Source organism: Medicago truncatula, chromosome 1, assembly GCF_003473485.1.
Source record: "Medicago truncatula cultivar Jemalong A17 chromosome 1, MtrunA17r5.0-ANR, whole genome shotgun sequence".
NCBI classification, from domain to species: Eukaryota; Viridiplantae; Streptophyta; class Magnoliopsida; order Fabales; family Fabaceae; genus Medicago; species Medicago truncatula.
The window spans coordinates 16,546,017-16,618,105 of NC_053042.1; the positions used below are offsets into that span (position 1 = coordinate 16,546,017).

Below are 72,089 nucleotides of genomic sequence, written 5' to 3' on the forward strand. Positions count from 1 at the left end.
GGTGTACCGCATATATACAACACCTTGTATTTATCTTTTAAAAAATATAAATAGAACATCACTCTTTTAAAAAAAATACGTTTTGATTTTATCACCGGCCTCTTTTCATTCCCAGAGCCGAGCCTCCGAATTCTCAGGGACGACCGTGACCAAACTCAACTAAAACAGTTCTCAACTAAAACAACATGTATGCAAAGAATCAAATCATCTGTCTAAACTAAATTGTCAAACAACTAACTATTAGCACATATTAAGAAACATCTCCTGGAAGTCAAACATATTTAGGGTTGCTTTTGATTACATCCTTTTTAAGACGAGTTTGGATTTGCTCACTACTTGTGATGCCATCAGAGCCTTTGCCTCTTGCAGAGCTGCTACTCTTTCTTGACTTCTTGCTGGACTTTGGTTGGTGATGATCATCTGGTTGTGCCTCCAAATACTGCAAAGCCATAGGGTGCATATTCATCTTTTCTTTGTCGGTGTCAGGATCCATAGTGGCATTTGTAGTGTCAGAGTCCACCACATCACCCCAAAATTTACTAAGAATTTGGACACTTTTCTTGCTTGCCTCTGAGCAATGCTTAGAGTTATTAGCTTTATGAAACCTTCCTTTGTTTGGTTCTAACACTTCAGTAACAGTCACAGGTTCCACCAATTTATAAGTAACAGGCATCTCAGCTGTAGTAAGCAACTCAGCAGAAGCACACTGCCTCCCATGCTCAGATGACAACAACAGAGTGTTTGGTACCAAGATCAGCTGTAGAGGACCTTTTTTTCAATTCACTAGGTGTCTTTAAGCCATCTTTGTGATCCAAACAATCAATCTCTTTGGAGACAAGTTCAAGAGGCTCAAGTATAAGAGATGAGATGATATTTTTTTCTCGAATATTTTCATCCATTTTGTTTTTAACGAATTTGGATTTGTATTGTATCGATGTACTCTATCAATTTGGATGAATGAATATCGTTTATTTTTGTCAAAAAAAGTAATGGTCGGGTTCGAACCTTAAAAACTCCACATGTTTACCTTAAAGGTGAATTATAGTCACTAAGCTACTTGACATAAATAAATAAATTAATTAATTTTGGCATAATCATTCATTTCGCTAGAATAAAGTTGGATACTTCTGCTATAAGATACAGTTGGATGTGCCCTTTAATGTATCTCAGTTGGTAGCTACTATAGATATTAGTTACATGAATCAGGGTTTAAACCTTGAATTTCTGACTCCGAGTCAGTCTTAAGATGTTTGATGACGTGGGTAAATCAGTAAAGTTGTGTCCTTTTAATTATTGAATGTCTTTTTTCTTGCAATTTTTTGTGTTAACCTTCCAAATTTCAGGGTAAGGAGGCATTGGTAATCCGGAGTTTGACCATCAGATAAATATAATATAACTAGAAATTATTTTTGCGTTTTTTATTGCAAAATATCCGTTCATAATTAAAATTATCTAAAATATATTTTCATTAGAATTGATCAAAGAAAGTTAAAAACAAATATTTATATATAATACTAACTACTAAATAACAATAATAAATTTGATACCCTAAAAAATGATACCCCTCTGTCCATGCTCAAGGCCAGTCTTTATCTCCACTTTGTACTTAAATTGTGTAAACCTTCACGACATAACCTGACACTATTGTTAGGACTTTGTTTGATAAAAATAAGAGATATCCCATAGTTGACAACTGATAGATAATAACTTATATTTGATGGGAAAAAAGTCTAGATACAATGTTAAATGAAACCTTTTATATTTCTTTATTTATTGATATTAATATACAATTATATTATTCCGGAGTAGAACCAATAAGAGAATTAAAGCCTATACCCTCTAAAAGAAAAACAAGAATGAGAGTCTATACATCATCGTCAACAACAACAAAGCTTTGTCCTATTAAGTGTAGTCAACTACATGGATCAAATTACGTCATATTGTTCGATCATAAACCATAATTGGATCTAACTTATTAAACTCTAAATCTTTTCTAATGGTTTCTCTTATAGTTTTTCCAGATCATCTTCTAACTCTTCTGATCTAACTCTCCATCTTTTCTCCCCAATTCTCTCTAATGGTGGCATTCCTGATCCTATCCCGTCTAGTCTTACCACACATCCAACATAACATCTTCATTTCCACTATGCTTATTTGATTCTCGTATTGGTTACGTTCTTAAACACTCAACAATTCGTCCCATAAAACATCACATATTCTGACCAATATCTGGTAGAATTTTCTTTTCAACTTAAACGGAAGTTTTTTATCACATAATACAATTGTTTACACATGTTTCTTTTTCTTCGTCATTTTGTATTATGAACCCAAGATATTTAAAATGTGTCACTTGGGATATGATATGCCCTCCCACCTTCACCTCCATGGTGGAACTTTTTCTTATTTTGCTGAAGTCCATATTCTCTGTCTTTCTTCTACTCAATCGAAAACCATTCTCTTCTAAAGCTTGTCTCCTGGTCTCTAACCTCTCATTCATTTTCTTCCTTGACTCTCCATTCAAAACTACATCATTTACAAAAAGCATACGTCTTAATATTCCTCAAATATATCAAAAACTAAAGTAAAAAGATAAGGTCTTAGGTTTGACCTTTGATGCAATCCTATTGTTACGAGAAAATTGTTGATAATCTCATCTTACATCCTCACACTAGTCGAGTCTTTTTCATATAAATTCTAGGTAGATTTAATATAAGCCATCTTAATCCTTTTCTACGATATAATATAAGACATGATATACAACTTAATGTAATAATTTCCGTGTTCCATGTTATCAGCAGCCTTTAAATTATTTTTTAAAATTGTCGTTTCCAATAAAAACGCAAGTTTTACCATATTGTTTTCTTTGTTGGTGAAAACATTATTTTAAAGTATATATATTATATAGTATGCATTTTTTTTGACAAAGATATTATATAGTATGCATATACTTTGAATATCTAGAGAATAATGCAAGATAAGCTGCCAATGTACATGACAGGATCTCAGGGTGACCTTGATCCATCCATCCACAGAATAAGAACGGCAATTTGTCACTGTTGGTGAGCAGCCAGACGGCGTGCAGACAAATAATAATAATGAGTGCTCTAATAATAATATACACTATATAAAGAAAATAATATGATTTGGTTCATTTGGCTTAGTTATTTTTCTTATTTCCGCTCTTTTTATTTTGATAATGTTTGTAAAATATGAACGGTATTTTTTTTTATAAAATTTTAATTTTGATTAAAACTAAAAAAAATATAAATGTTTGTTGCTTTCAAGTTATAAAAAATCAAAATAACCATGATTATTTCAACAACACCGACAATAATACAATATAACAAAAAATATATAATTTAAATTCTTTTTTTAATGACACCAACAACAATTTTATTTTAGAAAAAGTTGTTTAAGGGTATAATTAGAATGATGAAAAAGTAAGTATAAATATACTCATCTAGTTTGTTACACTTTTTAAATGATAAAGGAAAAAAAATAAAAAATAAATATATTTATATCGTGTTTGTTACATTTTTTTTAATATTTAAATTTATTCTTATCTATTTGTTAAATGTGTTATTTGTATTGAAAATTGAGGATATTTTTGGAAAGAAAAATCCAACCCAAAAATGCTGAAAGGAATAGTTTTCTTTATAGCATAGATTATACCTTTAAACATATTTTGGTATAACTTTGTCATATTATTAGTGTTATTAAACAAGATAAGAATTTGCAAACAAAGTTAGATAGTTCAAAGGAAAAAAGAACGAGTATGTTAGGAAATCAAAGAAGAGGTGAGCTAGAACCGAGCCAGGACGGGTTCAGATATAATCAATTTAGAGAGTTGAATGTATTTCACGAGATCAATTCTCTAATGTTGTAAAATACACATTTATTGGGAGGTAACCTAGTATTAATACCCTTTCTTTTTATTTTCAGTCATTTATAGTTTTTTTTGTGTGTGTATATTATAGCATATTTTGAGCCTTCATGAATTTAGTGAGTTTTTGCATTGGTGTTGTTCCTGTGTGAACAAGTAGGATATACCTCTTGAGAAGAGGGTGTACTTCCTTTTCATGTGAGTAAAACTACCACGACTTGTTGTGTGATTGGATGGCAGCATGTAGGAAAGTGAGTAGTTAGTGAGTATGAGTATGGTTGTTAGTCTGTATTACAATACAGTAGGTGCACCTTCATAATTATATAAATAGGGGGCAATTCTTACATCATAAGTCAGTTTTGTGTGATCGAGTTAAACCCAACCAAAAATTATAAGATTTTTAAGATTGAATTTCATATTCGAATGAACCTTATAGACGTGAGAAAAGTTGTTTTTTTAACTACAAGTATAGCAAACGAAAAATTATGATAGAATCCAATATAATGGATCTCTCCTTTTGAAAACCAGACTTTAGGATTTCCTCCGATCCAACTTAAGTATATATCTACACACAATAAAAATAAAGAAAGAAGTTTCCGCTTTCAATTAATTACGTCGAAGTTCTTGAGTAGTCATACATCCCTTTAAGCGAAGGAATCCCGTAAAATAAATTTCTTTATAAAAAAGGAATATCCTCAAAATCATAAGAGATTTATAGGATATATCTTCAAGCTCCAATACACCCACACTCTTCAAAGAAGAAAATATGTGAACTACATTTAACAACGCTCTATGGTATGAGAATAAGAGAAAATAAGAAAAATATATAGATGTTTAAAATGTTATCGTCTCATGCATCTTGAAACGAATAACTCGTGTCAATATATATACATATATAGGGTCAGATAAGATTGATTTATCTGAGTTTATATACCAACATAAGTTTTATGAGACTTTTTGGAAAGTCTTATAAAAGCAGCTTATTTCATTATTTGTAAGCTATTTTTAGGTTATTTTCATAAGTTATTCAAGATAGTTTATGAAAGCAGCAGCTTAGAACATATACAAAAATTATTAACATTATTTTATCATTTTCTATAGAAATAATTTATGTAAGCTTATAAATAAGTGTTTATTATGATAAGGGATTATGCTATAAACGGTGAATAAAATGATTATTCAAAAAAGGCCATAGTCTTGATCTTCCTGTGGGCATTATTCAAGATAATCAACTGCAACAACAAAATATTAATTGTCAATGACCCATCACCAACGAAAGATCGAGATAATACATTTCGTCAGTTGCACCCAAAATCTTAAAGGTTATAGGATGTATCATATGAGAGGAGGTTTTATAATAAGAGATGAGAGCATTAAGTTAGCACCCTAAGATTAATCTGAATGGTGGAGATGATATTTCACTTAATTTCACGCTTAACCACATGATTGCCTCTATTTTCCCTTTTTTCTTTTTTGTTATTCACACCCATTGATCTTCTTCAGGATTGAGAGTTCTATCAAATTAATTTTCCCATTTCATCGTGGTTGCTCTTCTTTCTTCTCCATTAATTTGACGAAAAACTCTATCCAAGAATGAACTTAATTTTATACAAACATAGAGAAAAGTATATGGAAGAAAAATTAAAAGGGTTTCTTTTACAGTATAAAGAGTTGAGAACATTCCTTCTTTGTTGCATAGCAGTCATAAGCTTTTCAATTGTTGATCGAATTTTACAAACATGTTTGTAAGTACCAATTTTCCCTTTGACGAAAAAAACCAAAAAAGGTTTTTCTTTTTATTGATCATTGATGATGAAAGTAAAGGAAAAACCACCAAAGGAATTGGGTTTTAATCACTTTGAATTTTCATGTTCTACTGACTGTATTTCGAATTTTCCACCATCAAGAGTGAGATTACAAAACTAGGAAGAGACACGAGAATGATAGACATAATGGTTTGAAAATAAAAGTAACAAAAGAAAAGGATTTCCACGGAACATGAGGGGAATAGGAAAGAGTGGAGAAAGAAGGGAATTGAGAAAAGGATTTCCATGGATCATATCAATTATCAAGTGAAATGATATGTGAGAATAATAAGAATAATTAATAGCATTTGGATTAAAAATGAATATATATCATTTATGGCTCCGTTTTTGCTCCGTTCGCGTCCGTTTTTTTGCCGGTTTCCTGTCCAATTTGTGTTGCGGCCCGATCTGGTTCAGATCTAGTTGGAGGAGGTGAGGTGGCCACGAATTTGGTGGTTTCGATGGTGAGGGGTTGGCGGTCCGATGGTGTGAGGCGGTGGTGGATCTGTGCGGATCGGAGGTGGTGTTCCGATCTTTGTGGATATGTCACGGGAGTTTTGTGAGGTGGTGGTGGTGTTTCATGGTGGAGGGTTTCTCGGTGGTGGTTTTGTAGTGGCGGCGGCGGTGGGTGGTCCTTCCTGCCGAGTACCTCCCACTCTATTGTGTCGTTGCTAACATCGAGTATGGGACGCCAATAATACACTACTACAGCTTCTTCCCCTTCCGGACCACTTTGTCCACCTACAAACAACAGCTTATCTCCACAAATCTTGAAAGCAAGGCACTTATTCTTGATCATGCTAGTTAAACGTTCAATTGCTTACAACTAATCATTAAATACAGCAACAAGTGGTGGACATGCTTTTGAACTGTGATATATATGATATAATGACTTCATTCCTTGAGTGATGATCATATGAATCTGTTAGATTTTTGTTCCTTTGTGGTGGTATCAAGGGTGGGATGTGTAGGTTGTGACGGGGTGGTTTATGTTGGTGACTAACGTATGGTGTGGAGGGGGTGAGGTGTGGTGCCGATCTATGTGGTCCAATTCTGGCGGCTGCAGGTGTGCGACATATCTTTCATCCACGATTAATCCTCCTTCAACGAACTCCCGGATCGTTTGTCGTCATAAGGATCGTGGTGGTTGTCGTTATTCGTACCGGTGGCCATGTAGCTTTAGATTTTGCTTGATTTGGTGGCAGACCCCTCTCCGGGGTCACTGTATGTCCGTTACTTTTACTGATTGTTTTCTGTTGTGTGCTGGTGTTGTGGTGGTGCGTGGTGGTGGTGATTTGGTTGAGGTGGTGGTGGTGGCTTTGCATGGTGGTGGTGGTGGCTTTAGATGGGTAGTATTTCTTTTGTTTTGGACTCGAATTTGGTGTCATAATGATTTGCGTACGAGAGCTATATAAGATGGTGGTTGGTGTTGTTTAGGTGAGGAGGTGGGTGTTGCTTGGGGTGATTTCCTTTGGAGGCAGCCTCTGTTACACGGGCCCATGTTCGTCGTCACTAGCTCTTATTTGCGTTTTTGGGTTGTTAAGGTGTTTGGAGGGCGCATGTCCCATTTGAGCTGAGCCTTTTCCTTTTGATTTGTTGTTTGCACCACCGCATATCATGTCATTTGTCTTACTTATTGTGTGTTAGGTTCCGGTGGGCCGATTACTTTTAGTTCGAGATCGGGAGTCACTGTCTAGCTGCAATCTTGTTTGGCTTGATTTGGTGTTTCTCTAGCGTACCGGGGGTGAGAGGTTCCCTTCTGTTTTGGTCGTTAAGTATGGTGGGACGATGAATTTTGATTCAATATCGGGAGTCAGTTCTTTGGGTCAAGTTTGATTTTGGACTTTTTTATGGTATTTCTTTCGGTAGATCGGAGGTGGAGAGGTGGTGAAAGTTGAATGATCTTTCAGATATGAGCTTTTCGGATGTGGCTCAGCTTTGGTGTAGAGGATTGATGTAGTAAATTCGCAAGTGTACAGTTTACCGATGTAGTAATAAGAGAGTATCGTTCCAACATGGAGTTGTTTAATTCAATTAACTTTTATGAATGATTAGAAGAGAGTTTAGTTGAAAAGTTGGGATTTAAAACGGTTTAAAAGTAATAATAAAAAACGCCTTGAGATTATTGGTTCATCTTGGTGACAAACCCTTCATAAACCAAACCCTAAAGCTAGAACTTTATGTTGGATCTACTTTCTAAAGACAAGTTTCTCTTAAGTATATCGCATCTCCTTTCAGTTTCAGTGTGTGTGTTCCTCTAGCAACCACGCCTATTCTCATGGTTGATTGCTATTATAATCTTTGAAGAACGAAACTTTATTGTCTCAAGGTTTGCTAGACTATTATCATGTTTTGCAATCCTTGTTTAATTTCACTTGTGCCAATTTCAAAACTTCTTATTTCGATGCTTCGCTTTGATATTTGTGATGATGAATTAACAAGTACTAACCCTCCGCTGTCGCATTATGAGTTTGATACTTGTTAATTCATTATAAAAACGGTGAAATTAGATTAGAAAGTAGATTTACATAAAATTAGGGTTCGAGGCTTGGTTTGATTAGGATTAGGTCATTAGACTCATCCAACAATTCAAAGACAAGAAGAGTTTACTCACTCATGTTAATTGTACACATAGAAGAGAAGAAGGAGAAGAACATAAAATAAAATAATAAAAAGAAGAAATTTTATTCAAAGAAAACAATTGTCACTATTAAATTCAGAGAACAAAAGATGATTATACAAGCTTGATGGCTGCTCTATTTATAGTCTAACATTGACTTAAGCCCTAAGAAATAAATCACTAAAGTATTGCACAAGAAACCACGGGCTTTAGGTCAAAAATAAACTAATAGGCAGCTTGTCCAGGAAGCAAAAAGCAGCAAAAGGGGCTCTAGGCTGATGGCATGGTCGTGTGGCTGGTGGCACGAGCCGTGTCAAGCTTCTGACTTAGGGGATTCATATTTTTGCACAAAACCTTCGTATTTTTAGTCCGAATCAGCTCCAAATCTCATTTCTTTTGTTCCAAGACTCATTCTTTAGAATATTTGTTCCTGAAATTAAATAACTTGCAATTGAAGTAAAATAGTTCTAAAAAGGAATTAAAAACATATAAAATCTAAATAAAATAGACTCAAATAATATATTAAAAACACTAATTATTGACTCATCAAGAATTGGGAATTTAATTTTTAGTTCTCTTTGGGGTGAGTAGTGACGATGGGTGCTTTTGGATATCGTTTTTCAGTAGTCGTTTACATGAAGGTGTCTGTTTTAGGTGGTGACGTGTATTTTAGCGGGCTTTTGTCCTCAAGGTTGTCTTTTAGGGTGTTTATTTTCGCGTGTTCCGCCTATATACGGCGCCTTAGATTGTCTTGAGCAGGAGGATCTGATTGTTAAATAAATTTTGTTGTAGAAAAAAAAAAGTAGATGCGAGACTAAAATACTGACTTTAACCCAAAATCCATTGTATCATATACTTGTGGTTAACCTTGAAAAAGGGAGACGAAGAATTGAAGATTGTCTGGCAAAGAGAAGAGGAGATATTACATGCTTGGTGTCCACTAGTCACGCCGCCATTGGCGATTATATGTCGTTGTACATCGTAGCATAAACCTTAGTGGCTGTGCATGTTTTAAGGAAGAGAATGAATACGTGATAGAGAAAGATGATAGGTTTAACATTTTGGCTTTGGCTACATTTTTAAAAATTTGACTTCTATTCAATAAAATGTAAATATTTTCTAAAAAAGGAATGGTTCATAATTGAGCATGTGTGTATAGAGAGAGACCAATAGTCTATATGATTTTTCTCGTATTAGACTATTGTTTTTTTTTTGGTCAACCATAGTCCATATATAGACTCTTAGGGCGTCGGCTTGTGCATGTTGATTGAATTTTATAATTTAATTATTTTGGACGTACACGCTTAATTGCACTTTTGGTCTTCTATCTTTTTAAAAGTTGCGATTTTGGCCCCCTAACTAATTAAACTACAAAACAGCCCCTTATGTATTGGATCTTTGGCAGTTTTGGCCCCAAAACCACTTTTGACTTAATCTTCGCTGACGTGGCACCCATAATGGTCGACACGTGACACCTCACTTAAGGGATGTGGGTGCCACGTCAGCGAATACTAAGTCAAAAGTGGTCTTGGGGGCAAAAACTGCCAAATATTCAATACATAGAGGGCTGTTTTGTATTTTAAGTAGTTAGGGGGCCAAAATCGCAATTTTTGAAAAGATAGAGGCCAAAAGTGCAATTAAGCCTTCTTTGTGAGCTGTTAAACTAGCTGAAAGAAAAATGATAAACAGCGAGAAATAAGTGTTTGCTTGATTGTATGTCAAACACTGCGAGAAATAATAGAAGTTAACAGTGTGTGTTTATAGGAAAAACTAATTCTATTGGGCAAAACATCATTGGTGTACAAGTTTGGTTTATTATTTTTTTTTAATGGAAAATAAATACTTTCATTAAAAATCAAATCGAGCAAAATTATAAAACAGTACAACAAAACGAGTTTGGTATATTGTTGATACTCTATAGATTAAATTAGTTTAAAATTTAAATATATTTTAAAATAATGAAAAATAAAAGATATTATATGCTACTAAACTATTTTTGAGAGGAATATGATAATAAATTATTGAATGGTAGATACGTACTAAACTATTTTAAAGCGAACTTGCATGAATGATTTTGATCCGTGTAGGTGCATTGAATGATTACATAATGCCAAAGCGGCGTCCACTTATAGATAGAAAACATACATATTTTCCATTTCAGCATTTTGCTTGTTAATTAGAAAAATGATCCATATTCCATAGACACCTTTTTTGCCATATTATTACTCCACACAAAAAGTAAACCTTGTTGACTGCGACCTCTTTTTATTTCGTACCGATTTCCAACCTATCAAAGGTGGACGATTAATCTGACTTGTACGTAAAGACATGCGCATTGGCCAAACGTTGTTCCCATAGGAATCGAACCCGATTCTCCTTTTAACATATAAACAAATTAATCATATTATCAATACAACTTAAAGTCTTAATAAATAAGGTCGTTCTAGCTAACTATAGAATGAGTAATCTCATTCATTTTTCTTTTAACAAACTTGACTCTATAGTTATTAAAAAAAGGATTAAATATATTTTTGGTCTCTATAAAATTTAGAACTTTTAAGTCTAGTCAAAACATGCAAATTTTGGAGCCGAAACATGAAAGTGTGGTGGTTATTTATTAATAAGTCTAGTCAAATTTTGGAGCATGCGGAAAATTGATAGGAAGATTGGTTGCATGCAAATGTACGTAACAAAGCATGCTAAGTGAACACAACAACAACGAGATCGGCCTACTCTAGAAACTGACAGGAGACAACTAACATCGGTTGTCTCGTTGGCATTCACCAGTAACAGGGCGCCTAATGTGCAACATTGATGTCTCATTCTCCGTCACGCTGAACTATACAAGGGTTGCTATGACACTTTGGTCACAACATATTTGCTCCACGGAAGTCGGAGAATCTTTGGAATTGGTTCATGCCATCAATTGGGTGCATCGTCTACAACTTCACAATGTTGATTTTGACTAAGTAGCAAAGATATTTGTAGATTATTTCAACAACGGCAACCACAACATCACAAAATTTGACACTATATTAGATGAATGCAAACATTGTTGTAGTTTATTTTTCTCAAACTCCCAAAACCCTAAAACCTGTAGATTTTAACAGACTTGAACAATTATCAGAGAATCTAGGAATGAAAATGCTAAAGCAGCGACAACACGGAACCTTATCCGTTGAAACCTGTAGAACTCAATAGATATGAATTTTATTATGGTTTAAATAAGTCCCCCGTTTTTATAAATATATATTTTGTTTTTAGTCGTCAAAAAATTTCTTCAAACAATGCTCCCTCAAATATTTTTCGTCTTAAAAATTGACAATCGTTGTTTAAGGTTTCACACATGACGGTGCATAAGGGAATAAAATTGAAATTATAGAGACAAAAAATTACTTTAAAATAAGTTTTGCTACTTATAAATACATTGGCTTTCGTTTTTAATTAATCCCTCTATATATTGCGACATGTGCAGCCTTTACAACAAGAATCCAATTTGTTGGAGGAAGATATTATTATTATGGATAAAACTTATAAACAGTTCCCTAGGTGCTGTTTTAACTGTTTTCCAATAAAATTGAGACAAGTGGATTACTTATTCCACGTCTGACCCGCTATCGAAACTTTGACCTTAAATCTATATCGCTTCCGTTAACCCTCTTGCCTCCGTTAACTTCCAATGTGAAAGTTGCCTGAAAGACTCCAATTCACAGGATTCACTTGCAACAACCACCGACAACCATGGTATCTCAAAACTACAATTAGATTTTACACCAATTTTTTTTTTTTTTTTTTCAATTAATGAAACCTCTTAATTTACCTCTCAAAACACCTCTACATGTTTCACTTTTTTTCAATCAGATTTTTATTTGGGTCCTCAATGTCTCTCTCGGGATGTGCCATTGCAAGATTCAAAATAGGATGTGAATGTTGTTGAATGATTTGTAAGGATTGGAAGATCCTTAGTCAATTGCACAGCAAACGTGATTTCATTAAAAATAGTAAACGAAGATAATCTCCACTGTATCAAATACTTAGCATGTCTCACAAAACAAAAAACCACGTAGATGTAGAAGGGAGGCCATGGGCATTTGTTGGAGGTGACAGAGACGCAGTAGCTCCTGGGGAGGATGCCGGCACGAAAGTTGGTTCGTAGTTGATGTTGGTCATGCCAGGAAGAAAGTTGGGCTTTAATTGTTTCGTAGGTTAACAGCCGTAAAGAGAGAGTTAACGAAAGATTAGATGACTATATTAAGAAATCCACTTGTCACAAATTTATTGGAGAACAGTACCAACAGCACATAGGGAACTGCATCTAAGTTTTGTCCTATTATTATTTTTAAATGAAATTGGAGGAAGATATTTAGGGGACCAATGTTTGAAATAAATTTAGAGAAACTAAAAATTTATAAGAACAAAAGACTTATTTAACAATCTTTAATGAACTGAGATTGTTAATGAAGCTTGTGTTGACAATCGTCATTTTGATGATGCTTTAATTGCAAGTGTGTCTTTCCTGCATATTGTTTCTCTCTTTATAAAAATTGTATCATGAAACTTTTTGATTTGCATTGAATCGACTCATTTTAATTTGAATCGTATCAATCTTTATTCTGGGTAATTTAAATCGATTCAACTTTTGCCTGAATCGCATCAATCTTCATGTTCTTCTCGCTTGTATTTATGTTGTCTGAATCAATTCATACTTTTAGTGAATTGATTCAAATAGTTATTTTTGGACGAAAATTTGCACCTGCACTCATTTACTATATACCCATTCTCTCATAACTCCCATTTCATTGAACCATTTGCATCTATTCTCTCTAGGTCTCAAAAACTCATTGTTCATAAATTCTTCAAGATTAAACACTTTTTCTTAGAATCACTTTGTACATTGAGTCACATTGATTTGCTAGGGTGCTTATCGGGATTGTAAGTTGGTTCTCTCAAGGAAATTGGTTGGGCTTAATCAAGGTTCCAAAGTGAAGTGAATAATCTCATTCCACCTCCATAGGGCTTGTGGATTCTTTCTAATTGTTCTTGCAATCGAAGGGGAATCGTTTACCGGACGCAGTATCGCAGACTTGAGTGAAGAGTCTGAAGGGGTGCACGGGTAATCAATGATTCGATGATTCAAGGAGCACCAAATTCAAAGGTTATTTGAAGTTTGGGGGAGTGTTTACATAGGGGTTTTTCAAGGAACTCTTGGTGGAGACGTTTTTTACCAAGAAGAGTAGACGGTGTTATCTCTCTTCCTTATCCTCTTTACTTTCAATTGTTGCATATGTTAATTGATTAATTGTTAGAGTAGAAACTTGTATTGATCTAAGTTGTTTTTGATAAAAATTTAATTTAATTCTTTGAATTAGATTTTAGTACTTACCTTGGATCAATTGGTTTCAATTACTATTCAATTCTTCAATTGCATATGCCATGTGTTTTTGATTGATAGCTTGTTATATTTTCATATAGGTTTGGTTTTGAAATTGTCTAGTTTAGCAACTTGTTCAAGAACCATTTACTTTTGATTCTAATAAGATTTGTATTGTGAATCTCTCAATTTTATATTGTATTTTATTAGCACATAGCATTATCTTTTTGTGAATTGTTATGATTGTTCAAGCTTTTTTCCAATAGTCAAATCAATTCAAATCGCTTTTTGTTAAAACTTCAAAAAACTTTATCAAAACACTATTCACTCCCCTCTAGCGTGCAACCTTATTGGCCATATCGACCAACAATTAATTAAGTGGCAACATAATATATCTTGTACAAAATTGGGGTATATGTTTAGGGAGTAATTGTTGAGGCAAAATCCCTAATTAATTTTAAAGATAATAAACCAATATGATTAAAGAATTAATGGACTTTGATTAATTCCTTGGTATTTAACTTGTGCTCTTGAGTGTTTTACTAAGACATGAACAAGGTTTAGATCATACCAAGAATCAAGAAATCAAAGGACATTTGAACTCATGATCTAACACTGAGGTCAGAAAGTTAGATCAGAATGTTGCTTGAAGATCAGAATGTTCAAGCAGAGATCAGAAGGTTGTTCTTAAACAAGCCAAGAGTCTCAAGAACTTTGATCAAAGGTCATGCAAGGCACATGTGACATGGGTATATGTCCAGAAGAGTATATTTGCATGGATCAATCAAGCAATAAAGGCATATACAAGGGTTATGTCAAAGAAGGCATTCAATGTTCATTTAAGACTATGAACATTGATGTACTAGGAATATTTCACAAAGGAATATCATCCTAGATGTTATTATCACTGCTCTTCATTATTGTTTCACTATTAGGATTTGATTACATCAAATGATAGTCTTACAAATCATCCTAAGTGAAACAGATGGAACATTCTGATGATCAGAATGTTCAAGCTCAGCTCATGCTTACTTTATGAACAGTATAGTAGGTGAAAAGCAAAAAGCAAAAGCAAAGCAAATATGTCATCTTCAACAAGAGATAGACACGTCTGAGAGTTGGTACTGAACAAGGACAACACAATCTCTCAAAGCATGGGCATGAAGATGCAGAATCCCACTAAATCCTCCTGCACCGGTTCCAAGACAAAATCTGGGAAAGGAACATTCTGATGTATGAAGAAAAGTCCATACATTGGTTATTGTCCAGAAATTCATATGAAAAGCATATGCATAGCCCAGAACTTCATGTGTTCATTCATACATGATGAACCCAGATGAAGAACATGATGAACCCAGATGAAGATCATCATGAACACAACAACATTCTGATGTTCATCAGAGATCAGAATGTTTGCCCAGAATTTCAAGTTAAAGCTTGTGGGACCCAGGACACATGGCATAACACCATTGGACATCCTACAACGGCTATATGAGCCCAAAGACTCTATAAATAGAGATCAAGGCATTAGCAAAACTTGCACCATTGCAAAGCATACAAGAAAACAACTCTGATTTTGTTTGAAGCTTTTGCAAACTGAAATTGATCAATCTCTAAGTCTTTCATCAACTTAGTGCAAATCAATACTCTTGTTATCTGTATGATAACCTCTTCTTCTTCTTCCACTGTTTGTTTTACAAACATCCAACTTCCATACAAATTGTAACAAAGTCTCATCTAGCTTTTAGAGGTCCTAAAGTGTTAGGTTGAGCAAAGGTTGTAAAAGTCTAAGTGGTTAACTTAGCAAGAAGGTGCAAGCTTGCTGAGGCTTAGAGAATACATGATTGTAATTGTTCAGGTGAACAAGATTGTAAGGTGCAGGACTTGAGAGGTTATCTCAAGCATCTTAGTGGAAACTCTCACAGGATTGTGGGGAGTGGACTAGCCCACATTGGGTGAACCACTATAACTCTTTGTGTGTTCTTTCTTTCTTCTCTATACTCTTTTATTTACAGTATACACAACACACACTTACACTTATACTTTAGTAAACAATTTTGTTTATGAACTTCAGAACATTCTGAAGTCAGAAAGTTAACATAATTCCAAGTAAACAACTTGAGAATCATTTTTAAGTTTCAGGATAATTTTTAAAGGGTCACAATTCAAACCCCCCCTTCCTTGTGACTATTTTATCTACTTCAATTGGCATCAGAGCCAGACTCTAAGGGTTTGAACACTTAAACAAGTGTTAGAGAAAAGATTCAGGAAGTATGTCTAAAGTCAAATACATAGCTGAAGGAGGATCTTCAAATAGACCACCACTTTTTGATGGATCAAACTACTACTTTTGGAAAGGCAAGATGAAACTCTTTCTCAGATCTCAAGACAATGATATGTGGGCAGTCATCACAGATGGAGACTTTGTTCCAACAACCAAAGAAGGAGCTGTCAAAGCAAAAAGTGCATGGTCAACAGATGAAAAAGCTCAGGTATTACTAAACTCTAAAGCTAGACTCTTTCTATCATGTGCACTAACCATGGAAGAAAGTGAAAGAGTTGATGAATGTACAAATGCTAAAGAAGTATGGGATACTCTGAAAATACATCATGAGGGTACATCTCATGTCAAAGAAACTAGAATTGACATTGGAGTCAGAAAATTTGAAGTCTTTGAAATGAGTGAAAATGAAACCATTGATGAGATGTATGCCAGATTTACTACAATAGTAAATGAAATGAGATCTCTTGGAAAGGCATATTCTACTCATGATAAAATTAGAAAAATACTGAGATGTCTTCCAAGTGTGTGGAGACCTATGGTCACTGCAATCACTCAGGCAAAAGATTTAAAATCTATGAACCTGGAAGATCTCATTGGTTCACTAAGAGCTCATGAAGTTGTACTTCAACGAGACAAACCAGTGAAGAAGGTAAAAACACCTGCTTTGAAAGCATCTCAGCAAACCCCATCAGTTGCTGATGAAGATGTGCAAGAACCACAAGAATTAGAAGAAGTTCATGAAGAAGAAGCTGAAGATGAACTTGCACTAATCTCTAAAAGAATTCAAAGGATGATGTTGAGAAGAAATTAGATCAGAAAGAAGTTTCCAAAGACCAACATCAGCATCAAAACTGAAGCTGACAAAAGTCAAGTCACTTGCTATGGATGCAACAAAACTGGACATTTCAAAAATGAATGTCCTGACATCAAAAAGGTTCAAAGAAAACCTCCTTTCAAGAAGAAAGCAATGATCACTTGGGATGACATGGATGAATCAGATTCTCAAGAAGATGCAGATACAGACATGGGACTGATGACTCAGTCAGATGATGAGGAAGAGGTAATTATCTATAAAACTGAGTCTCTATATAAAGATCTTGAAAATAAAATTGATAGTCTCTTATATGATTCAAACTTCTTAACTAATAGATGTCACTCTTTAATTAAAGAACTTTCTGAGATAAAAGAAGAAAAAGAAATACTTCAAAACAAGTATGATGAGTCTAGAAAGACCATAAAAATTCTGCAAGATTCTCATTTTGACATGTCAGAAAAACAAAGAGAGATAAACAGAAAACAAAAAGGCATTATGTCTGTACCTTCTGAAGTACAAAAGGAAAACATACTTTTGAAAAAGGAAGTTGAAACATTGAAAAAGGATCTGACAGGGTTTATAAAATCTACAGAAACTTTTCAAAACATAGTAGGATCTCAAAATGAAAGTACTAAGAAATCTGGCTTAGGCTTTAAGGATCCAAGCAAAATTATTGGAAGTTTTGTACCTAAAGCTAAAATAAGAGTTAAATGTTGTTTCTGTGATAAGTATGGACATAATGAATCAGTATGTCATGTTAAGAAAAAATTTATCAAACAAAATAATTTAAATCTTAGTTCAGAACGTTCTCATCTCAATATATCAGAAAGTTCACAAAAGGCTGAAAAGGCTAAGAAGACATGTTTCTACTGTAACAAATCTGATCATAAAAGACAGAATGTTACTTTTAGAAAAGATCTCTTAGAAGAACTAACCCTCAAGGACCCAACATTACATGGGTACCTAAATTTTTTATCTTGTCAAATGTAGGTCCTGCCTCAGGGTGCAAGAACAAAACCATGGTACCTGGATAGTGGTTGTTCTAGGCACATGACAGGTGACAGGAATTGTTTTCTAACTTTTGAAAAGAAGGATGGAGGACTAGTGACATTTGGAAACAATGACAAAGGTAAAATCAGAGGTAAAGGTACTATAGGTAATCTTAACTCTGCTAAAATAGAAAATGTTCAGTATGTGGAAGGTTTAAAACATAATCTACTTAGCATAAGTCAATTGTGCGATAGTGGATTTGAAGTTATCTTTAAACCTAACATATGTGAAGTCAGACAAACCTCCTCTAACAAATTGTTTTTCTCTGGTTCAAGAAGAAAGAACTTATATGTTTTAGAACTGAATGATATGCCTGCTGAATCTTGTTTTATGTCTCTTGAAAAAGACAAATGGATCTGGCACAAAAGGGCTGGTCACATAAGCATGAAAACCATTGCTAAACTTTCTCAACTTGATCTAGTTAGAGGTTTGCCTAAGATTAGCTTTGAAAAGGACAAAATCTGTGAAGCATGTGTTAAAGGTAAACAAGTAAAAAGTAGTTTTAAAACTATTGAGTTTATCTCAACTCAGAAACCTTTAGAGCTTCTTCATATTGATCTTTTTGGTCCTGTTCAAACTGCAAGTCTAACTGGCAAAAGATATGGATTTGTTATTGTTGATGATTTCTCCAGATTTACATGGGTTCTATTTTTAAAACATAAAGATGAATCTTTTGAAGCATTTCAAAACTTTTGCAAAAGAGTTCAAAATGAAAAAGGTTATAATATCATCACAGTTAGGAGTGATCATGGAGGAGAATTTGAAAATGCATCCTTCAAAACATTCTTTGATGAAAATGGTATTAAACATAATTTTTCTTGTGCAAGAACTCCACAACAAAATGGAGTTGTTGAAAGAAAAAATAGAACCTTGCAAGAAATGGCAAGAACAATGTTAAATGAATCAAATGTTGAAAATTACTTTTGGGCAGAAGCCATTAACACATCTTGTTACATTTTGAATAGAGTTTCTATAAGAAAGGTTCTTAACAAAACCCCATATGAACTCTGGAAAAATATTAAACCTAGCATATCTTACTTTCACATATTTGGCTGCTATTGTTACATATTGAACAATAAAGAAAAATTTTGGTTGGTTAGTGGATATAAAATTTTGCTTGACTTTTAAATATCCTCCCGCAAATAAATGGTGGGATTTAACCTCACGAATTAATTGGTCCTCATATCATATATCAAGTTTTTTTTTTTTTTAAGAAAAAAAAGAACAATGCCGGAGACTAATATCTCATATTTTCTTCATTAAATCAATCCCCGCTAGAAGACTGTTCTGTTACGAATACGACGGTTATTTTCTCTCAGCGGTGCAGTGACAATGGAATACATTTGTGCCGTCGAAGATAAGTGTGTTTGGATGGAGATTACTCTAAGACAAGTTACCAATGCAAGTGGAATTGTGGAGACGAAGCGTCATTTGTGATGTGCATCAACAATGTTGTGTATTTTGTTTTAATGAAATTGAAACACCTGAGTAATTTGTTTGCAAGTTGTACAAAGACAAAGATAACTTGGGATTGTATTTTCAAATGGTTGAATAATATTTTTGGTTCTTGACATAACAACTGCAGTTGCTGCCACTGATGAAAAGTTATATACATATCAGGTAAGTTTCTGTTGTTTCCTCCTCAGCCCTCTGCACTTATTTTTTTTCTTATCCCTTCTTTTTCTTTTTTGATTCATTCTTCCAATAGTTACTTACTTACTTTATGTATGCCATGGTTTTTCATACTCTCTTTTCTGATTCATTCTTACGTTACTTTATACATGTCATGGTTTTTCATACACATAAAGCATCCAGTCAAATACCTATAGGCAATTTTTGAACCGAAAACCCTTCAATAAGGCATCCTATAAATCAATTGAATACAAGTCCCACATCGGAGAATTAAACATTTGGAAAGGGTATTATCAAGTATATAAGAGTAAACTGAAATGCATTAATTGGACATAAGATTCAATCATATGAATTCTCTCTTTATCTTTATCTTTCTCTTCCTCTCTTAGTTTTACTCTTTGGTGAAAATAAAGAAGAGGAATGGAAAGGAAAATTAAAGAGATGATTCAATTTGAAAATCTTTCTTAAATTTTGAACGTATGCAACAATAATACATTTTAAATAAATTTAAAATAAATAAATTTTTAAAATATAAGAATATAAATATAATTGGAGTCCCCACAAATTAAGTACTCATGGTTTGGTGGCTTAGTCTAGAACAAATTGAACCTCTTGAATTAGTTAGGCATTGAGTTAGATATTGAATTTTCAAAACCAAAAAAAAAAAAGAACACCGCAAAAGATAAATCTCATCATATAAAGAAGGTAATAGTAAAAAATTTTTTTTTACCTCAAATTGATGGACTAACCCACTCACTTGTCTCTATTGATATAGACTTATTGTAACAGGTTTTGAGTACCCATATTACTCTCTATTAACAAATTTTTGTTTATGAAAATAAATTCCCCACCATATAAACATCTCAAACTTTCTTTTCTAATTTATGATAAAACATTCTATCCCTTTTATTAAGAGTCTAGATTTCACATAAGCATAATACCATATGAGTTAATCCATTTCCAAGTACAATTGTTTCGGATTGGACCAATGTTCAATCTTTGTCTATATTCGGAATCCCTTTGCAGACAATACTGGATCAAGATCTCAAAAAGATGAGAGTTAAAGAAGTATTGAACGAGAGAAATTCAAGAATCGACACTGCTTTATATATTCTATTTTCTATAGCCAAGAAGGAGAACGACGAGAAGGAAATGAAAAGAGATAATTCAATTTGTAAACCTTTTTGAATCTTATTTTACAAAATAGGATTAAATATTTTTCCTGTCCCTTTAAAATAGGGACCTAATTAGTCTCCTATGTTGAGTATCTACAATTTGCATGTTTAGTTTGACACGTCACAAACCATGTCTTCATTAATGAGTTGACATCAATTTTGGCATCAAAGTTTTTTAGATTATGAGTTAAGCCAATAAATGAGACACTTGTTAAGTAGTCAATTTCGCATTAAAATATGTCTATCCGAACTACCACACACTTTCGGTGAAGTGAAGGTTTTCGTTGTGGCATGAAAAAATTGAAAATGGGTATGAATAATAGGATTATAGTTTGGTTTAGGAGGGACCTAAGAAAACATAAGAGGGTTTGAAGTTGTACTGCGTTATGGTCCACACACTCGATTCTTCTTCACTTTCTGAGTTTTTAAGTTTTTTTTTTTTTTTTTTTTTTTTTTTCACTTTTAGGATACCACCTTTCGTAATAGATTGTCAAATTTGTTGTCCCAAAATAGATGTCAAAATATCAAAACTCTAGATAAGAGGCTAGAGTGCAGGGAAGAAAATTCAACACTTTCAATAGCAGAGCGGATGGCTAAGATCCCTTATCAACCTTGATGTTGTATTTATAAGAGACAAAACTACTTTTTAGATTCACCGAATACCTGTTACAAAGTGACCAAAGAAATTAGAAACTAGGGAGAAGCAGTTGAATGAGCGAGTGAGAGCAGTCCATTTCAAGATTTAAACACTTTGTCACATGTAGTTATGCAAAATATCAGTATGTAATTTGATAAAAAAATTGTCAGAAAATGATATTAATCGAGCTAACTAAAATACGAAAAGCCAGTCTCAAAATGGTATAGCTAGCCCTAATTTTCTAGTGAGAGAAACTCTGCATTCTCTCTAAATTTTCTTCCTCTTTCACACATCGAGGAGGGGTAATTTTAGGTCAATTTTTGACCTAGAATCACCTCTCTTCATATTTTTTCTCCTTTATTTCAATCTAAATAAGTGATTTCCACATACATCAAGTTTTTCTTTTGTGTTTTTTCGTGATTTCGTCGTCTTAGTGCGACGTTGTGTTGTTCGTCGTCTTGTGCGGCGTTGTTTGATTTCACATCTTTTGTTGTGCGGTGTTCGTTTGGTTCGTATTGAAAGATCAGCTTAAGACAATCACAAATTCATTCAATGATTTGGGCGTCAACGTTAAGCATGGGTATTCTGCTGATTTAGATTTTATCATATTATTTGTAGGCATTTTGCCGTGGAATGCTATTAACTTAGGTGTTGTGAGTTTGTTCGCAGATTCACCCTTTACGTTTTTTACCAACATTGATCATATTATTGTCTCTGATGTATTCTATCAATATGAATGAATGAATATCCTTTGTTTTTGTCAAAAAAAAATAATATGAAAAGCCAATATATATATATATATATATATATATATATATATATATATATATATATATATATATATATATTTGAAACACCATCAAATCTTGCTATTATAAATTTAGAATCTATCAAAAATCTAGTCATGTAGGAAATATATTTCCTAACCTCATCAATCAAATATGAGTTTACAGGCCCTTCCGCACATAGCTAATTTCTGTAACATTTGGTACTTACCATTTAAATCGATGGAACATACACTATGAATTGTCATGGTACAAAATGCTTTTGAGTTTTGCATTACATATTTTGCAAATTGAATCTCATTCTTTCTGCCTCTAAAATCTCTAAACAAGCAAGTTTTGAGCTGAGATGAAAGGCAATGTGGAACAATCTGTGGGTCTTCCCAATTGGTTTCATATATTCCTACATTTTCCATTAAATTGTTTTCTATCTCCTGTAAAAAAATTATGTTCAAGTAAATTTCGATAAAGAAAACAATAATAATTGAAATGTGTAAAGGTAGAGTTCACAAATCAAATTAAATGAAGTTAGAATTCTATACAACATATAAATCAAATTAAGTCATTTGACTAAATGGAGATGGAGGTTAATTCAAAATGGGAGGTCCCTTTGGAAGGATGTGTTAGTCGGAAAATATGGGAATGGGGTTTCGAATGTTGATTGGAAATGTTCATTGCCTTCACAATTCTTCAATGATATTGTCTAGTTAGAGGCGTCCGTAGGGAGTGATTGGTTCTATTAAGAGTCTCACATCGGATATGTGATGGCCTGACAATGTGTTTTTAAGTGGGGACAAACCTCACCTCATAAACCGATTTTGTGGGGTTGTGTTAGACTCAACCACAATTTTTAAGATGATATCAAAGCCTCTCCAAGATCCAATGGGCCACCTGCTATCAGGTTTCCGCTATCGGGCCACCTACCATTTATGTCCACGAGCCAAGCCCATAGTGCTGGTCGTGAGGGTGTGTGTTAAGAGTCCCACATCGGATAGGTGATGACTTGACAATGTGTTTATAAGTGGGGGCAATCTTCACCTCACAATCCGGTTTTGTGGGGTTATATGTTAGGCCCAACCACAATTTTTAAGAGGTTCAAAGGGAAAGTTGTTCAGGTTATGGGACACAAGCTCGACAAGTTCTTGGAAAGGATGGTTAGTTGAGAAATGTCTCTTTGCGAAATATTTCCGTGTTTGTTTTCTCTATCGGTTCAACAAGAAGCCAAAGTGAGTCATTTGAGGTTCAGGTTGTGGAGGTGGGTTTTTTTTTGGCAAAAAAATCTATTTGTTTGGAGGAAACACAAAAAGCTGGTTTTGTGGGGTTATATGTTAGGTCCAACCACGATTTTTAAGAGGTTCAAAGGGAAAGTTGTTCATGTTATGGGACACAAAAGCTCGACAAGTTCTTGGAAGGATGGTTAGTTGAGAAATGTCTCTTTGCGAAATATTTCCGCGCTTGTTTTCTCTATCGGTTCAAAAAGAAGCTAAAGTGAGTCATTTGAGGTTCAGGTTGTGGAGGTGGGATTTTTTTTTGGCAAAAGAATCTATTTGTTTGGAGGAAACACTTTTGAATAATTTAGTGGAGTTGGTGGAGGAGGATGGTGGTCGGAATAGGAGGATCGATGGGGGTGGCTTCCAAAAGACGGAGAGTTTTTTGTGAAGTCGACAAATAAGTTGTTAGAGGGGGTCCTTTTGAAAGAGAATAGGTTGGATAGCTTGATGTGTCTTTTTTGTATTATCTTTGTGCTAGTTTGCGCTTCTTGTGCTGACTGTGCGTTTCAAATTTTCAATATAATTTGCAGTAAAAAAACAATAAACCAAGCAAACTAAATGAATAACCTGATGAATGGCAAGATGTTCAAGCTTGGGCCTCTGTTGAAGCACTTCTAGCATCCACCTCCATTTTCCTCTCCAAATTTTACCCTTATAGCCATGGAAGAAAACCTCTATTTGGGTTAGGTTGTGAAAAGTATGGACTATGTAGAGAAGATGAGGACATGTCTGCATTGATTAAAAAAACAAAGCATTATTATAACATTTACACACAATGACAAACTATTTAACCAATAAGAAAGTCAACACCTATGAAACACATACACTCTTCGGATTAGGCGTGTCCTGGTGTCGGACACGTGTTGCGTCCAACACCAACACGACAATGACACATATAATTACATTAAATTATGTGATTTTTTCAAATTATTACGGTATTGGGTATGTAAGTGAATGTGTCATGTGTCAGTATCCGTACTTCATACTCAGCAAAGTGTTCATACCAGATTCACACTCAGTATGCGATGACCTAATTTCAATTCATAAACCTTCTCGAAGGTTTGGTTTTCGATTCCTTGTTGCATAGCTGCATTAATGAATCGTTGTATTGGTAGCATGTTCGGGTATACATCATGGCGAAAGGTGTTTAAGTCGTCAAAGCTTTGGATGTCGAAGTCGAGGGTGAGAACCAAGAGCCATAATGGGTACAAAGGGTTCCATCGTTTTGAGAGGAGTCTTGTGGCGGCAGCGGGTTGGAAGAAAAGAGATTATGTGAGACAGAATTGAGTCTGGAAGGGTGCTAATCATGTCTTTGCGAGACGATGATGAAGACATGCCAAGTGCAAAAATCGGATAAAAGACACTAAATATTTTACTATGCTTTTTCACTTTGCGTTTGTAACCTTAAACAAATTTATGTGTCATCCCGAATAGATAATATCTATATTATGTTTGTTATACTGGTGTAAGATCATATTTATGTTTTATTTGTTTCTTAAAAAATTATCTTATGTTTGTTATAACAATGTTTTTGAGAAATATAAATATAATTTGTTATAATATAAAATTGACGGCACTAACGTAGTAGATATTATCTTATGTTTGTTACACTTATAATAAATTATATTTATGACAAATTATCTTATGTTTGTTATAATAGTGTTTTTATTGTTATGAATTTTTCGCCTATTGTTGTGGTTTGTTTCTATTTTAATAAAATTTTAACTAATTTTTAAATTGTTATTTTAAATCATACTAGATTTTTGACCCGTGCTCCGCTCGAGTTTATTGTAAAGGGATTGACATACGAATAATGAAATGCAATATATAATTGGTAACGGTGAAAAAAATAAGTTGTAAGGTCACGTCTTTTCATTTGCAAAACTCTAAATATCAAAATATAAGATTTTTGTGTTGTGTGTGAAATTTACCACGGTTTAGGGGTTTTTTTGTTTTGTTTTGAGAAAAACATGTTTAGGGCTTGGTATATATAATCAAGTTTACATGGAAATTACGGTAGCCGAATTTGCATGGAAATTAGGATATTCTGTTTGTAAACGTATTAAATAAGTGTAGAAAATATTGTCAAAAAAAAAACATGATAGGAATAAAAGGTGTAAAATAGAAGACATCAAATGTGATCATTGATATGCTCATAGTTTCTAGAACAAACATGCAACATCAAATAAGTGTAGAAAATATTTCCTTAAAAAAAAGACAAGAGGATAGGAATGAAATTGGTGCGATGCATTTTTTTTAGATGAAATTTGTTAGGTTAAATAATTGCAAACCTAATAAAGCAAATGATCGGGAAAAAATTAGGTTAAATTGCTACAGACCTAACAAAATTAATAAATAAGGATATTTACTATATTAACTAGAGAAAAAATGGGAATGCTGTCTTAACGTTTGAAAATTATCAACAATGTTTTTTTTTTAATTAAAATTTTGATTTTGATTAAAAGTAAAAAAATACATGCTTTCTGCTTTCAAATTATAACAATAAAAACAATATTACGAATGGATGTCAATCCCTATTGCTATAATGACACGCACCACATAAGAATGTCCGCTATACTGGGTTCACGCACAAAACAACATAAAAGATCAACATAAGCAAAAATATCTATTGCTAAACTACGGAACTCGTGAAATAATAATAATAATAATAATAATAAAACAAAATAGGAATGGATGCCACAAACTCAATTATGAATTATGAATTATGAAAAAGAATGGAGAGAAGAGCGGTACGGTTGAATCGGAAAGAAGAAAAAAACAATAATATAGGTGTTAGTTCAAGGACCTGAAACTCGTAGGTGTTTGTAATGGATGTCAGAAACAATAGTCCAAGGATTTAAAAGAAAAAAAACAATCAGTAAACTCACTCGTAGGTGTTAGTTCCATCTTATATTATATATATATATATAAATCTAAGCATAATTAGAAGAAATAATAGTATAGGTGTTTGTCAAACCTGAAGAAAGAAAAAGCTTAGATTAAAAGAAGGTTTGAGTTTCGATTTCTGCTCAAAATATGTGATTATGGTGATTAACAAAATCTCATTTATTTATAGTTAAATAAAAAACAAACCAAAATCTTTTTTTCCTTAATAAAAAAACTAATTGAATAATATGGTGTTAAAAGATTAGATAGTAACTAATTGAAACTTCTTTTCCTAAAAAAAAAAGAGAAGAAAAAAATTAATAGATAGTATTGAAAGTATGATATATAGTTTGTTGAGATATTTTGGCTACATAAAATATTAGAAATTAAAGATAAAATTAAATAAAATATTTAGTGGATAAGATCAAAAGTTTGTTGAGATATTTATGTCAAATAAAATATAGAAAAAATAATAAAAATATTGTAAATAAACATGGAAGTGACACGTGACACAAAAAAACCTTACTTTATATATATACTATTGATTGATTGGGTTCACGGTATTCGCTATAATGACATGCACCAATTACAAATTGATGCCAATCCCTATTGCTATAATGACACGCACCAATTATGAATGTCCGTTATACTGGATTCACGCACAAAATAACATAAAAGATCAACATAAGCAAAAATACCTATTGCTAAACTACGAAACTGGTGAAATAATAATAATAATAAAAATAATAATAATAAAATAAAATAGAAATGGATGCCACAAACTCAATTATGAATTATGAATAAGAATGGAGAGAAGAGCGATACTGTTGAATCGAAAAGAAAAAAAAAAGTATAAGTGTTAGTTCAAGGACCTGAAACAGAAACAATAGCATAGGTGTTAGTTCAAGACCTGAAACTCGTAGGTGTTTGTAATGGATGCTAGAAACAATAATTCAAGGACCTGAAAGAAAAAAAAAATTAATAAACTCACTCGTTGGTGTTAGTTCCATGTTATACTATATATATATATATATAAGCATAATTAGAAGAAATAATAGTATAGGTGTTTGTCAGACCTGCAGAAAGAAAAAGCTTAGATCAAAAGAAGGTTTGAGTTTCGGTTTCTGCTCAAAATATGTGATTATGGTGATTAACAAAATCTCATTTATTTATAGTTAAAATAAACAAACCGAAGCCTTTTTTTCGTCAATGAAAAAAACTAATTGAATAATATGGTGTTAAAAGATTAGATAGTAACTAATTGAAACTTATTTTCCTAAAAAAAAGGGAAAAAAAAGGATTTAATGGATAGTATTGAAAGTATTAGATATAGTTTGTTGAGATATTTTGGCTACATAAAATATTAGAAATTAGCCCTTCACACCACCTTTTTTCCCTTTCCTTTTCAGAGCTCCCCTTTTCCCCACTGCGTTTTTCACCTTTCACCTCTCCTCACAGCCGCCTTTCACTATTTATTCTTCCTTTTCATTGTTATCATTTGGGTTCTTTGAGAAAGTGAAGTCACCACCTCCTTTCTTTTTGGATTCGCTCTTTACCATCCACCACCGTGTCGTCTTTCGTCGGCATCTTCAAAGGGTTTGGGTTTTTCTTTGTCACCCGCCGTCGTTGCTATCCATGCGCCGCCGTTAAGCTTTCTGGTTGTCGTTTGCTACCAATTTGTTTTGTTTCGGAGGCGATTATGTTTTAAGGGTTTGGAAATGAATTTGTTATAATCGATTATATTATAATGGTATAAAATATTATTATAACTCTTGAAGAGATTCTAAAATTTGTTATATAAAGGTCGATTGAACAAATTTAGATGATTATATAATAGAATGATTGTGATGTCACTTGATGCGAGTAAAGATCATTTCCTTAAGAAAATTATGAACAATTTGAATTGGTCAGCAAAGTCAAGCATACAATTTGTATCTTATAAAACAACAATATCATCCGATCATTTGAAAATGTTAACACTGCATCAAGAGAGTGAAGAACACTCTTTATTAAGGATTATGATTTCACACATACAAGAAACTTGTGGTTTTCTAATTTATTAAGGAGACTATTTCTACAACTCAATACGAAGACAATATCTCAAGAAGTGCAAATTTGGAGAAGAGCATGGAGATATACCATATCTTTCTACATAGTCATCGTCAAGTAAAGATTTTGGATAACTAGCATAAAAGATTATTTGACTTTCCTCGTCTCATATATATTTGTCTTTATGACGGGGAGACACGAATGTATTCTGCACTCTTTTTCCCTTAACCATGGTTTTATCCCATTGAGTTTTTCTGGTAATGTTTTTAACGATGCAAATTATAACACAAAATGATGTTGTAATTTTTTTTTCTCAATAGAATTTATTTCCATCGGGTTTTTTTTTAGTAAAGTTTTAATGAGGCATATCCTTGATGAACATCCAAGGAGGAGTGTTATGAATAATAATGTTGGTGAATGTCTATTCTTGATTTTCCAAATTCTTATAACTCTAGTTAGTGAAAAATTGTTAGTGGTCTTTGACCGAATGTGATCATTCACTTGATTACTTGTTTATATAAATATGACTATATAAATATACACATTGAAGAGAATAATACAAAAACTCTCATATTTTTGATGTTGTCCCTTAGTTTATTTTATAACATATTTTACTTTCTATACACTTCTATCTTATCTAGACTTTCCACCTAGAATTGTAATCGAAAATGATGTTTCCAAACCAACTTAATTAGCCCATGGTATTGAGGAAAATAACTCCTTGTAAGAGATTATGCCGACTTAAACTTCCAAATTGATAATGACTCCACATAATATAATATACTTGAGCCCATTATCAAATTTAAATTTCAATATATAAAAAACATTAAAGAATATACTTTTAGGATATTATTTCTAATGTATTGCATGATATACTGTGAACCTGCCCATTAGCCCCACTGTCCTCTTTAATTCATTGCATGTTCCCCACGTGATCCTTGATCCACACTTGGATCCTATTAACACAAAGAGACAAAACCATAGTTTCATTGTTCACTATCAATCACATATCACTTCAATTTCACTCTATTAAGACACTAAGGTTCCTTGTGAATATCTAGTTTATACACATTAATTAATATCTTCCTTATATATTGCTTTGAAATTCAGAATTGAGGTTGGTTTTGACTTGAATTCAAGAGCTTTTATGTTATTCATATATTTTTTTTTTTGTTTCTAAAGATCTCTTTTAGTTATCACTAGATTTGTTCTAGCTAGCTTTAGTTGTTTGTGGACACAATTGTTTTGTAGATATTTAGTCATTTGGTTTTTTTAATGATCCTTAGTCTCTCTTTTTTTGTTATAAAATGGAAATATTCAATTTTTCATGTTTTTATTATTGTTGAGTGAGACATGTAGGGAAAGGTTTCTATGACAGAGATTTTGATTGCATACTTTTTACAAAACAAAGAGGCATAATCTTGGTCTCATGTCTAAGAATTAAATCAATTTTGAGTTTTGACACTCATTTGAAGTTACTTTGTGGTTTGCTGAATCTTAGATCCAGTGATCAGATATCTCCTACATCCTTTTTTTTGGTTTGCCACATGTTCCCTCCTCTGGAGGTAATCCTGTTCGACCTCCTGTTCCAGGAACTGTCGGACAGGGAGAATCGAACCTGAAACCTTGAGGAGGAACACACTCCCAGGTCCCAAGTCAATACCACCAGGCTAACCCAAGTGGGTTGAGGAGATTGTACTTATAGTTAGGTGTATGAAGGTGAAGTGAAGGTTTTGGTTGTGGCATTCAAAATCTGAAAATAGGTATGAATAGGACCATAGTTTGGTTTAGGAGGGACCTAAGAATTGAGGACAATCCTGCATTAGCTGCTGCTGCAAGGGATGGTTCTGTTTTTCCTGTCTTTATTTGTTGTCCTAAAGAGGAAGGACAGTTTTATCCGGGTAGAGTGTCGAGGTGGTGGCTGAAGCAGTCTCTATATCACTTGGATCAGTCACTGAAATCTCTTGGAGCTGGACTTGTGATGATCAAAACTGATAGTACTCTTAAAGCACTTTTGGAATGTGTAAATGCTGTTCAAGCTAAAAAAGTTGTGTTTAATCATCTTTATGGTAAGTGATACCATTGAAAAGCTGAATTTCTTTTTATAGAATTTAACTTTCTTTGTTGCATGTTTTTGACAATTTTTTATATGCATCCTGTTGCCACGGGGATTAATAAATCGGTAGTAGTATCAAACTTGTTAACAATTGATATGGTTTTACAAATTTATGGTCCGGAGTGCGAATCAGTTTATGTTTTCATCATAGTATTTATTACAATTGCAGAAAAAATGTAACATAACTAGTATAATTGGAAATTTGAAACGAGTCATAAAAACCATTGTTTTAGTATATCAGGATACTTGTTTACAAATCATCTAGGAGATAACATACAAGGATATATGGGAACCTTTTTGTTTATGTTTTGAGACACAAATTTTTGAGTTTTATATATTCCAAGCATTTATGGAACTCTCACTATCTTTAGCTATGTGTCAAATTGATCATTCCATGAATTTATCACACTCAATCAGGTATTTGAATGTTTCACAGTCTTTCTATTTGGTTATTTGATATGCGGCTGAAAAACATTGATATTATTAATAGTTCATCATCGTTGATGCAAAAAATCCTTCACTGATCTGTTTCATATCAATACAATGATAGATACCTGATGATCTCCACTTCTTTTAACAGATCCAGTTTCACTTGTTCGTGATCACAACATCAAAGAAAAATTAGTGGAACTTGGTATTTCTGTGCAAAGCTACAATGGAGACTTGCTGCATGAACCGTGGGATATATATGACGAAAGTGGACATGCATTTACAACCTTTGATCCTTTTTGGAGTAGATGCTTGCAAATGCAAATGAAAACTTATTCAACCATTCCTCCTTGTCAATTAATTCCAGCACAAGGTACAATTTACTATGTGATGATGTTATTCTGTTATTATACTATACTGTCTACAAATCAAGTGAGAATGTGTTTCTTTTGTTGTTTTGGTGACAGGTAAAGTTGAGAAACATTCAATTGAACAACTAGGTCTTGAAGATGAGTTAGAAACATCAAGCAATGCATTATTATCAAGAGCATGGTCTCCAGGTTGGAGCAAAAGTGACAAGGCATTAACCGAATTTGTCGAAAACCACCTAATTCACTACTCAAAAAATAGGTTAAATCTTGGTGTTGACTCGACCTCACTTCTATCTCCGTATATTCATTTTGGAGAATTGAGTGTGAGGAAAGTATTTCAGTTGGTGCGAACAAAACAGATATTATGGAAAAACGAAGGAAATATTGTAGGCGAAGAGAGTGCAACGTTTTTTCTCAGGGCCATTGGATTTAGAGAGTACTCGCGTTATCTTTGTTTTAGTTTTCCGTTCACCGTCGAAAGGCCATTGCTAGGGAACTTAAAATTTTTTCCTTGGAATACCGATCCTTCAAAGTTTAAGGCTTGGAGGCTAGGTAGGACTGGATATCCATTAGTTGATGCAGGAATGAGGGAGCTTTGGGCGACCGGATGGATACACAACAAAATGCGAGTTATAGTTTCTAGTTTTGCAGTGAAAATGTTGCTTATACCATGGAAATGGGGAATGAAATATTTTTGGGATACACTATTAGATGCTGACCTTGAAAGTGATATCTTGGGTTGGCAGTATATCTCCGGGAGCTTACCTGATGGTCACGAGCTTGAGCGGTTAGACGATCCAGAGGTAAGTCGTGTTTTCTTGTATTGCACGATTTTAAAATATGTCTATACTTTGATGTTCAAAAAGAGAGAATTCTAAAACATTATAGCATGAACTGTAATTTTGTCTAACTTTTGTGAACAGATTCAAGGGACGAAATACGATCCAGAAGGCGAATACATTCGACAATGGCTACCAGAGTTGGCAAGAATTCCAACTGAGTGGATCCATCATCCATGGAATGCACCACTTACTGTGCTAAAAGCATCAGGTATAGAGTTAGGTCAAAACTATCCAAAACCAATCATTGAAATAGATTTGGCTAGAGAACAATTGACTCAAGCTATATTCAAGATGTGGGAAGATGAGGCAGCTTCAAAAGCTTCTACCTCAGAAAATAAACATGAAGTAGTTGACGACAGTGAAAATTTGTCGATTCCAAAAGTTTTCTTGAAGGACAAGGCTCCACGCGGTGCTACTTCTTCGTCAAATGATCAAAAGGTGCCAATACTTCAGAATCCAAAGATTGATGATCCTCCTAATAGGAAGAAACAAAAATGTATGGATAAAGAGGATCGGGAACAAGATAGTTTGAGTAACCTTAGCAAGCGGACCGATACCGGAGTGTCATGCGTTGATCAAGAAGTGTGCTCAACCGCTGAATCTTCATCCAAGAGACAGAGTTCAAGCACTTGTTCATTTTATGTACCATAACAATGTTCCTCTCCTCTTCTACTAATATAAAGTTGTCATGGTAAGAACATAGTTCAAAAAAATATGCATGAGCATATTTCTTAGAGAAATAGCTAATCTAAAGCTTAAGATACTAATATAATAATAAGGTAAATTACACTTTCTTAAAGAGATGTTTGAATTAGACTTTCATCTCCTCTTCTATGTTAAAGTCTACACACTCCTCTTCGTATAAGTAACCATATATTAAGAGAAATGCTATGGACACGCTCTTTCTAACACTCTCTGACACACACTCTCTTATTGGGTGAAATCCATGTGGTACCCCACATTGGAAATGAATCCCACATATAGAGGTGAGATCCACATGGGTTTCACCCAATAGGAGAGTGAGTGTTAGAGAGTGCTAATGTCAAAGTCAGAGTCCCACATCGGAGGAAATATGGCTTGAACATGTGTTTATAAGCGGAGGCAATCCTCACCTCACTAGCCGGTTTTTGGGGTTGTGTTAAGCCAACCATCATTTCCTTTCTAAGAACTAGAAAGAGAGTGTTCCTAGCATATTTCTCATATATCAAACTCAAGTCCATTTTTACATCTTAACATTTTATTAATGGTGATGGTAAAGTCTTTATAATCATCTGAATGCCCAGATAACTAATTTATGGTTTTGTTTTTGGTTCCCTTTGTGATGGTGCTACAGAATCATGATATAATATTGGCCAAGATATCAAACTAGAATAACATTCATAAAAAATTAAGACTTGTGTTTAAGACATGTTACCACAATCTTAAACAAAGGCTAAAATCAATTATACAAGAGTAGATTAGATACAACCAAAGGCAAACACTTTACATAGGATTTGTTCTTACACCAAGAAGCAAAGAACTATATCATTATTGTGAATACAATACAAACAACCAATAACTAGTTTTGAAATCTTCAAACAATATAATACACATCCCTTTGTTGAATCAAACATAAACTATCCTAGCATATCTTGTTCATGGTTTCCAATTGCAGGCCACATCACACAACGATGATCGCATGGGGCAGCAACAGGAAGAGACGAAATGTGGATGGAAAAATAAAAGGAACAAGGTTTTTAAATATGTCACGGACATTATTAATATCTGGAGAAAATATAAACTTAAATCACGTTGCAATGCCCACAGTCCCACCGGCAACGCCTGGAACTGTATTCATGACTGTGAGCACAGTTTAAACCCCCGATCCTTCTTGCCGAGTGTCCTCAACACTTTCTCCTTCATTCTCTCCACTCAACTCTTCCAATGATTTTCCCTTTGATTCCGGGACAAGTAAAGTGCATAACATCCCAACAAAGTTGATCACACCAAGCATGATAAGAGAGTTCTTAATCCCAATACCGGTTGGGTACCCTTTATCGGTCTTGGTAGGATCTTTACTTTGTGCAGCATACAAGAATCCAAATGCACCAACAATTGCTCCTGCCTTTCCTGCAGCAGCTGATATTCCATGACAGGTAGACCTTAACCTAGCCGGAAAAATCTCTGCCGGTACAACAAATGTTGTAGCATTTGGACCAAAATTAGCAAAGAAGAATGTTAGTGAGTACATTACAACAAACCCAATTCTATTCTCTTCCTTGCTCCAATGATCATATGGTATGGCAAGAGCAAACATGAAAACAGTCATGAAGAAGAATCCCATCATTTGAATAGCGAAACGACCCATGTGATCGATAAATGCGACTGTGAACCAGTAGCCCGGAACAGTACTGCACAACGCAATAAGTGTTTGTGCTCTTGCAATCTTGTAAACCTCATGAATTGCATTCATTTCTTTTGCCGGAGGGATCCATCCGATTGCGCTAAAAATGTCCTTTTGGAAAAGATTCTGACTATAGAAAGCAATATCCAACAAAAACCAAGTACTACATGTTCCAAACAAAGCCCAACCATGTCGTTTTGCGAATTGCTTGCTGAACAAGCCATAACTATTCCTTTTATCACTAGTCATTTTTTGTACCTTCTCTTCTTCAACTTCAAGTTCAACTTGCAATACCTTAGACATATCCGCAGCAGCTTGTTTCGCGTTCTTAGCAACAAGAGCCGTGTAACGAGCTGTTTCTGGCATTTTCATTCGCCAGTAGTACGTCAATGCAGCTGGAAGAGCACCGAACATAAGAATAAGTCTCCAAACATAATCAAATTGAGGCACTAACAATGATGCAGCTGGATTTTCTTCAAAGGTAGGAACCTTATATTTGTGATCAAATATAGAAACCACAATCAAAGCAACAATTCCACCACCTAAGATACCAAAACCTTGCATGGCAAAAACAGCAGCAATAAATGCACCTCTAGTTTTTTTGTTAGCATATTCAGACATGATTGTAGCTGAAAGAGGGTAATCACCACCAATACCAAAACCAAGCCAAAACCTAAAGAAACAAAGTGTTGCCATAACACTCTTTGGACTTGAGCCAAAAGAGAGTCCTGAAGCAACAGAACAAACAACCATGAGAATAAGAGTCAAACCATATACTTTTTTTCTTCCCATTTTGTCCCCAAGCCAACCAAAGAATAATTGGCCTGCTAGTGTTCCAACAAGTGCAACACCAGTTACAGCTGATTGAACACTTGGTGGAAGTGTTCCTGGTCTTGTTGGATTTGGTTCAGTGTAATATATTCTCCCTAACAACTTTGTAACAAGAGAAATGCAGAAAAGATCATAAGCATCAGTGAAGAAACCCATTCCAGCTATCACAATTGTAGTGAAATGGTACAATTGTGTCTTTGCCACATCTAGTGCATTTAGAACTCCTAATTCTCCAGACATGACTGAATTTGTTACCTAGTTCCCTGCATAATTAAGCACAATACACATTAAATAATAAATAGAAGCAAACAACCATATTTGTCCCTTCATATAAACTTTAAGTTAATTTTCCATAAATTCCTTAATTTTAGGTTGAATCTACATGCCTACTTGAAGACATACTGAGACAATAATTAATGGTTTGGAACATTCGGGCAAATTGGTACTAGGTGGTTCCATCCAAATATAAGGAAATAGATCATATAATGGAAAGCTAGATAGAGACTAAGATACATAGACATATGGAGCCAACAATTTGTTAAATTAATTAATTTTTTTTGGCCCTACCTAGATATTACATCAAATGTAACCAAAAAAAAATATTACATTATCAAATGACCAATGTGAATCCATTTTCATCATAAACTCAAGAGGGATAGCCTTAATAATTAGAAAAGGTTGAATATTGTAGGGGATTGTGACAAAGTATATATGGTAACTATTGCTAACACCTTAATCGAGGAATTAATTTATGGTAAACTGATGGAGAAATGAGAGGAATTAATTTAAATAAATATAGTATAAAAGATTAATTTAAAGGCACATTAGACTATTTCTTATTTTAGCTTTAAAGAAAATAGATTTTATGTTAGAAAAATCTAGAGATTTTGAAAAAAAATCTAAAGGTTTATATGTTTGTTTACTATCAAAAAAATCATTTTTTTTTGAAAAAAATGATGTTTAACTAGTTCATGACCTACCTAGTTATGTTTGTAAAAAATAGACTTTGAGAAAAGATAATCTTAATAGCTTTTTATTTTAGAGCCAAAATAATTTTTTTTTGATAAAATGATTTTTCTAAAAATCCTAAACAAACACTTAAAAACGAGAAAAGTGATTTTTTTTACTATAAAAAATCTGAAACAAACGAGGCCTAATTTATCTATAGTGCATTACCAAAAGTGTAGTATGTATGACCTGACTTTTGTAAAAAAAAAAACAAGAAAGAGTGGAATGACTAGAAGAATTGTGTTATGGTGAATTAGGGATGACAATTGGATCCAAACCCAATGGACACCCGCAAAAAATATCCGTAATGGGTAGAGTAAAACCCCCGCTTTTATGGATATGGGCTTGGGTCCAGGTAATTACCTGCAAATTTAGATGTGTATGAGCACTATACTACCCAGCCCCACAACCCGCATATACATATTTATATAATATAATAAATATTTTATTTATTTTTGATGTACAAGTATTTAATTTATTTAGCTATTTATAAGCATAAACCTAAACCTAAAAACTAATACGGTAATTGTTTCATCCTTACCTTCATAAGCTCACGAGCTACAAATTTATGATTTAAATCAATTTGATGTTTATATTAGCATGCACTTTTTTATATGTATTTTGTATGTTTTTATTTTAATTTTCGAGGAATATTTTTTATTTGGCTAAATACTACGATTTCTGCTATTTTATGAGTTGATTTAAAAAAAATTGGATCATAGTTTTATTTCAATGGTGATGTTTTTTATTGTCTTTTTATAATTAAAGTGCGCATAATGAGTTCGGGTATGAAAGGCACTAAAATTATTACCCACAAAAGTACGGGCTCAGGTACGAGCATTTTTTACAAACACGGGTATGGGGAAGGGTACTATAGTTCCCTGCCTATTAGGTACCCATTGACATCCCTACGGTGAATGCATGGGAAATATTCATGAAAATATGACATGCATATCCAAGCTAGTGAATGGTCGAATGATTGTTTGTTAATTACTTTGTAACTGTTTTTACATTTAATTATATGCATGACCAAATAGTGTACAACTCAATACCAATATGACATGACAAAAATAGTATAACATGATACCAAATTAGTGCCTAATGCCTATGTATATATACACATATTTATATACACACATAACTCGAGCACTAAACTCTTTAAATATATCTTAGTTATCTCGAGCCATTAATCTCTACTTTTGTATGATGCGACTATGACTTACAAAAAAAAAAAAATGTACAACATGAATATACTCATTTGGTGTCTACAAACTCACTAAGAGAGATAGATAGAGTTCGTACCTCCTTGCAAGAAACCAAGTTGATAAAGAAGTAAAGTGGTATAAGGAGTTAGGTTTATGCACACTGTGAGCAGATAATTAAACTCAGCTATATATATACGTAACAATCCCAGCCAAGCCAGGTATGCCTCATGAGTTAAAAAGAATCAATTTAGCATCAATGGGGTATATGCCTCATTAATCATAAACATTCATCAATGTCAACCCTTCACAAGCACTATTTTTGTTTAAAATTTGCAGTTTCTAGCAGCAACGGGCTCTAATTAATTTATACTTTTTAAGTAATATATACTTAATACATAGACATGACCAATTAAAAATCTAGGACATCCATTCTACTTAGGGAAATTAAACGATATTTCAGATTTGACATTGATTCCACTTGAGGATATGCTCAATATATTTAATACCCCTTGTATCTGTTGCAACCTAATATTCAACTATATGTACATTAATTTGAGGATCTCCGACATCAAGATTTTGGGTTTGTATAACTCTACCATTAAGTAAATTTTTTAGTTGGAATGTCAACCATAAAATTTTTCATAAACTATTACACAATAATATATCACAAGTACAAAACGTACAAGTACCAACCAAACACTCGTCAAATAGTATATCAACTTGTGCATGCGCCATATCGAGCAATGACAATCAAACTATGACATTATATTATGTGGGTTTATGATGATAATTAATCCGTAAATAAAGTCGGTACAAAAGTGGTAATAAAAGAGAACTAACTCTAGACAACCACTAGCATGGAAAATCTGGCGAACCTACATATGTGGGCGAAACGGAATTGCAAAAAAAACGCAAAATGAATATTCTAAGCATTTAAATAGATGTATTGGTCATTTGCCATAAACACGGTTTCGAGGCAAATCAACCACCTACTAACTGAATTCACAGAGTCGTAGTGATCTTGAAATTTCATCGCACATCGAGTGATGAACAAACAATATAAATATATCATTGTCCACCAATGATACAAAAAGAAACCACGGTGGATAAAATACTTTAGGTACGATGAACGACTACTACCATCAACACGGGGCATCTACGCAACTAACCCTTTCAAGCAACATTAGGATAAAAGCAGTCATGTTGAATCGAGATATGCATCCAACAGAACAACACCCTAAATAAAGAACCCATATCATTAATTCAGAAAATCAGATTCAAGATTTTCATACCAAATCACATAGCCGAAACAAAGCCACCACCCATCTTCATCTCCACTGAACAAAATAAAAACAAATGCAAATAAACAGAAACTAACAAAACATAGCAAAAACCAGATTGAGGCTAACTCATAATCGTGTCGACGCTAGAGCTCTATGATGGTCGAATGTCGCCAGTGTACCAAATCGTTTAACAAGTAATAAACTGATAAGTAGAGTATCGTATCCAAAAGGAAAGTCGTTTCGTCCAAACAATTCTTGTTACTTATTTTTGTAAGTTGACGATATAAAATATAAGGGTTAGATGTCTTGCAATTTTTATCTGATTGCAACAGAGCAAGTTTACCTATTTTTGGTTGCAGAAAAGTAAGCAGCGGTTAGGATTCGAATCCACCCTGTTTATATTGTTGGATATTAAGTAACAGTAATGTCGCATTTATTTATCTTAGGTACACTATATAAGTGATAAGGTCAATGTGATATTCTAACCTAGTCGGTTGTCAAGCTGCACCTGCAGATCACACGGTGATCCTTATGTGCGGGGTATATACTATCTCGATTGATCTAGGTCTATCCCTCTGATGGCTAACTGCATCTGCTGATCGCACGACGATCCTTACGTGCGGGGTCTTGTTAATTTAAAGGTAATTGAAACATGAACTTAAATTGGCATTCCAGTTTTTTCCAAGGCAATGAAGGCCAAGATTCCATTAGTTCAGCCCATCTATGAATCTTAGGACACGTATAGCACACCCTCTCTACGCTCCTAGTAGTTCTACAAACGGGCTGCCTTATCTCGTCTACCTTACTAAGAGTTTCAAGAGAATGGTTCGATAAAAGTTTATTCCCCGGAGACGCTTGATTCCCTAATTACTAACAAGTTACATCCTAGGTTCAGCAGAGTTACTACTCAGTCTTAGTAATTTCACCTCCTAAGTACTTACTACTAGAGTCACCTCTCTTTCGGTATCTTTCGCTAGTTAAAAATCACTTACTTCCTAGACAGATAACTATTATAGTGCTATAAATATCAAGATATAAGCAACAAGATAGTAATAACAATGTTAGGTCGTGTCAAAACCTAAGTATCTAATCTAGGGTTACACTCCTTTGAAATAAATCACTAAATCAGGAACTTAATAGCTAACCAAAGAATAAATAAAATAGAAGACATACTATATTAAATAAATATCCAACAAAAATAAATAGAGTTTCATCTTAGAACTCTAACCTAAAAAGATTTAGTTACACATGGAAACTAAAAGCAAATTACTAAAAATAAAAACATACCCTAGAAAATAAAGATGATAGAAACTCTCCCGAAGATCCAAAGTTGCCTTCCTCTTGAACTGCCACAGTTCTGAATGTGGAAGGCTGATATTTAAAGTGAGAGTTTCTACCTGAGATTGGGCTAAAAGTGCAGGCTTTACCCAAAATAAAAGTAGGAAAAGACGGCTGCGTCCTGCATTTTCAGATTCACGAGGTGCATGACCAGCATGCTAGGCGCATGTGACTATGGCAAAAGCCATGGCCTAGGCGCATGGCATGCCAATCCATGTGTTAGGCGCATGGTTCATGTGCTAGGCGTTTGGGGCCTTCTCCTAGGCCCAAATTTTCCGATTTTCCGTCATTTTAGGTCTTCGTCTTTAAATAACTTGTCTCGAAACTTGAGAACAAAATTCCTCCCTATGTAAAGTCTCTTGATGCCTTTTGAATCTTCATTCTTGGTTTTCATAAGTCGTTACAATTCTTCATATGTTCTTGATTTGTCGATTTGCACAATTTCTTCGTGAATTACTTCAAAAACCCCCTAAAATTGTTATGTTTTAGGAAAATTAGAATTACAGACTCAAATACAGAAAACATTACAAAAGTCCCGAAATCATAGGCAATGTTCTAATACTCCTCCTTTTTGTTGCTAAACTCTACTGAAAATAACTGAAAAACATGCTAAGAATAATGTAAACGTCGTCGTTGAACGAAACTAGTGACCACAACGGAATCAACACACACCAAAATTGTGAAAGGACACCTACGACGATGCTTCATCGACGACGATCTGAAACCCATCTACACATTTTTCATTTATACATAAAAACACGGGACATATATTTATCACTAATAAACATAAAAAAAACATGTGACACATATTTGTCCTATTTAAAAATTTATACGATAAACAATTTTTATTGATAAATAAAAAAATAAAACAATTTAAGATTAAAAAATAGTCTATCACATGTGGATTGCACGAGTAACGCACTAATAATCCATGTAGTTATGATTTACAATTGATTGTGCGTTTTTTTTTTCTTTTTCGCTAATACAATTGGATGTGTATGTTATTTAGAAACAACCTTGTTTGATAATAATTTTTTAAAAATCCTAAAATGGAATTTAGTAAACAAACAAAACAAGTCCTTACCGTACAAGAAATGTGTCACAAGAAAACTTGTTAAGAGTTTACAAAGTTACATGAAAGCTCAATACACTTTTGAGACATCAAAGAAAAACACTACAATTAAGCTACCAATAGTGGTAATAAAAAAACAAATATAACATATCTCTCTTTCAACCACCAATAAGTTTGAAGCTTAATCTTTTTATATTAATAATGCAAATTATTCTCCTCTAACTGAAAAATGTGCTTGTTTCTTTCTTTCCAAATAAGTCAGCACAACATAACCAAATGAGCTTGCTTAGAGAAGCCACCTAAACAACAAAAATGGCCACGTTGATCTCTAATCGTACTCGAATTTGTTGTAACAAAGCCTAACCAATTTGTAATCAAAGACCAAAACCCGACTAAAAGTTTTTTTTTCCTTCAAATTGCTCGGGAATTTCTTAAAATTGTCTATAGGGACTAAAATAAAATAAAAGTAACATATATTTACAGGAATGATTTTCATATTTATGCTTATTTATTTTTTTATGACTCTTTTTTTCCATGCACAATCGCTTAGATTTTGTATTTCTTTTTTACCAAAAATCATTGAAATTTATAGAGGTCAATTTTGTTTATCCTAAACTTTACCCTCAAAACCAATTTGTAATCAAAGACCAAAACCCGACTAAAAGTTTTTTTTTCCTTCAAATTGCTCGGGAATTTCTTAAAATTGTCTATAGGGACTAAAATAAAATAAAAGTAACATATATTTACAGGAATGATTTTCATATTTATGCTTATTTATTTTTTTGTGACTCTTTTTTTCCATGCACAATCGCTTAGATTTTGTATTTCTTTTTTACCAAAAATCATTGAAATTTATAGAGGTCAATTTTGTTTATCCTAAACTTTACCCTCAAAATAAATGAATCTGATTATCGATATGTCGTGAAACGTCACCTCGAAAAAAAATAATTTCCGTGAGCTTAGCTGAGTTGGTAGAGATATTGCATATTATATGCATGGGCTGGAGTTCGAATCCCGAACACCCCACTTCTCCACATTTAAAATGTGTGAACTCAAGTCACTATGTTATTTGACCAAAAAAACAAAATGAGAAAAAAAAAGACCAAGCGGGGAAAAGTACCCATTTACCAAGTCGATACAAATACTAATTGACTTTTATTTTTTGGTTAAAAATAATAATTGACTTTTTTTAGGGGAAATAATAATAATTGACATTTTTTTTTTAATATTTTTGACAAAAAATTGACTTTATGTACCGATTATAATTATCATAAACCCACATAATATAACGTCATAGTTTAATTGACAGTTGGTCTGAAACAAAATATAGTTTAACTTGTTAGTTTTTTTAGAGGAGTTAAATTGCCAGTTGGTTGCATTGCATAATATGGCGCATGCACGAGTTGATATATACTATTTGATTTGATAAGAGTATACGATACTTGTACGTTTTGTACTTGTGATATATTATGTTATTGCGGAATATTTTATGAAAAAATTTATGGTTGACATTCAAACTAAAATGTTTACTTAATGGTAGAGTTATAAACCTCGGGTCCGCGTAAGCATAGCTCAGTTGGCAGAGACATGCATTATTATATGTAGGGGCTGGGGTTCAAACCCCGGACACCCCACTTATTCATCTTGAAAAATATGAATTCTAACCACTAAATTACTTGACCAAAATAACCCAAAATCCTGATGTAGGAGATCCTCTGATTAATGTATAATTTTTGAAAGAATGTATAACATATAGTTGAATATTAGGTTGCAACAGATACAAGGGGTATTAAATATATTGAGCATATCCTCAAGTGGAATCAATGTCAAATCTGAAATATCGTTTAATTTCCTTAACGGATGTCCTATATTTTTCATTGGTTATGTCTATGTATTAAGAATATATTACTTAAAAACTATAAATTAATTAGAGTCCAACTTAAAATTTTATTAAGTTACAAAAAATAGTGCTTGTGAAGCGTTGACATTGGTGAATGCTTATGATTAATTAGGCATATACCCCATTGATGCTAAATTGATTCTTTTTGACTTTGGATGCATTCCTGATTTGGCTAGGATTGTTACCTATATATAGCTGAGTTTGATTATCTGCTCACAGTGTGCATAAACCTAGCTTCTCATACCACTTTACTTCTTTATCAACTTGGCTTCTTGCAAGAGGTACGAACTCTATCTATCTCCCTTATTGAGTTTGTAGACACCAAATGAGTATTCATGTTGTACATTTTTTTTTGGCAAATCTTGGTCGCATCATACAACTGTAGAGATTAATGGCTCGAGATAACTAAGATATATTTAAAGAGTTTAGTACTCGAGTGTATGTGTGTATAAAAATATATATAATTTTCATTGGTATTAGGCACAATTTAGGTAGGTTACTTTATAGTTTTGAGCAGTTTATCCATTTCTTACCTCAGCCTCACAAATGTCAAGTTAGTTTTTTTTTTGTTTACTAATATTTAATGTGTCTTGTGCTTAATTATGCAGGGAAAAACTAGGTAACAAATTCAGTCATGTCTGGAGAATTAGGAGTGCTTAATGCACTCGATGTCGCAAAGACGCAATTGTACCATTTCACTACAATTGTGATAGCTGGAATGGGATTCTTCACTGATGCATATGATCTTTTCTGCATTTCCCTTGTCACAAAGTTGTTAGGGAGAATATATTACACTGAACCAAATCCAACAAGACCAGGAACACTTCCACCAAGTGCTCAATCAGCTGTAACTGGTGTTGCACTTGTTGGAACACTAGCAGGCCAATTATTCTTTGGTTGGCTTGGCGACAAACTTGGTAGGAAAAAAGTCTATGGTTTAACACTTATTCTCATGGTGGTTTGTTCAGTTGCTTCAGGACTCTCTTTTGGATCAAGTCCAAAGAGTGTTATGGCAACACTTTGTTTCTTTAGGTTTTGGCTTGGTTTTGGTATTGGTGGTGATTACCCTCTTTCAGCTACAATCATGTCTGAATATGCTAACAAAAAAACTAGAGGTGCATTTATTGCTGCTGTTTTTGCCATGCAAGGTTTTGGTATCTTAGGTGGTGGAATTGTTGCTTTGATTGTGGCTTCTATATTTGATCACAAATATAAGGTTCCTACCTTTGAAGAAAATCCAGCTGCATCACTGTTAGTGCCTCAATTTGATTATGTTTGGAGACTTATTCTTATGTTCGGCGCTCTTCCTGCTGCATTGACGTACTACTGGCGAATGAAAATGCCAGAAACAGCCCGTTACACCGCTCTTGTTGCTAAGAACGCGAAACAAGCTGCCGCGGATATGTCTAAGGTATTGCAAGTTGAACTTGAAGTTGAAGAGGAGAAGGTACAAAAAATGACTAGTGATAAAAGGAATAGTTATGGCTTGTTCAGCAAGCAATTCGCAGCACGACACGGTTTGGCTTTGTTTGGAACATGTAGTACATGGTTTTTGTTGGATATTGCTTTCTATAGTCAGAATCTTTTCCAAAAGGACATTTTTAGCGCAATTGGATGGATACCTCCGGCAAAAGAAATGAATGCAATTCATGAGGTTTACAAGATTGCAAGAGCACAAACACTTATTGCGTTGTGCAGTACTGTTCCGGGTTACTGGTTCACGGTAGCATTTATCGATCACATGGGTCGTTTCGCTATTCAAATGATGGGATTCTTCTTCATGACTGTTTTCATGTTTGCACTTGCCATACCATATGATCATTGGAGCAAGGAAGAGAATAGAATTGGGTTTGTTGTAATGTACTCACTCACATTCTTCTTTGCTAATTTTGGTCCAAATGCTACGACATTTGTTGTACCGGCAGAGATTTTTCCGGCTAGGCTAAGGTCTACCTGTCATGGAATCTCAGCTGCTGCAGGAAAGGCAGGAGCAATTGTTGGTGCATTTGGATTCTTGTATGCTGCACAAAGTAAAGATCCTACCAAGACCGATAAAGGGTATCCAACCGGTATTGGGATTAAGAACTCTCTTATCATGCTTGGTGTGATCAACTTTGTTGGGATGTTATGCACATTACTTGTTCCGGAATCAAAGGGAAAATCGTTGGAAGAGTTGAGTGGAGAGAACGAGGGAGAAGGTGCCGAGGCCACTGAACAAGAAGGACCGCGGTTTGAAAATGTAGCTTGAGCAAGAAGGATCATGAACATCACAAAGTGAATTTATTTTATGTTTGCACCATATATTATTATTTGTGACACATTTTAGAACTCTTAAACCATTTTTCTGTTTGCATTTTAGCTACTGGTTGTTGTATTCACAATAATGATGCAGTCCTATGCTTCTTGGTGTAAGATTCAATACTATGTAAAGTGTATGTCTTTGGTTGTATACTATTTAAAATCTATTCTTGTATTGTATAATTTATTTTAGCCTTTGTTTGAGATTGAGGTTACTTGTTCTGTTGCATTTAATCACAAGTTTTCATTTTGTTATACGTACGTGTTATACCCTGTTTTTGGACCTAAAAATACTGGGCCCAATTTCATTTCAAACTTTGTCAATTATCAAATTTCAACTGCACAGTTCAAATTGTCTCTGCCTCGCAGTATTTTCAATCACAATTTCACCTATGTTTTTCTTGCATAAAACCTTTTGAAGTGTCTTTACTTGTCTTATAAGTCATTCAAAAGTGTCTCTGAATCATTGCATTGCTTTTTCTACAGTTTATTTCAAAATTAGCAAAAAGTCATACAGAAGGGTATTTTGGTCATTTCCTGCAGTGGGACCCATTTTCATCCTTGTGACTGTCTCTGAGTCTTTTCAAATTGTTTTTTTTTTCATTTCATCAGTAAATTTTGTTAATTTCGTTTCAAACTTGCGTCTGAGTCAGTGTCGAGTCAATTTGAATCTGTTTAGGTCAATTTTAGCCCTAGGGGCATTTTGGTCATTTCACACGAAATTTTGGCATGGGGAGGTTACTTTGAAGTACCTCATTTAGGCCATTGGTTCGTTTTAGTCCGTTTTGTCAATTTTATTTTTGTTTCGCTTTACGTTTGGTCAAATTACGTTTTTTATTCAATTTTATTTTTAATTGCATTTTGGTCCCTTTTTCTTTCCAATTTGCATTTCAGTCCTTTTTTATTACAGTTCAGTCCTTAAGTTTTTGTTTTTGCAGAAAAGTCCCAAATTCATTTCAAGTCCAAGCCGTGCCATTTTCATACAAATCCAGGTGTCACCTTTTCATTGGATTTCAAGTACACATGTCAGATTATAAATAGTGCACAGTGCCACTCAAAGCCATTAATCACACGCCAACTCATAAACGCAATTCCAACTTTCTCTCTCTCAGCAATTGAATCAAAACAGAAATTTCTCAGATTCATCAAGAACACCAAGAACAAAAACCCTAACCGTTTTTTTTAGAATCACCAGAATCACTGAATCATCAACAAATTCATCAAATTCTCTGCAATTCTCAGAGATTCAATACTGAATCTTCATCATTGAATCACCTCCTTCACAATACAAGTGCGAGTCCATTACTGTTAGCAACGGACTCAAGCACGATCACGAAGAAGACAGTGAGAAGAAGAGGGAAAGAAAACGAAGAATCTGGACCGGTGGAGAAAAGAAAGAATCACTGATTTATTTTCAGTTTCAAAGCCGGAAATCAACACAGAAAGCACAGAATCTCCATCAAAAATTTCAGGTAAAAACTCAGAACCTCTTTACAAAATAAAATCATAGTTTAAACCTGCAAAATCACGCAAGCAGCAAACTTAACATTTTTCCAGAATCACAAAAGAACAAGAACCGTAACCGTAACCGTAACCATAAACGCGTGAATCTCGTTTTTCTCTTTTCAAAAAGCATCAACGCAAGCGAATCGTTACAGATCAAGAAGGATAAAAGAGGATTTGATCCAAGAAAGTTTCAAAGAAAAAAAGATTCTCAAAACCGTGACACAAAAACGTAGATCTACAACGATTCAGACCTTGCATGCGAAATCTAATGCCATATTCTTGTTTAGAACGAAAAAGGATGTCTTAATCTGTAAAAAATTTTGAAAACGGTGGAGTTTCTCGCCTCCGGTGCGGCGGCGCCGCCCTGTTGGGCCGGCAAGCCACCACACCGGAGCGGTGAAGCTCACCGGAGAAGACAACCGGAGAGAGGAGAGAGGTGAGAGCTTCTCTCACTAGGTTTAGGGTTAGAGAGAGAGAGGAGAAGGAAAAATGGACTGGACCGGTCCTGTAATCCTTTTATAAGCAGCTGAACCGGACCGGTCCAGCTCTGTTTCGTTCCCTTCAATCTAGACCGTTGGATCTAGGGTTCCATCCCCTGGATCAATCCAACGGTCCCTGCGCTTTCCTGTGTTTTGACTTTGGGCTTTGGGTCTGGGCCTAAGATTCCATACGTTTTTTTTGCTCCTTTGTGCTATTTACACCTTTTTTCTGTGCTATTGAAACCTGTGCCTTGACCAAAATTTTGATAAAAATTCCTAGATTTTTTAGGTATACGTTGTGTTGATTTCTTATGGTTCCTATGACATTTTTGCATGTTGAGCTTGATAAAAGTATTGCATGATTAATTCATGGCATTTTAATTCCTTTTGGATCATTTGCCATGAGTTTTTTCATTGTATTTTTATCCTTAATGTGTTAATATGTGATAATAATCTTTTGGTATGTTGATGTGAGATGTTTATGCCTCTAATCACATGTTGATCTTGCTGTTTTGAATTGTTTTTTTTTTTATCTTGACTTTGTTATACATCGTGCTTGCTAAATTCTCATGTTGCATACTCATTTGGCACATTTTGCATCTTTCCAATTATATTTTTTCCTTGTTGCACTAACATTTTGTTCCCCATGTGATTTCACTCCTAGCATTTCTCTCCACTCTCTACTTTCTTTAAGCCTAGCATTTATTTTTTGCAAATTTTGATTCATTTAGTGATGTAATTTGTTATCATTGGTTTGTAGCTTGGCAAAGAGGCCATAGAATGTATTTAGGCAATTTTTGTAATATGGACTATGGACACTATGACGCACCGACACGCACACACTCACCTTAGATGTATGCATAGGATTGTATGGTTAATTAAGCGTTTAGGTTTTAAACACTTAGAGAAAATCCATCTTTTTTTTTTCAAAAAAAACAATTGAATTTCACTTCAAAAATTTTCATAATAAATATGAAGTCAACACTTCATTTTTTTTTCTTTTCTTTTTCTTAAGAAAAATTCAATTCATCTTAATCATTTAGACTTTCTTTTTAATCACTAATCAAACCTCACTTTTTGCTAAATCTAATGCCCTTGAGGCCTCTCATCTCTATTCTTCGAAATCTCTTTTCAAACCTAAAATCAACCAATAAAAACAAAAACCATCTTTGAGCAAGAACTACGCCGGTTTTGATCCCGTAAAACGGTACGCAGGCAATGAGTCAAAACTCATCCAAGCCGAAATAAAAATCAAATTCTACCTCTTCTCACCTCCATTCTTAACTAATCACACCTTCTTTTTTACAAATAAGCAATAAAATTAAAGCGTAGAAATAAACTTAGGAAAGCGGTTCTTATGGAATACCATAATCGCTCCGGGTGCCTAACACCTTCCCGTAGCGAAAACGACCCCCGAATCCGGAAACTCAAGGGTTTTTCTCCTTTTACCCTTCCCAAGAAAAAAGAGGGATATCAACGGTCAAAAGGTTCAAGTCCAATTAATGGCTTGGCACCCAAAAACCATGATAACAGTACGTGTTGTTCTAAAATGTGTTATACCTTCATGGGGTTCGCTCCAATCCTTTACAAATTTGGTTTATACCTTAGTGTGCTCGTTAAAATGTGTTTTCCCACTGACCTAGATGTATACTCTATATAAGGAAAGTTGGTTGGCGATGCGAGTCTAACAGAGGCGACTCCCTTGGCATTACTCGGTATTTGCGATGCGGTGCTCATTGCCAACAATGCATGATAGACAGTAGAAAACACCTTACCTTATAATGAAGTCTCGCGTTATGGGGCTCATAGTCCGCGATGCGATATTGACTATAGCTGACTCATTGGTTTCTTCAATCCTTGCTCCATTTCTTCTCACCAGAACGTCTATAGCGACCACACTCCAAGCATCAACTATGATAAATTTGTAAAACGAATCATACAGCACATGAAAATTAAGTCTAACTAAAAATTAGACCAGACCAGTTACAACATCTAAGAACTTCATTTGAAGAATGAGAGAGTTTAATTTGAAAATGAATCTACTTAAATATGCATCTGGTTTATCCGCATTGCATATGGAATGTTCACCTTCAAGGAACAAGAAGCAACTTCAATATTTTCTTGGCAAAGTCAACTATATTCGAAGATACGTCTCGAATCTTTCTGAAGGACGAAGGTCGTCACACCTTTGTTAAATTGTAAAAAGAAGAAGAATTTTTATGGGAATTTGATCAGCAGAAGGCATTCGAGGATTTTAATAAAATCATACAAGTCAATTTTCTTGTGGTGAATTTTTCGTTGATCCTCCGTATATAATGCAATGTCTCTATCAACCAAGTTAGGTTCACAGAGAACATTCGCAATATGTCCCAATCATGAGTGTGATATTGTTTGGGTTACCCTGATATTGATACGAAGTTTCTACCACCGCTTAACAATGAGTAATTTCTATTGGCAAATCTGAAGGGCACATAAGGTGGATTCTCCCCTCCGAACCTTTTTTTTTATATGTATTAGGCAGAAATCGAACTTCTGAACACATGGAGCATGTCTCTTACCACTTTGACCAATTCATTTATGAAAGAGTGTGATTTGTTTGGCCATTGTAGTGGAAACAGTTTATTATTCATTTCATGGTGGTTATATTGTGGCTGAATTAAACCCCGTTCAAACAAATAGTCGGATTTTTCTAAAACGGTTTGAACCTAACCTTAAATTTGTTCCAATATAGTTTTGGTTTATGTATCTGATGGAGATTTGACAAGTGAATCAAAACTATCGAAGTAATAAATAAATTCGTATCCACGAGGACTGTTGTTAATTTTTATTCGACAAAAACGTTAAAATAAAGGATGTATTAAATTCAATGGTGCCCTAGGAAATTGAGTTGATGTTTGTAACATAAACGAATTAAAAACAATAAAGATTGGTTTTAGAAAATTAAAGAGAAGTATGGTTAAGACCTTCGAATCCTCCGAAGTTCTCCTATGATAATTTGCACTCTTAATTCAAGCAATGATTATCTAGTTTAACGACAAATTAACAAAATAATATATACCCAATCTCTTGACCCATAATTCTCCCCACGAGTGACAACCCCTTAATTAATCTCTTAAGTGAATTCGAAACCGTTGGAGGTTTTAATCCCTATGTCATAACCTAATATTGATCTATCTCTAACTTGATTACTTAGGTTAAACTTATTACCTAGATCAGAGTTAAAAGCCAAGGTTAGTGGTCATCCAATCTCTAGGATCAATTTGCATATTCATAAAGCTAAGGTTAGTAGTCGATGATAAACATACAAAAAGCATTAAACATAAAGTAATATAAATTAAAACTAGACTTTCATTGATATTCAAATTAAAGGAGTTCAACAAATTAGGGTTCCTATAAGATTACATCAGATTCATCTAAGACTCAACCACAAATAGATTAGTTACTTATAGCTAAAGTAAACGATAACTAACATAAAAACAAGGATTCATACATGTATTGGATGATTGACTATGAATTTTGATGGTTGCCCACCAGATCTGCAAAGCCTCCGCTCCAAAATATGCTTTTCTCTCTAAAATCGTGAACACTTACTCTGAAAATGGACTTTTCTATTTATAAGCCTGTCAAAATCGGCCACCGAGACCAAAATTCGATGGCAGAACCAATTAAAACGCGCGCCGAGTCTGATGAAATTTGTGGCCGAATGTGCATCTTCGGTGGCCGATTTTTGTCGAAAGAAAAAGGCATCATGTGGCTAGGAAATCGGTGACCGAATGCTTAAATTCAGTGGCCGGATTGGATTTCCTGAAAATCTGAATTTCATCCTTTTTTTGTGCTTTCAGCTCCCATGAACTTGATGAATATCTTCTAAAATTACATAAAAAAAGCCTACTAAAAGAGTAATGACAGAGTGTCATCACAACCCTAAACTTGGATCGTTACTTGTCCTCAAAGAATCAAATTAAAGTAAAAAATAACTGTAAAGTAACACTTACTTCACCAATGGTCATGTCAAAAGTTCATCTCCTTAGTCAGTAATTGATGAGCTAACTTGCTTGGTTACACATCCATTCCACAACTTCTCGCAACAATATTGAGAATTTACAAGGTTCACTCAGTCGACATGCAGACCTACTATATTATCAAAACTTGAAAAACTTATGAGCATCAATCAAAGTCAATATAATGCACACACTATTGGTGAAAATTGACAATTCAGCTTGTTTTGTCATTTTTTTTTTCATAACACAAAGTGATCTCTTTCTTCTCTAGTACCCCTACCCCATACTTAGAGTGTTGCTAATTCCATGAGCAACCCTAAACTTTAACTTTTTCATAATAACAAACATAAACATGTTAACTCCAACCAAATTTGGGTATATTCTTAATGTCTCTAGGTTTGTAATGTGGTTAGTCACCGAAATAAGGGGTCTAATCCTAATGGCTCAACTTGGTTTAAACAAAGGATAATTCAATATAAACAAAGGTGGGCTACAAAGGCTCAAGGTACAAGCTATTTGTCTTAGTGTGTACGATATATTACCAATTAGTTACAAAAAAAATCGTGAATTCTAGAAATAACATCTACATGGAAACACTCATATTTGTAAAAATTGAAAAATAAATTTAGGCCATAATCTTAGAAGCTGAGGTTTCTGGAAGTTCTTGCTACCTAAGCATCTTCCTGGAGTACACTTCCCTTATAGTATCATGCAAGCAACCACTTCCTTTGAACTTTTGACAAACCATTGGTGAAATATTTGTTACTGAACTAGTAAAATTTAAGAAAAGTAAATTCATTTATGATACTAAAAGGATTATTTTCACTAATGCACAATCAGAAACTATTTTAAAATTTTGATACATTGAAGGAATATTATGACTACTTGTTACACATTCAAGTACTAAAATGACTATCACCCAAAAAAATGACAAATGTACGGAATATTGTGTGTTCTTCAATACTCATAACCATGAGATGAATCTCCTACTAAAATATTTAAAAGATTTAGTTTTTTTTCCAGTTGTTGAATGAACCAAACGCGTATTGGGACAATGCACTGTCCACTCATTCCCCAGTCACCACTTTACTCATCAACTTATATTCTTCATTCTTTCCTTCCCTACATATATAGTGAGTTTCTTATATATTTTGTGATTTTGTTTAAGTATAAAGTTTACTCTTTTCCTCCAACCGAATATATTCTTGTCTTTTCAGTTCAACTTCCACCACCCTTTACCAATAACTTTAGAAACCAAACCAAATATTAACCTCAAAATATTATATATCAAGAACCAAAGGATTGATTCCTTTGTATGAGTTGTAGTTATAGCCTTTGTTTCAAAAGTGATGCTAATTATATAAGAAAGAACAACATCAACCTCATGTTCTTTATTCTAGTAATTAGTCCTTTTTTTTTCTTCCTCTAAATTTTGTTGTTCATTTCTTGATTATGGAACGAAGGGTTCTTGATGGTATCATTAATAGGTTGCTTGATGTTAGAGGAAGACCTGGGAAACAGGTTCAGCTTTCAGAGGGAGAAATCAAGCAGCTTTGTGTGGTCTCTAGAGATATCTTTTTGAAGCAGCCTAATTTGTTGGAACTTGAGGCACCAATTAAGATATGTGGTAACTATTTTTCAGCCTTCTTTCTTTTAAAAAATTAAATAAATAATACTTATAAGTTTGGTTTCTCATTAGTTAGTAGTTTTGACATGAAATTTTGTTACATTCCATGGGATATAAGGTTGGTTTGGTGGTTGCGTGCGCAAGTTAAAAGGGTAGTTAGTGATATGAACTATGAAGGCCGGGGGTTTGATCCCCACTCTCAGCATAATGCTAAAATTAGTAATAATATTAATATTAGCCGTTTCAACTCTCTAAGTCGTAACCTAACATATGAGCAATTGCTCTCCTATGTTATGCTCGAGCGTCTGCCCACTAATATATCCACTTTTTTTTTCCTTCTTGGGGTGGGGTGGTTGGGGCTTGGTAAGATTCTCTCTCTTAAGCGCCCAACTCATGATTGGTGAAGCTAAATTGAAATCCGTAAATTTGGTCTTTAAACTATATAAAAGTCTAGCATTGTAATAGCAGAGACTAAATTAATGTATTTTATATATTTTAGGGACTATTTAGTATATTTACATAGTTTAGAAAGTAAATTAAAAAGAAAAGTAATAGTTTAGGAAGTAAATTGATTGTTTTATTCTAACTTTACAATTCTATATAAACTTTTTGCTTTTGAAGTTCAAGTACCAATGGTTTTAACCTTTTTTCAGAAGCACGGTTTGTTGGCATATTTTTCTACTTTAGTGGTTTCTTATGTGTCTGTACTTTATAGTTCTTGAAATTTATGTTCATTTTTGGTCTAATTGAAATTGGTTACATCCCTGTTTTTTACAGACACCACATAATCTCCTTTATTTTTACCTTTCTTAAAGAGAAAGGCATAAAACATTATCAACTAAAGTGACATTAATAATTATTTTTCAACTCTTTATGAGGAGATTCAAATTTAGAATTTCTTCCCTTGAGATTTCAAGGTCAAATTTAGCTCCAAACGGACACTCACTCATAGACATAATCTCTTTTGTTTTATTTTTTTTTATTTTTTTTTTGACAAATGTTTTATTTTATTTTATTTTATAAATAGTAATAGTTTGAATTATTTCAAAAAAAAAAAATTGTCTACTAATTCAAGGTATTAGGAACTAATATATTGTTTCATTTCACTATGCTATTATTTTCAGGAGATATCCATGGTCAATATTCTGACCTATTAAGCCTATTTGAGCATGGTGGATTCCCTCCACGTTCCAACTACTTGTTCTTAGGAGACTATGTAGACCGTGGAAAACAAAGCTTGGAAACAATATGTCTTCTTCTAGCCTACAAAATTAAATACCCTGAAAACTTTTTCCTTCTAAGAGGAAACCATGAATGTGCTTCCATAAACCGCGTCTACGGATTCTACGACGAATGTAAAAGGAGATTCAATGTAAGGGTATGGAAGATATTTTCAGATTGTTTCAATTGTTTGCCGGTCGCGGCTATCATTGATGAAAAGATTATATGTATGCATGGTGGATTATCTCCTGAATTGCATAGTTTGAAACAGATAAGTAATTTGCCAAGGCCTAGTGAAGTTCCTGAAACTGGTCTTTTATGTGATCTTTTGTGGAGTGATCCTAGTAAAGATGTTCATGGTTGGGGAGTTAATGAACGTGGTGTTTCATTTACTTTTGGTGCAAGTAAGGTTGCAGAGTTTCTTCAAAGGCATGATCTTGACTTGATTTGTAGAGCTCATCAGGTTTTGTAAATTCGTTTTCATGCTGTTAAATATGCTTTTAGTTCCTATATAATCGTGAAAGTTCGACTTTAGTAATCTCTAAATTTGAGAAAGGTTTTGTTTATAGCGCAATGCTTGTATACTTATATTTTGAGTGAAGACCTAGTTTAGTTCCCAAGAAAAACTACGAGACCATGTTGGGTTCAAGTTTGACCGGTTAGTCGCACATCAATTATGAATGAGATAAATGTTTCATATATAACAGACGTGGCTCATATACCTGGTGTCTTATGAGTTAAGATTTTAGATGGAGATATGGTGTCAAGATCTCTTTATGAAATCAGATCATTGGTTTATTGTTGCTTCCAACGCTCCTTTGGTCTGTCTACCAGGCCAAATTTGGCCGCTGAGGAAAATAAAAAAAAACATAGTCCTTGGGAAAAAAATCGGGACAACTAAGTCAGTAAGATCCGGTTTTTTCAAGTTTCCTCTATAGGCCTCAAGGACTAAGTTTTTTCCTCGACGACATAGTCCTTGGGAAAAAAATCGGTTTTTTCCTCGTTTTTTTTTCCTCGACGACTAAAATTGCTTTTATTTTTTTCAAGGAGCAAATTAGGTGACATTGTTTTTCTTGGAGATTAAAATGAGTATTCACTGTAAAAAAATTAAGGACTAAGAATAAACAATTGTCATTTTATTGTGACAAACAAATCAAAGTTTAAATATGATATTTTTTAAGTGAGTTTATCAAGTATATAACTAACTTTTTTGTGTATTCTTTTCCATAGGTTGTTGAAGATGGATATGAGTTTTTTGCTAATAGACAACTTGTGACTATATTTTCTGCTCCTAATTACTGTGGAGAGTTTGACAATGCTGGAGCAATGATGAGTGTTGATGAGACACTTATGTGTTCTTTTCAGATATTAAAACCTGTGGATCATAAAATGCCTAAGTTTGGTTTTAGGAGTACAACTTCATTCAAGGTTAGTAATCCAACATAAACATTAATATTTCAGTTCAATCAAGAATTTGCAAATTTTAAGTATTTAAAATAATATTTTTGGTAGTTTGTTCATTTTATCAGTCATATAATGATTAGTGTCATATGAAGTATTAATTCAGACACAAATACTAAATACGACAATAACACGTTGACAATAATAATTTGAGAAAGTCAAATAGTTAAATGTGATCACTTGTATTAGTGTACTTAATGTACTAATTTAGTACAGTAAAACAACTTAAAACAACTCAAGAGTTATTTTGCCAAAATTTCATTGTGTTTCATTGTATAATGTTTGTTTTGATTAAATTCGATTGTTTTAATTTCATATTATCTATGTTATCTAAATATCTTTATACTTTTTATTTTATTTTCAGAAGGCATTTCTTGGTGCTAAAGTAAGAGCTGATTGATGTGACTATAACATGACTAAAGTTGGAATATAGATAAAGTTGACAATGAAAAAGTTATAATCTTTGTTCACTATAATGTGAAGGATGACATCAATTGTCAATGAAACAACTTAACTGCTGGCTCAATACAAATGGAGAGCTCATTTTTCACTTCCTTTTTCTTTTCATTATTAAGCTTTTTCTAAGAGATATAATTCTCTAGTGCTTCCTCTATTCATAAATCTGGTTGTATTATTATGGCAGCATTTCGGCTTATTAACAATTAGTGTAATTGTATTGTAATATTATCAAGTCATACATTTTTTTTGTCTCCAATGTTTAGTTCAAATAGTTGAACTTATACATCCAAAAGAGTTTATATGCATAAAATTAATGGAGGTTTGTGAAGAAGATAAAAAATCTTACAAGTGTGTTTGGATCAGATAATTGGAAGATTTTATAAAATTTAAAATTTTAGACAATTCAAATAATTAAATTTGCATCTCCTTCATCTCTAAATGGTTTTTTTTTTTTTTTTTTGGATAGAATGGTGATAAATTTTATTGTTAACATTTTTTGGATACTTTTATAATTTTTAATATTTTTGGTAAAATTTGCAAAAAGGGACCAATTTGCATATTTCAAAAAACAAGAGGAGACAATTTATAGTTTTTGAAAAATTTAAGGTGCCAATTTACAATATTTTGAAACTTTACAGGGGTTAGATTGAAAATACACTCAATGATTATTATGATATAAGAAATACATTTAAAGATTTAAACAAAGTTATAATGTAGGCTTAAGTGTATTTAAGATTGCTACTAATCTATGAAGATGATTCTGATCATTGAGTGTGGTTATGATATCAATGGTATAGTGCAATCTTTCGTATTCTAATATGATATCAAATATGTGAGACCATCTGTTATCCCGATTTTGGGGTATCAAGTCATTAATTAGGCTTGAACCTTTCAATCTTTGATATTCTCTATTTTTTCTTGGGAAGGGTAAAATTGAGAAAACCCTTAGAAATTCTAAGTTCGGGGGTCGTTTTCGTTACGGGAAGGTGTTAGGCACCCGCAATGACTATAGTACTTTATAGGAGCCGTTTTCTTAGTTTTATGTCTACGCTTTATTTTTAATGCTATTTATTAAAAAGAAGTTGATTATGTTAAGAATGGAGGGAGAAAAAAGTTTGAAGTTTTATTTTATTGGACTTGGAGAGGTTTTGACCTCTTGCCTACATACCCTTTTAAGGGATCAAAATGCCATGTAGTTCTCTTTCAAAAAATGTTTTTTGCGTGTTTGATTGATTTTAGTTTTTTTGGAAAATGGTTTTGAAGAAGAGAAAGAAGCCGTAAAGGCATGAGAAAAAGTAGTGAAGAGTTGGTTCAATTATTAAAAAGAAAATGTCTAAGTTGGAATTAGAGTTCATTTGAGTTTGATTAAGAAAATAAAAGAAAATGCAATGGAGTTTTGACTCCAAGGTTTATTTGGAAAAAATTTCAAGTGATGGAATTTGCTTATTTTTGGAAAATTGATATTTTTCTAAGTATCGCGTTTCCTAAGCATACATCTAAAGCGGTATACATACAACGTGTGTGCGTGTCGGTGCTTGTGTCGGTGTACATCATTAGAGAGTCCATTGTCCGTTACATTGGCCCTAGTTTACATTCTATGGTCTTGCAAGAAATTAAAAAGAGAAATTGAAACTACCTAAAATATTACATGACATTTTAACATAGAAATTAAAAGAAAAATAATGCCTAAACTATGAGAAATTGAGATGCTCATGGGATGGATGAAACAAGAAATGAAATGGTTAGTAATATAAGGCATAAAAATGGTAAAAAGGGTAAACAAAATTGAATAGGATAGCCAAAAAAGAAAAGAGCAATGAAGTGAAATAAAATGGCAAAATATACCTAGAATTGGTTATAATACTTAGACATGCACATGACCTATAATTCTCTCATCATAGCAATGTTAAAGAGGTTTGATTTTGAGCTATAATGTGAGGATTATAAGGATACATACAAGCCAAGCATTATGACATATTTCTAGAGATACTTTGCACTTTATTTCTTGACAAAATCACACATTACTTGCAAAACAAGAAAAATGAAAATTCACATCACACAAACAGTAAACCACACATAGGATCAGAGACATATTCATCATGAAATTGCGTATTAATCACTCATATCTTGCACCAAGACCATGAACACAATGTGATGAAAAATTCACAAGAAATTCCATTAAAAAGTAAAAAAAAAAACATCAAGAACCATCACATACATTTTTTATTAGTTTTTCAATGTGTAAAAGCATCACAAGAAATACCAAAAATGAATTAAAAACAAAAGGAATTCTTCTAGAATTTTTGAGAGAAAAATTGAGCAAGCAGGGGTTCAAATAGCAATACAGCAAGGTGCAAGTAGCAACAAAAAATAAAAAAAACGCAGAAACAAACAAACTGCAAGCCCAAGCCCAAAACCCACGGATCCGGATGCACAGGGAGCGCTGGATTGATCCAGAGAGGGAAACCCTAGATCCAACGGCCAGGAATGAAGGGGATTGGACCGGTTTTGGACCGGTCCGGTTCACTAGCCTATAAAAGCGAGCTCACGCCGGTTTTCATTTTACCAAGTTCTTTCTCTCTCTAAGCTCTCTTCCCCTCTCTAAACTCTCTCCTCCTTCGCCGGTTTCTGGAAGGAAACGGCCGGAGAAGATGAAGATTCATCGGAATCTTCATCAACTCCGCCGTGAATTCCAGATTCCGGCGAGCTTCAACCTGACCAGAAATCCACTAAACCTACTTCATTCTACTCGTTCTTTCATCCTAAATACGAATCCAACACCAGAAATTGCATACAAGCTTTGAATCGACGTAGATCGGGGAAAATCTTTACGGTTTTCGAATCTTTTTTAGTTTTTTTTTTCTTTTCAGTTTTTGAAGTGAACTTCTTATAAACCCTCGATCTACACCGATTCACCTTCGTTGATGTTTTTATGAAAGAAAAAAAAACGAAGTTTGAGTGTTTTACCTCTGGTTTAATCGGAGATTCGAACGAAGATCCTTGCGGGAAAACTTGAACTGCTTCTGTTGGTTAATCTTCGCTTTGAAACCGAAAATAAATCGGTGATGCTCTTCTTCTTCTTCACTGGTTCCGTTTCTTCATCTTCTTTCTCTTCTTCTTCCTCTCAAGTCTTCTTCGTGATCGTGCTTGAGTCCGTCACCAATAGTGATGGATTCGCACTTGTATTGTGAAGAAGCCGATTCAATGATGAAGATTCAGTGTTGGATCTCTGAGAATTGCAAGGAATCTTGTTAAATCTTCATTGATTTGCGTTGATTCGTGATGATTTGTGTTGATTTGTGATGATTTCTGTTGATTTGTGATGATTTCTGTGGAGTTTGGAAACTGTTAGGGTTTGGAAGAGGATGAACATTCTTGAGTGTTCATCGTGATTTCTGGAAATTGTTGAGTTTTGATCTTTGAGATCAGAAAGAGAAAGTTGGGAAGTGTTTGTGATGTGGCGTGTGATCTATGGCCCTCTGATTCTGACTTGTGCAGTGAATGCACCTTTTATAGGCTGCCAGGTGTGCTTGAGACCCAATGAGAGAGGGACACCTGTAATTGGACTTTTCTGCAAAAAATAAGAAAATTGAAGGACTGGATAGCAAATAAGAAAAAGGACTTAAAAATGCAATTTTAAAAGTTTTGGACTAAAAATGCAGTTAAAATAAAATTGGACTAAAATTGGTAATTTGAAAAAACGTAAAGTGAAACCAAAAATAAAATCAACAAAAGGACTAAAATGAACCAGTTACAAAAATGAGGTATTTTAAAACACCTCTCTGCCGAAATTTTGACAGGAAAAGACCAAAATACCCCTAGGGACTAAACTGACCCAACCTGACTCAGATGCAAAAAATTTTGAAATGATTTTTTAACAAAGACTCAACAATGGTTTGAAAAGACTCAGAGACAAACACAAGGACTAAAATGGGTTCGACTGCAGGAGATGACCAAAATACCCTTTCTATATGATTTTTGCAAATGTTTGAAATGAAATGCAAGAAAGTAATGCAATGTTTCAGAGAGACTTTTTTACATGACTTGTAATGCAAGAAAGACACTTTGAATAGTTTTATGCAAGAAAATCATGCTTGAACGTACTTTGAGACAGAAACAGTAAAATATGCAGATGAAAAGAGAGTAAAGATTTAGAGTAAAACAACAGCGAATTGACAAATATCAGTGTTAGAAATGAAATTTGAACGAGTATTTTTAGGTCCAAAATCAGGGTATAACAGCTGCCCCTATTTAAGTTTCTTTGTCCGGAGGGTCAAGAGACGGAGTCTTTGGCTTGACGGGACGAAGATACTTAAATATTAACATTTGCACTGTGTTTGGACGTAAAAATACGCTTGTACATTTTCAAATATCACGAATGCCATGCAACATTTGGATTATGAATGCGAGACAAACGAGAGTTGGAACTAACAAAAGATTTCGTATCCATTGCGGGACTGGTAGAGATCGGCAAGATAACAGATAACAGGGTAGACGGGAAACTTGAAGCAAATTGACGGGTACAAGCTGTTCTTGGACTTGAACTGGGCACTTGACCAGGGATAAAGACAAATAGACAGGTACGAGTTGTTCTAGGATTCGAACTGGTCACTTGACTAAAATCGTAGACACATAGACAGGTACGAGCTGTTCTTGGATTCGAACTGGTCACTCGACTGGGGTCATGGAAAAGTAGATAGGTACGAGTTGTTCTTGGATTCGAACTGGTTACTCGACCGAAAACAAAGGCAAATAGACAGGTGCGAGCTTGTTCTTGGATGCGAACTGGTTACTCCACCGGAGACAAAACAAACAGACAGGTGCAAGCTGTTCTTGGATTTGAACTAGCCACTTGACCGAACAGAAACAAATAGACAGGTACAAGCTGTTCTTGGACTTGAACTAGCCACTTGACCGAACAGAAACAAATTCACTAGGGATTAGTTTTTTTTGACAAAATATAGATTGAAGTTGACTGGACGTCGATTTGATTTGAAAGGTAGAAATTGATCAATATTATTGGCTCACAAGATTTTGATAGAGAACCCGACATGAGTATTGAATTGAGACTGATGTTGACATTGGAAATGCAATATGCATGGATGATATAACAGTTTTATCAAATGTATGGGTACGTAATATGCATGATTATGCATGTATGAATGCTTGTAATGCATGACTGTTGGCAGTTTGTAGACACAGTTTCGCAGAGACAGACAAGACATTGGAGTATTGGGCACGTAGTGGCTCATGCTATATTACACATTCCTGGAAATCCTCTTTGGAGATAACACCGTTGGGAGACGTATCGGAACCATGACTGAGGGCAGGTAGCTATGCAACTTGCTGGGGGTAGAATCTCGGAAGACTCTACTGGGGATAATGTCGTCATTGTTGGGCATTTATGTGCTGGGTGTACTGTGGATGTCGCATCTGTGGTCAATGCTTTTTGCATGTTATTTTCTCAATTTTTCATCATTATTTTTTTGCATCCCATTTTTGCCTGGATCGCCCTTTCGGGTTTTCGATCCACCGGGGAAATAAATTCTTTTCATTGCCCCATTTTTGCCTGAACTGCCCTTTCGGGTTGTCAATCGAGCGGGGTGCTCATTTTTGCCTAAGTCGCCCTTTCAACTTAGCGAGCCTATTCATTTTCATGCATTTTCATTCTGTTTTTTCATTCTTGCCATTGACCACAGACTATCCTGGAGAAGAACCTGCTTGTAACATATATTGAAATAGACATCAACATACGCTCGCTCATGCATGTTTCGTTTGAATGTACCCTGTTGCTCAGGTTTGCTTTCAAAATAGACGAAAAAACTTTTTCAATTTTCAAGATGTTTGTTTCAAGCATTTGTCATTATCAAAAATAGAAAGAAAATGTTTTTTTTTGTACATGGCTTTGAAAGTAAAAAGAAAATAGAGTTTCAAACAAAAGCACAGGCTCAAATTGATGTATAAGAGTGGTGGTCAGCCGAAGGCGTGACTCCACGGATTTACAAAGCTTGGAAAATGGTAATTTTATTGGTTGGTGGTACATTGAACACAGTAATTACTACATGTCCTGGAAACTTTGAATTCGCAAGCACAGGAGCTTCTGATGAAGATGGTCATTAACAGCTGCAGATGCCCCAAGAGGATGGTGGTTGGCCAGATATAGTTACTTGCCTCTGTTTCAATCTCATTTTTGCATGAACCGCCCTTGCGGGTTTTCGGCTCATCGAGACGCTCATTCTTGCCTGAGTTGTGTACAATCTCAGCGAGCTTTTTCATATTTGTTTTTTTTTTGTCCCTTATTTTTGCCTGGATCGCCCTTTCGGCTTTTTGATCCACCGGGAAGCGCATTTTTGCCTAGGCCGCCCTTTCGGGTTTTCGACCTACCACGATGTTCTTTTCATATATCTAGGCAAAGTATTTCTTGACTATATCAGCATTCACAGGATTTGGAAGTTCTACACCATCCATGTGTGTAAGAATTAAAGCACCACCGGAGAAGGCCTTCTTGACAACATAAGGACCTTCATAGTTAGGCGTCCACTTGCCCCTTGGGTCGGGTTGCTGGCTTATCCTCCTTTTCAATACAAGTTCACCTTCCTTGAATTCTCGAGGATGGACTTTCTTGTCAAAGGCAGTCTTCATCCTTGCTTGATATGACTGTCCACGAACCATGACATCCATACGTTTTTCCTCAACCAAATTCAACTGATCATACCGGCTTTGGCACCATTCAGCCTCGGATAACTTTGCTTCCATGATCACACGGAGAGATGGGATCTCCACTTCCAAAGGAAGAACTGCTTCCATACCATACACAAGAGAGAAAGGGGTTGCCCCGGTTGAACTGCGCACTGTAGTGCGGTAGCCATGCAGAGCATAGGGTAACATCTCATGCTAGTCCTTGTAGGTAGTTACCATTTTCTGGACAATCTTCTTGATATTCTTGTTGGCGGCCTCAACTGCACCATTCATCTGAGGTCTATAGGGAGAAGAGTTATGATGCTCAATTTTGAATTCTTCGTAGAGATCTTGCACCACATTGTTGTTCAGGTTAGTACCATTGTCGGTAATGATCTTGCTGGGAACACCATATCGACAGATGATGTTGTTCCTGATGAACTTGGCTACCACTTACTTAGTTACATTGGTATAAGATGCCGCTTCAACCCATTTGGTGAAGTAGTCAATTGCCACTAAGATGAAACGATGACCATTTGAAGCCTGCGATTCAATTCTTCCAATCATGTCGATGCCCCACATTGAGAACGGCCATGGGGATGAAATAACATTGAGAGCGTGCGGAGGCACATGGATCTTATCAGCATGGATTTGACATTTGTGGCACTTTCTGGCGTGCTGGTAGCAATCATGCTCCATGGTCATCCAGTAGTAACCCGCTCGTAACAACTTCCTTGACATAGTATGCCCTGTAGCATGGGTCCCGAAGGTACCGTCATGTACATCATGCATTAACTGCTCTGCTTCGCGTTCATCAACACATCTTAACAATACCATGTCGTAGTTTCTCTTGTACAGAATATCTCCATCTAACAGGAATCTACTGGCCAATCTTCTCAGGGTCTTCTTATCTTTGTTGGAAGCACCCGGTGGATACTCACGGCTTAGCAAGAACTGTTTGATGTCGTAATACCAGGGTTTATTGTCAACCACATTTTCACCAGTCTGATCGATCACATCCCCAATAGCGAACACATGCGAAGGTCTTTCAAGGCGTTGCACTTTGATTATTGGCACATCATTCCAATGGTTTACTCGAAACATGGAGGATAGAGTAGCAAGAGCATCAGCCATTTGGTTCTCATCACGAGGGATATGGTGCAACTCAACCTTTGTAAAATATGTCAGCAAACGTCTCGCGTAATCACGGTAAGGAATCAACTTGGCATGGTGGGTCTCCCATTCACCCTTTATCTGGTTGATGACGAGTGCAAAATCTCCATAGATGTTGAGGTGTTTGATTCTCATGTCAATTGCTTCCTCGATCCCAAAGATACATGCTTCGTACTCAGCCATATTGTTTGTACATTCGAACAGAATCCGGGCGGTAAAAGGAATGTGATGCCCCTGCGGGGATACAATGACTGCCCCGATTCCTTTACCATAAGCATTGACAGCACCATCAACGACTAAACCCCACTTGCTATTGGGATCTGGACCTTCACTAATCAACGGTTCTTCGCAATCTTTTGATTTCAAATACATGATCTCTTCATCGGGGAAATCGAACTCAATTGGTTGGTAATCATCAAGAGGTTGGTAGGCAAGATGATCGGCAAGAATGCTACCTTTGATTGCCTTTTGAGTTTTGAACACAATATCATATTCAGACAAGAGCATCTTCCAGCGGGCAATCTTTCCAGTAACAGCAGCTTTCTCAAAGATATACTTTATCGGATCCATTCTGGATATCAACCAAGTTGTATGATTCACCAAATAATGACGCAGGCGTTTGGCGGCCTAGGCCAGAGCACAACAAGTCTTCTCAAGCATTGTATACCGAGTTTCACAGTCGGTGAACTTCTTGCTTAGATAGTAGATAGCATGTTCTTTCTTTCCAGTCTCATCTTGTTGACCAAGTACGCATCCCATGGATTCATCAAATACTGCCAAATACATAATCAAAGGCCTTCCTTCCACGGGTGGGACAAGGATAGGTGGTTCCAGCAGGTAATTCTTGATGCTATCAAAAGCTCTTTGGCAGTCATCGTTCCATACAATAGGCTGATTCTTCCTGAGTAGCTTGAAGATCGGCCCGCAGGTTGCGGTCATGTGAGATATGAATCGGGAGATGTAATTCAATCGTCTGAGGAAACCTCTGACTTGCTTCTCGGTCTTTGGAGCCGGCATTTCTCGGATGGCCCGGAATTTATCAGGGTCGACTTCAATGCCCTTTTGGCTGACAATGAAGCCTAGTAATTTTCCGAATCTGACGCCGAACGTACATTTGTTAGGGTTCAATCGAAGCTTGTACTTTCTCAACCTTTCGAACATTTTTGTCAAGTATTCAACATGTTGCTCCTCATCTATTGACTTCACAATCATGTCGTCCACATATACTTCGACTTCTTTGTGAATCATGCCATGAAACAGAGTAGTCATCCCTCTTTGGTAGGTAGCACCAGCATTTATTAGACCGAACGACATCACTTTGTAGCAGAAAGTACCCCATGGGGTAATAAAAGATGTTTTTTCTCTATCTTCAGGGGACATTTTGATCTGATTGTAACCGGAGAAGCCGTCCATAAAGGAGAACACCTTAAACTGAGCAGTATTGTCAACAAGCACATCAATATGAGGTAATGGGAAGTTGTCTTTTGGACTGGCCTTGTTCAGGTCTCTGAAGTCAACACACATCCGGACTCCATCCTTCTTTGGCACAGGTACAATATTGGCAACCCATTCAGGATACTCGACTGTCATGAGAAAACCCGCATCAATCTGCTTTTGAACCTCACTCTTAATCTTGAGAGCCATATCTGGATGAGTCCTTCTCAATTTCTGCCTGACGAGAGGACATTCAGGCTTCGTGGGGATCCGATGTTCCACAATCTTAGGATCTAGACCTGACATATCTTCGTACGACCATGCAAAAATATCCGGGTATTCTCGGAGGAGCTGGATGATCTTCTTTTTAGCCCCTTCCTCTAGAGCAGCACCGATCTTGATTTCTCGCTTGTTCTCTTCGGTACCTATGTTGATGAGCTCAATCTCTTCCTGGTGAGGCTGAATGGCTTTCTTTTCTTGCTCGAGCAGTCGAGTGATCTCATACGGTATGTCATCACCTTCCTCATCTTCGGCTTCATACACCGGGAATTCAAAATTCGGAGGAAACGTAGGGTTACTGTGCCCAACGGGTTTATTATGGCTCAATCTGCGTAAAATGGTTGGATGATTTTAGAAAGATGTTTTTATGCAGATTTTTTTTGAAATTAATAAGAAAATACAGATGTTTTGGTTTTTTCTGGCATTACCATTATTTCCAAGGAAAAAAAGCACTAAAAAAAAATAAAAGCCGTGAAAGAAACGACGATTTTTATTAATAACGACGATGCCGAAACAAACATGCCCTTACAGAAAATATCACTTTCGCTTCGGGCAGAGCGAGAGGATTGTTATTTTGAAAAACAAAACACTTAAGCAACAAGACACATTACTCGGAAACATGCATGATTGAAGGAATGTCAATGGCATCCCAATCTCTCGCAATGCCTCCTGGTATAACAAACACAGGCCTAGGACCAAATCCGGTCGCCTCTTCAGTAATTGCATTGACAAACCCAGCACTATGGAAAGTTCCTGTGGAGACACCTGATGTTGGGGAAAACCCGAGACCTTCCTTATGCTTATTCTCACGGAGTTGTATTAACTTGCCCCAGCCGGCAGCCTGTCCTTCCTGAACAGCCTTCTGAGCGTCTTTAAAAGAAGCCATAGTAGCCCCAGTCTTTTTGAGCTCCGTACCTTCAATAGTCAAACCTTGAAAGGCAGTTCCTTCAGCAGATCCGGCTTCAATGCAAGAGAAAGATGACAGCTGGCTAACCAAATATGCCTCTTCTCCATGGACTGTAACAAGCTTTCCATTCTTCACAAACTTCAATTTCTGATGCAGGGTAGAGGTTACTGCGCCAGCATCGTGTATCCATGGTCTTCCCAAGAGACAGCTATAATAGGCATTGATGTCCATGACCTGGAATGTGATCAGAAAGGTTTCAGGACCGATAGTCATTGGCAGATCTATCTCTCCAAGAACATTCTTACGGGATCCATCAAAGGCTTTCACCAGAAAAGTACTTCTTCTCAAAGGAGTCTCTCGATAGCTCAACTGATCCAGAGTCGATTTAGGCATCACATTCAGGGATGAGTCAGTGTCCACCAGCACATTCGATAGCATATCGGACTTGCAATTCACAGAGATATGTAAAGCCAGATTGTGATATTTTCCTGCTTCAGGCAGCTCATCTTCACTGAACCACAAGTTATTGCAAGCAGTAATATTTCCCACTATGCTGCCGACGCGATCCACAGTGACCTCGTGATCCACATAGGCTTGTTCCAATACTTTCAGAAGGGTGTTCCTGTGAGCTTCGGAACTCAGGAGCAGAGACAAGATGGATATCTTTGACGGGGTTTGCAGCAGCTGATCTACAATCTTGTAGTCACTTCTCTTGATTAACCTCAAAATCTCGTCCAGATTGGAATCCTCTATAGACTGGCTTGGTTGGCTCGCATCTCTAGTAACAGGAGAAACATCGGTCAGAGTTGCTTTGTCAATGGGTGGGGTGGTAGGTGCATTTGCTTTCTTTTGGAACAACGGTGGGCGGACCCTTCCGCTTCTCAGGGCTGCTGAAGTTCCTTCGGCGATGTTGCTCACCATGGCCAAGGATGCCAGAGGCACTTCTACTCCGTTCTCAATCATGGTAGCATTGTACTTGTAAGGGATAGCCTTTTCTGAAGTATAAGGTACTGGTCCGGGCAACCTTATCACCAGAGGCTCAACATTCTCTTTCGAAGGCGTGCTCTTGACGGGCGGATCATGAAAGACTAGCACAATCACACAGACATCGCTGACAGTCAAATAATTGTCGTTCATCAAGCTTTGGATGTCATTTTGAACGACATAGCACCCCAAAGGATTACGGAAGCATTCTGGGCAACTGGCATGATCATGGTCAAACAAAGAGGCTTGGCATAGCTTGATGTGTAGAGGCACCAAAGGAGTTGCAACATTACGAACATCAAGTCTGGGAGCTTTCTCATATACCTCAATCATGTTTACAGCAGCGTGATTCGGAAGAGGATTGTCGAGGACATGAGGGACATTGTTCTCAAAAGTTAACTTTCCTTGATCAATGAGCTTCTTCACAATGTACTTCAAAGCGTAGCATCCTTCGACATCATGACCCAGAGCACCTTGATGGAAATCACACTTGAGGTCAGAACGGAACCTGGGAGGCAACGGATCAGGTGGAGGTTTTCCCTGTCTGGTTGTGCAGTGCCCTCTGAGAAGTAGAGTCGGGAGTAACTCGGTATACAACATTGGTATCGGAGGAAAGGTAGGTCTAGCTTGTTGATGTTGTTGTTGAACTGGTGGCTGTTGTTGCATTTGCTGAACGATGGCATTAATGGGTACCTGAGGCTGACCCGATGGTGGTGGATACTGGTGATAGAATGGTGGGAAGAAAGGATGCTGAGAGTATTGCATGTACTGATACGGCGGAGGTAACTGGGCAGCATTAATAGGGGCAACAGTAGCCATGGATTGACCGGCTCCGGCAGATACCATCTCTACTTCTGTTTCTTTCTTCTTATGATGACCGTTACCGTAACTCTTTGATGCATTTACAGAGGATTCAACTTTCTCAAATACAATAATGCCTTCTCTGACAGCTTCTTCTAGACGAGTCCCCATGGTGACCATCTCAGAGAAGTTATTTGGAGCAGCAATGATCATTCTTTCAACATAATCCTTTTTTAGAGTCTTCAGGAATGTCTGAGTCTTCTCTTCTTCGTCAAGAGCGGGAGTGATGCGGGCAGCTGCCCCCTCCATCTCTGTGCATACTCGCGGAAGCTTTCATCTTTCTTTTGGGAGAGGGATCTGAGAAATTCCCTGTTTGGTTTCAATCTGGTATTAAACCCATAGTGGCTTTTGAAAGCAGCGGCTAATTCATCAAAGGTATGAACGTCATTTTTGCTCAAGCTAGTATACCATTCTGCAGCGTCTTCCATTAAGCTATCTTGGAAGCAGTGAATCATGAGTGAATCATTGTCTTTATAGTTACCCATCTTTCGGACATACTTGATAATGTGGTTCTGGGGACAAGTCAGCCCATTGTATCGGTCGAACTCCGGGACCTTGAACTTCTTGGGGACATCCACCTTTGGTACCAAGCAGAGATCATGAGTCTTAATAGAGTTCCCGTTCCCTCGGTTAGCTTTGATTTCATGACGGAGTTCTTTAGCAAGTTCCTCCATCCTTTCTTTCATGGTTTTGATCACGGGGATGCTTCCGTGATGCGCGTTGATGTTAACACCATGAGATATGGCATGCACAAGAGGCTCAGTGACAGTTGCCGTTGTCTGAGGCAAGGTAGTATTGATGGAGACAGTGTTCGTCCCAGGAATCGGGCCGTTGTTAGCGGTACCAGAAGTGCCTGCTGCAGTACTAGGAGTGAAAAACGGTGGAAGTCCATACGGAAACCCAGTTGGCATAACGAAGCGAGCATCAGTAGATGCAGTTGGGATCACACTTGTAGCTATAGGGATAGCTGTGGCTATAGGGAAAGCTGTGGCTGATTGTTCCTGGGCGGCTAGCAGAGCAGTCATGGTATCATTGGCCTTAGCCAATTCTTCCCTTAGAGAAGCTAACTCGGTACGGAGCTGAGCATTTTCCTCTTCCATAGCTACCAAATTCTTCTTTCTGTATAGTCTAGTCCGATGTATTCAAACTGTGGCAGAAGAACCAGGAGGCAGTGAGCACTTGGAAACCTTTTGTGACTTGATGAATGATGCATATGATGCATGATATGTACAAATGCAAATGCAAAAAGATTTTTTTTTTTAGACAAATTAGGAACTTTGTAAACAACATTAAACAAGCAAAGCAAAACAAAGTTTTTACAAGGTGAATCCCTTTGAAGTACTAAGCCAAGGGAAGACTTTGAAATATAAGCAAATAAAACTCTCTAGCATAGGAAGTGGTGGGATGATCCTCAGACTCGGACTCCGAATCCGAACCGCAGTATCTAGCATAGAAGTCGCGTCGTCCTCTAGCTCTCTTGGAGTCCCGCATAAGCAACTCATCTTTTTCTTCAAGTTCCCTTCGGACCTTGACCAATTCATTCTTCAACATCAGGTTCTCATGAGTCTTCTGCTCATCCTTACCATCCAAAGTCATGATTAGATTCTCAGCTTCATTGTAGCGGGCTTTTCACATCTGCTTCTCACGACTCTCCATGGCTAGATGCTCCTGATACATCTCCTGATTTGTGGGAGGTAGAGGTAAAGGTATAGATGGAGCAGATGCAGACACATGTCTCATAGCAGGGTAAGGCATACCAATCTCCTCGGCTCGATCTATTACCCACTGAGTATAGGCCTCATGGGCAATACCGGATCTTACACCCAAATGTTTCACACTCTTCCTACGGACTTTGGACCAAGCATCTATGAAGGCCTCCCTTTGTCCGGTGGGGGCATTCGAATAGTAGAAGAATTCCGAAGAGGTAGCAAGATTAATGGGCTTTGCCTTCATTGGGAACCCAAACTGTCTCATAGCAAGTTCAGGATTGTAGTTGATTCCCCCACGGGTACCAAGAAGAGGTACATTGAGAAAATCCCCACAACCGGTAATAATTTCCTTAACCTGAGCGGCGGGAGTGAGCCAGACCACCTCATTAGGAGTGAGGGCCATAATCCGTTGTGAGTAAGACCAATTCTCCGAGTTTTCATGGAAAGAACTTGGAAGCTGAGAAATAAACCACCTATATAGGAGAGGCACGCAGCAAAAGATGTACCCACGACCTTTGAGGGTTCGATCATGGATAGCATGGTATGTGTCAGCTAGCAAGGTAGGAACCGGATTCTTGGAATGGAAGATCTCAATAGCATTCATATCCACAAAGTTGTCGAGATTCGGAAAGAGAATGAGCCCATAGATAAGCAATGCAAGAATAGCCTCGAGCGTGTCTTGACAAGTGGTTTTGAGATTAGCCTGCTCAAGTAGATACTTTGAAGTGAACCCTCGGATGTGAGACTTGGTAGTAAGATGATTGGAGACATTGGAAGTCTTGAGATAGAGATCCTTAGCAATAACCAAAGGAGTAAGAGAAGTCCCGGGACCGGTGAAAGGCGTCTTCTCGGCTATAGGTGAATCTAACAAGTAGGAATAAGCCTCAAGAGTAGGGACTAACTGGAAATCCGGGAAAGTGAAGCAACGGAAACTCGGGTCATAGAATTGCACTAGAGTGTGCACTAGCTTCTCTTCAACATTGGTCCGGAGAATAGTAAGCAAACCACCATATCGGAGTCGGAAACCTGTTTGATTCTTAACCTTAAGTGCCAATTCTCTCAAACTAACCAAATCAACCTCCTTGAATTTGTAGGATTTAGTCTTCTTCATACCTGTAATGTTTACAAAGTTTTTAATTTGTCCAATCCTTCGATGAATGCATGAGAAAAATTTATGCATGAATGCATGTATGCATGATTGTTTTTCAATTACAGAGAAAACATGGAGGGTTGAGATTCAAAGTCAAGGGGCCACGGGCGGACACGGTGCCCGGTAAACTAAGGCTTAGGATAATAGTAACCAAGGTTCTAATGAAGTTCCCAAACTGCAACCTCTCTTACGTATATCATGGTAGCACGGGACAACGTCCGTTCCATGATTATTCGCAAGAAGGTCTAGTTTGAGTGTAGTATCGCGTGACGACTAAAACTCGAGACGACACTCGGTTTAGCCACCGCACTACGTCCTAAAAAGGCCAGGGATGGGTTTGGTAACTACGGTCCATAGCATCGTCGAACAATTGAAAGCAAAGTGCCTAAGCATGACAACACACGCCAACAATATTACTTCCAAAATGCCTCAGCTATGTGAGATTGATCGCATAACCCAATACACGAGGCAACCCTCGGATCGAATTGTCGATTATATCTCTACCTATTCATAAGTTCACTCAGCCCGGGTATAGGACTTTTGATATTCTCACCCCACACGTCAAATGAAAATAAACAAATATTCACATATGTAAGCAATAAAACAAAGCGTAAACATAAACTACGAAAAACTAGGCGTGACCCGCTTAAAATTATCCCCAGTGAAGTCGCCATTTCTGTTATCCCGATTTTGGGGTATCAAGTCATTAATTAGGCTTGAACCTTTCAATCTTTGATATTCTCTATTTTTTCTTGGGAAGGGTAAAATTGAGAAAACCCTTAGAAATTCTAAGTTCGGGGGTCGTTTTCGTTACGGGAAGGTGTT

General features: G+C 35.4%; 5 protein-coding genes across 7 annotated transcripts; 3 read left to right on the plus strand and 2 right to left on the minus strand.

Annotated features, from left to right (window-relative positions):
• Positions 1-22,116: 22,116 nt before the first annotated feature.
• On the minus strand, positions 22,117-24,082 carry LOC11423645 (putative FBD-associated F-box protein At5g56440). The gene is made up of 2 exons (XM_024771227.2): positions 23,892-24,082; positions 22,117-22,487 (listed from the first exon to the last, which is right to left on the minus strand). The coding sequence occupies exons 1-2, from the start codon at positions 24,057-24,059 to the stop codon at positions 22,203-22,205; spliced, it is 453 nt and encodes a 150-aa protein (XP_024626995.1). The 5' UTR covers positions 24,060-24,082; the 3' UTR covers positions 22,117-22,202.
• A 5,048-nt stretch (positions 24,083-29,130) lies between these two features.
• On the plus strand, positions 29,131-32,908 carry LOC11418875 (cryptochrome-1). Its single transcript, XM_003589988.4, has 4 exons — positions 29,131-30,328; positions 30,956-31,177; positions 31,272-31,978; positions 32,099-32,908. Exons 1-4 carry the CDS (start codon positions 30,025-30,027, stop codon positions 32,666-32,668), a joined length of 1,803 nt encoding a protein of 600 aa, XP_003590036.1. The 5' UTR covers positions 29,131-30,024; the 3' UTR covers positions 32,669-32,908.
• Positions 32,909-33,400: 492 nt separating this feature from the next.
• On the minus strand, positions 33,401-37,594 carry LOC11425178 (probable inorganic phosphate transporter 1-3). The gene is made up of 2 exons (XM_003589989.3): positions 37,542-37,594; positions 33,401-35,494 (listed from the first exon to the last, which is right to left on the minus strand). Exon 2 carries the CDS (start codon positions 35,469-35,471, stop codon positions 33,870-33,872), a length of 1,602 nt encoding a protein of 533 aa, XP_003590037.1. The 5' UTR covers positions 35,472-35,494; positions 37,542-37,594; the 3' UTR covers positions 33,401-33,869.
• Positions 37,595-43,209: 5,615 nt separating this feature from the next.
• Positions 43,210-45,545, plus strand: LOC11424276 (probable inorganic phosphate transporter 1-3). The gene is made up of 2 exons (XM_003589991.4): positions 43,210-43,318; positions 43,646-45,545. Exon 2 carries the CDS (start codon positions 43,672-43,674, stop codon positions 45,283-45,285), a length of 1,614 nt encoding a protein of 537 aa, XP_003590039.1. The 5' UTR covers positions 43,210-43,318; positions 43,646-43,671; the 3' UTR covers positions 45,286-45,545.
• Positions 45,546-52,474: 6,929 nt separating this feature from the next.
• LOC11419847 (serine/threonine-protein phosphatase PP1 isozyme 3) lies at positions 52,475-56,340 on the plus strand. Of its 3 annotated transcripts, XM_024774890.2 has the most exons (5): positions 52,477-52,948; positions 54,073-54,326; positions 54,441-54,632; positions 55,400-55,597; positions 55,995-56,340. In XM_024774890.2, exons 1-5 carry the CDS (start codon positions 52,774-52,776, stop codon positions 56,028-56,030), a joined length of 855 nt encoding a protein of 284 aa, XP_024630658.1. In that variant the 5' UTR covers positions 52,477-52,773; the 3' UTR covers positions 56,031-56,340. The 3 variants fall into 3 exon arrangements, with proteins under 3 accessions (XP_024630634.1, XP_024630658.1, XP_003590040.1); XM_024774866.2 differs by having other exon boundaries at positions 52,475-52,948; positions 54,073-54,632; positions 55,998-56,340; XM_003589992.4 differs by having other exon boundaries at positions 52,480-52,948; positions 54,073-54,632.
• Positions 56,341-72,089: the final 15,749 nt, after the last annotated feature.

What these genes read in the sequence shown, in the direction of transcription:
- LOC11424276 (XM_003589991.4), top strand. Translation starts at nt 43,672, where the DNA reads ATGTCTGGAGAATTAGGAGTGCTTAATGCACTCGATGTCGCAAAGACG.
- LOC11418875 (XM_003589988.4), top strand. Translation starts at nt 30,025, where the DNA reads ATGAATAGGACCATAGTTTGGTTTAGGAGGGACCTAAGAATTGAGGAC. An exon ending in TCAATTAATTCCAGCACAAG is followed by an intron (nt 31,178 to 31,271) that starts GTACAATTTACT and finishes TTTTGGTGACAG; the next exon opens with GTAAAGTTGAGAAACATTCA. An exon ending in AGCGGTTAGACGATCCAGAG is followed by an intron (nt 31,979 to 32,098) that starts GTAAGTCGTGTT and finishes TTTTGTGAACAG; the next exon opens with ATTCAAGGGACGAAATACGA.
- LOC11425178 (XM_003589989.3), bottom strand. Translation starts at nt 35,471, where the DNA reads ATGTCTGGAGAATTAGGAGTTCTAAATGCACTAGATGTGGCAAAGACA.
- LOC11419847 (XM_003589992.4), top strand. Translation starts at nt 52,774, where the DNA reads ATGGAACGAAGGGTTCTTGATGGTATCATTAATAGGTTGCTTGATGTT. An exon ending in GGCACCAATTAAGATATGTG is followed by an intron (nt 52,949 to 54,072) that starts GTAACTATTTTT and finishes TATTATTTTCAG; the next exon opens with GAGATATCCATGGTCAATAT. An exon ending in GGAGTACAACTTCATTCAAG is followed by an intron (nt 55,598 to 55,994) that starts GTTAGTAATCCA and finishes TTTTATTTTCAG; the next exon opens with AAGGCATTTCTTGGTGCTAA.
- LOC11423645 (XM_024771227.2), bottom strand. Translation starts at nt 24,059, where the DNA reads ATGCAGACATGTCCTCATCTTCTCTACATAGTCCATACTTTTCACAAC. An exon ending in AACATCTTGCCATTCATCAG is followed by an intron (nt 22,488 to 23,891) that starts GTTATTCATTTA and finishes ATTTTTTTACAG; the next exon opens with GAGATAGAAAACAATTTAAT.